Genomic DNA, 72089 nt, shown 5'->3' on the forward strand with positions numbered 1-72089 from the left:
TTAAGTGGTAGAAATGAGAAATTCAAGGAATGATGAAATATGAGCATTATATAAAACAGTAAAATAAAGAGAATGAAATAAGGAGAACAAGAGAACAATACAACAATAACAATTTAAATTAAAAAAAAAAACACTAAAAGAAAGTAGAACTCTAAATACCTGAAAAAACAATGAAAATTCCAGAGAACAGATAATGAAACAAATCTTCCCACTCACAACAGAGAGACAAAGGATAACTATGACAGAATACTATATGGATGGGCAGATATAGTCATTGCATCAAATCTTAATGTTTGATTGTTTCCTTTGACAGAAGTTAAGGTCCAATCCAGAGAGCAGAGTAACTATGATAACTAATAGACAATGATGGAAACTCATAAAAATTCCCTTTTTTATGAAGATAGAGACAAAATGCACCAATAAAATGTATTTTAAAAATATTTAAATAATTATAAACACAGACGTGTATATGTGAATGTCTGTCTCTATGTATTATGTGTATGTATGACTTTTCTCTTTCTATCCATTAGACTTTATAGCAGCAAAATGAAAGTGGCTAGATTACAAGAATTAAAGCAAATATAACATTGGTGAGAATTAGCCAGGTTCCATTGACAGTTGTAAGAAAGTGCTAAAATCAAACTTCATCTTTTAAAAAAGGGAAAAAAGAATTGAAAGAATAATAACCATTTATTATTCGTGTCTTCCATTTTGTAGGACTTTCATAATATTATTTTGCAAATTACAAATGGTAGCTGCTTTTAAATTGTGATCTATGCTGAAGTTGGGTTTAATCAGTTTATTCTGATGACAAAATGAATTAAATTTGTTTTCTTATTGAAGAACACAGAGTACAAGGGGAAATAAAGATAAAATATAAGTTAATTAGATCGATTATAAGACAGGCAGGATATGTAACAAATTCAATTTCATTCCTAGCTACTTTTTATACTTGATAAAAAGCAGCTGCCAATATTTATCCATTTGTGAATTATTTAGGGAATTAAAATTCAATTTATAGATTATTCATGTCTTGCTGATTTTCTCCTGTTCTTCCTTCTGCTGCCTGACTTAGGGTAAATTCAGAAAAGAATGAAGTTCTCAAATTAGCCTATCTGACCACTGATTTGGTGGGGATGTGAAGGAAAACTGAAAACTATAATACTGATAAAAATGAAGACTCAAAATTATCTTTGGATTTTTTTTTTTTTTTTTTTTTTTTTACTCTCAGACAATTCAGAGTTAATTGAGGTTAAATAATCTTTGGACATGCTTTCTTTTGAAGCAATACATACAAAATAGGGAAGTTATATAAGTTTCTGTTAATGTCTATTTAAATTGTAGCTTGACTTTTGAAGTTTCTTTTTACTTCTAGTTTCTGGAGCAAGTGTGAATTCTTGCCTAGTTGTGGTGGGTTTTTTTGTTTTGTTTTGTTTTTTGAAAAACAATAACATATAATAAAGCTCAGTAAGGATCATTCTTTTAGGTGAAAAATTTAATAAGACACACATTTATTTATAGATCTTGCATCTGTCTGCCTGAAGCTTGAGAACAAAGTTCCACTTAGAAAATCCGGGTCAGTGTTTTATTTCTAATACCAAAAAACTGGGAGTAATCTGTATGTCCAAACACTATATAAACTGATATTATCAACATCACCAAATATTACTGTGCTGTAAAAAATGACAAAAAAGAGAAATATAAATATATAAGAAATATAGATTAAATATAAATTATATATAAATATATGAAATAAATATAAATATATTAGAACATAGTACCATTAACTGATCTCACTAAAAACATCACCACAACTTTCTAAGTATGTAAGTGGAAAAGACTGGGAAGGAGATATAGAAAATAACTTGTCATTTTGTCAAAATTTATGCATTTCCTTCTCCTCCTCCTTCCCCCTTTTTAGTGTTACCTACTATAATGTTACTAATATGTAAGCTCCTTCAGAACATAGCCTGCATGGTTTTTGTCTTTGTATCCCATTTCTAGCACCTAGAACAGTGCTTTGCACAGAGTAGATACAAAAACTACACATTGAATCAAGTTCTGTGTGTTCTACTCATATACCTTGTTATAGACACACAAAACTTTGGGCTTTTGAAAACTATGTCAACAGGGGCAGCTAGGTGACACTGGATAGAGCATTAGCCCTGAAGTTCAAATCCAGCCTGATACTTAACACTTCCTAGCTGTGTGACCCTGGGCAAGTCACTTAACCCCAATTGCCTCAGCAAAAACAAACAAAATTCAAGAGAGACTAAGTTCTGATTTTGAATATAATATCAGAAAAAAAATGTATACATTTGTCATCTTGGCAACAACCAAGCTAATTCAGAGGAAAGCTAATTACCAGGTTGAGCATGTTGTGAAAGGAAAGCTGCAGCAACTTTCCAAGACCACTTTCTAATTTATTAAGAAGTTAAAAATCTTCATTGGTGGAGGATGTACTCATGCTGACAAAAGTCAGAGATACTCAAATTATCAATATGTAAACATTGTATGTTCTATGTCAGGTTTATTCCTCATTTTCTTTTCTTGGTTGTTTACATTTTTAGTTAAATGGAAATTATGTCCAACAATGGGGAAATGGATGATTAAGTTGCTGTGTGAATGAAAAAGGCAACGCAATTTAATGAAAGGCAGGCTGTTCCTCCAGTCATGAAGATCTGGGTTCAAATTGCTTACTCTGTCAGGAAATTCTCTAAAGAGCAAGTTACAGATAAACTGCCTATTTACATGGATGGAAGGAGATTCCATAGTAGGAATTTCCTGCATTGATAAAATCACATCCCAAGGAAATTGTAAAGGAGGGGAAAGGATCCACATGTGCTATTTGTAGCAGCTCCTTTTGTGACAGCAAAGAATTGGAAGACAAGTAGATGTCCATCAATTAGGGAATGGCTGAATAAGTTGAAATATATGAAGCTAATGGAATATTATTGTTCTATAAAAATTGATGAACAAGGCAATTTTAGAAAGGCCTAGAAAAATTTACATGAACTGATACTGAGAGAAATAAGCAGAACCAGGAATACATTGTACACAATAATAGCAAGAAGGTGCAATGATCAACTATGAAAGACTTGGTCCTTCTCTGCAGTTCAGTGAACCAAAACAATCCCAATAAATTCTGGATAGAAAATGTCATCCGCACCCAGAAAGAGAACTGTAGCGATTGAATGTAAATCAACACATGCTATGTTCACTTCTTTTTTGTTTTTTTTTTCCATCTTATGGTTTTTCCCTTTTGTTCTGATTTTTCTCTCAACATGATTTATAAAGAAATGTTTATTATGTATAACCAGAAAAAATCCAATTAATTAAAAAAAATAAAATCAGGAATAGACCCCTCAAAAATGAATATGATGGAATGTTATTGCTCAAATATATCTGAGGCAAAATTTGCACCTAGGTCTTTCTTGATATTCACTAAGCCTTACTACCACAAATGTGTACTGTTCTATGTGATCTTAAGTTACATTGTTTAACCATTTTGGGGGAAAGTCATAGGGGTAGACTGGATGAAATATACATCTTGGCAAATAAAATTTATCAATAAAAATTATTATTTTGAAATGGAAAAAAAGGAAATCCAAGTTAGGTTAATTACTATAGGATTCTAACTTTCTAAGGCCAGAAAGCTCCACATGAAAGAAAAGAAAGAATAATACAACAGAATTTCTATCACTTTGATTATATAATAATAGAATAAATATCTTGCCATCATCTGGAATTTTGCTGTGTAGTGAGCAGTCACATAAGTAAAATGAATACTATGTTAGAAAAACTGTAATATGTAATTTGACCAAAAAATTTACTGCAAGTTTTATTTGGCACAAGAGACTAATTTCATTCTATGTTGCTCCAAAGCTAGAACAAATAAGTGGAAGAGGCTGAATTTTACTCAAACATAACCAAGAACTTTTTAATAATTAGAGCTATTCAACAAAGGGATGGACTGCCTCATGAAGTAGTGAGATTCTTATTGCTGCAAGCATTCAAATAGAGGCTATGAGGAATATTATAGGTCCCCAAGTCTAAAATTCTAGGGACTTTTCAAGTTACCAAAGAGAATTAATGACAATTATCAAACAAAACTCCATTCTACACATCTTTGGTGAAGAATGGATTTAACTTCCTATTTATGTTTAAGCCAATATGAAAATTGGAACCACTGATTTTAAAGATTTAAGATAAATCATCTAATCCAATCTCTTTCACTTTACAGATGAGAAAACTATATCCCAGGGTATAGCCAGCACTATACTCAAGTTTCACAGCAAACAATTAGAGATGAAACTAGAAGCCAAGTCTTTAGTGTCTCAAAAACAATGATGTTTCCATTGTACCAATCAGATAGTATTTCAATCTGTACAAGCTAAACAATAGATAAGTGAGGCAAGCTCAGAAACTTGGTGGGAAACTAGAAATCCAACCTTTGCTTTTTTTATTTGCAATGGATAACCACAAATTGGATAAGTGGTGAATGCACTTCACATAATCTCAGTACAGACTCTAGGACATTATTTCTATGAATAAATAAGTCTTAATGAAACAAGATTGCTATGTCTTCCTAAAATCTTTACTAAGAAGTTCAAAGAAAAAAATGAATTTTTAATGAGCAAAATAAAAATTAGTGAATGTATAATTTTAGTTTTATAAAATTATTTATAATACACTATACAGATTCAATAAGTTACCATCCTCCTGAAGAGCTATTGTTTTCAAGATGAGCAAATGCTCTATAAAATGAGATCAAATTTAGCAAAGCCAGAAAGCTCATGTGTATGCTTTGATCTCAAAAGTTAACTCATGCATCAATCTTCTTAGCTTAATTTTATCTCCCTCCTTTCCAATTTGTGAAATAGAAAGAAATGTAGCTACATTTCAGATCAAACTGAGTAAGATTTAAGTTCATCTTTAGAAATCAAGAAGGGATGTAAAAAGTCAAAATTTTTGTTTTTGCAAAAAAAGATCAAAGTAGCAAAATTCAAGACTTATTAAAAAGTAAAATGTATTGTTTGGGGATTTTGTTTTTGTTTTTTAAATTTTTCTTTACAAAAAAAAAAAAAAAAACCTTCCCCCCAAAACAAAGTTGTAATCTGGATGTGATTAGACAAAACTAGGAAGAAGATAAAATAACAGAAGGAAGTGGCTTTTGATATAAGATTTTCTGTTCTGTACAAGGGATTTGGGCAGTTTTTTTAAAAAGGTATGGGCAAGTTGCCATATTAAAACACACACATCCACACACACACACACACACACACACACAATAACAACAACTACTAGTTGAAATATAAAATGCATAAAAGGGGAAAGAGGGGAGGGATTTAAAATTTCCTGTTTTGAAAATGTTTTATTTTCCTTTTTTCAATTTGTTAACATGAAATCTTATTAGGCTTTCTATAGCTGTATTACCCATTTGCTGAGCAAGTTGCAAAGGTGTCAATTCTCCCATTGGAATTTCTGGATCAGCTGTAGCTTTCAGCAATAAATAACAAATATCCAGATGTTCTAAATAAAGAGATGGTAAAAAAAAAAAAATTCTAGATAAAATCATATTTCATTCACATAGACAAAAAATGTCTATTAATTAAATACCACATTTTAAATTTGTTTAACACATATACAAAGCAATGGAAGACCCTTCATTAATGTGATTACAGACTGAAGTATTTTAGAACATTTTCCTTAAATTTTAGGTTTTGCCTATGTTTTGAAAGAATTGAGATGTATTGTCATATACTACTTTTTTTTTAAACAGCAAAATGTATTATGATAAAAGGGCAGTATAAGCTAAAATATATTAAGTTAATCTTTAACCCTGATGTTTTCAAATATTTACTTTATAAAATTTGCAAAAGAATTAATTTTTAGCTATTATCTCCGGGATCAAACGTAAAATCGCATTTGGCTTTTAAAGCCCTTCACAATTTGGCCCCTTTCTACCTTTCCAGTCTTCTTATACTTTACTCTCCTCAACCATTCATTCAGTGACATTCGGTCTCCTGAGTGTTCTTTGAGTATAGCACTCCATCCATCTGCAAACTCTGTGTAAAAACTCTCCCTCCTAAACTTGATCCCTTCCAGTTTTCTTTCAGGTCTTAGTGAAAATTCCACTTTGTGTGAGAGACTTTTCCCATCTCCCTAGTTAGTGTTTTCTCTTTGAGATAACCTATAATTTATCTTATCTATCAGTTTATATACAAAAAGAGTTGTTCAACAGTTGATTGCAAGTCATTTCCCCCCAATAAAACATGAAGCTCCTTGAGGATAAAAACTGTTTTTACATTTCTTTGTTTCCTCTTCTTACTACAATGCCTGACTTATGTAAATGGTTAATAAATGTGTATTGTTATGGTAACTTAATGAAATTCTATTTCAATGTTGGTTTCCAAAAACTAAAAGGCCTAAATGAGAATAAAATTTTATAAGCCCCAAGTTGTTTTATATAGTAACTGCTCTAATGTTGGCATACTATTTCAAATAAAGGATTTATTGTTTTTATTTCACTTAATTGATAGGCAACAAATTCTTGATTAAATTACTGAACGCTGACTTATAATATCTCACATCAATGAACTGATATTCATTCTAACAATCAGAAAGACCAAAAACTTTAGTTTTAGAATAGTAATTCTTCCAATGCAATAGTATGTCAAAAATATGCAACTATTTATGACAAGTCTCTAAATTAGTTGAGAATAGAATAAATAAAATGTGAACAGCTTTACCATAGATGATAGCAAGATGTAAAGCTGTTGCTCCATTACATTGGTGATTGGGGGTATTGACATCAATTTCAGCAAAACGCAAAAGAAGAGACATAATATCTGTTTTTCTAGTGTTAACTGCAGCATGAAGTGGAGTATTTCCATTTTCTGCTGCTTGGTTTACATTGGGAATAGGAGATTCCTGGAAAAGAAATGTGGGGAAAATTATGGACTGTGAAAAAAATAACAATAATCTTTTAAAAAGGACATTGATATCTATTGCTCAATTTTTTCATAGCAAAAGTTAAGAGCTCAGTTATATCTTGCTTTCTAATTAAACAACAAGATATTTCAAGATAAAGACGTATTCGATAGTTATGGAAATAACATGTCAATGTAAGGCAACACTGTATAGTAGATAAGAATGCTAGATTTCTAGTCAGTGGAGCTGGGTTCAGGTCCTAACTGTTTCCTATATCATTTTGGGCAAATTATTTGTCCTCTTTGGGTCTATTCTTTGGATATCTAAACATATCTAAATTTTGAGTTATATTGGATGGCCACCAAGTTTGCTTATGGCTTTAGATGTATCATCTAAGATTCCTTCTCCCTTAACTCCTTTCAGAGAGGCAGATCACAACCCATGGAGGAAAAAAATCATATTGCTTGATTAAGTGATTGGCCATTAGATCTCTCACTAGTGAGAGAAGCTCATATGAGCTCAAGCAAGATTTGAAACCAGGTCTTCCTTAAAAGTAGGATATGACTGAAAGGACTGAACAACTCCTTAAAAATACAGCATTCAAACCACTATGCCTTTAGTTTCTCAATAAATAATAAATGATAATAATAATAATGGCTGGATTTATATAACACTTTACATTTAACAAAGTACATTACAATCATTATCTCATTTGTTCCTTAAAGCTTGTCCCAGGAGGAAGGTGCTATAAGGCAAGGATGAGCTTCCTCTAATAGAGTAAACAGGTTCAGAGCAATTGAAACTGTTCAAAGCCATGGACCTTATTAAATGTTAGAGGTGGTGTGTAAAGAAAGTGCCACTTTAGCACATTTTCTACAATGGAAATTTTCATAATCATTCCTTATAGAGTATTAGTATTATTTACTAATAATACATTCCTTATAGAGTATTAGTAAAGTCTATTGTCCCACTATCAGAAGTCTGAATTATTATCTTCAGTTTGCATTTGAGGTAATTTTATGATATTCTAAGATCTTAATTAACTACTTTAAGCATCTCTCTCAACTGACCATGTCCAAAAAGTACTCCAGAATCTTTGGTTGATTATAAATGACGGATAAAAATATCATATTTCGATTGTTCTCATCTACAACATAAAGGTCAGTCTGCTGGCTTTTTATTAGATAATGTAAGACATCGATGTATCCCAACTGAATGCACTGAAAAGCTCTAAAAGGATAAGAGACAACAGTTTAATCATTTTAAATGAATAAATACATAGACAGATCAGATGGATACAAAGCAAGAAGGCACTATGATAAGCAAACAAAAATAACCATGGCCTAGTCTTCTGAAAATGTCATTAATACTAAATGAATAACTGAAAGAACAAACTGGGGGGAAATGTGGGAAAAGGAGAACCCCAAGCCTGAGATTTTTGTGAAAAAACTATATAAACTATATAATTCAACTTCAGTTACCTTTTATGTAACTAAAAATTTCTAGTATATAGGAGATTGATATTCTCTAGTAAGACAGACACAACTGTTGTAAAAAAAATACCTTTTGTGGGCTAGATTTATGATCTAATATTTGAAATAGTCACATTCAACAGTTCGTTGTAATGAACTATGTAAAAATTATTTAAGGGAAACTAACTTGGGTCTATTTAGATTGTTATACATAATCCACCAATTTTATTTTTAATGTTGAAGACATTATGTATGTAGGAATCTTTTAAGATGTGCTATGCTTTCAATCCTTTCTCTATTAAAATTAAACAATATCTTAGAATATTCATGTTCTATACTCCAAAGAGGCCTCTGACCAAAAAAAAAAAAAAATTCCATATAAACCAATTTTTTTTTTTTTGGTGATAGCAAAGAACTGGAAATAAAGTATTTGCTTGGAAATTGGGGAATAGCTAAATAAATTGTGATATGTGACAGTTAGCCCTTCTACAACATCTAGACCTTCCCTATCTCAGTTTCAATATATTGCATCACGGGTCAGCATAAAAAATTAAATGCAATTTTGGGAGGAGTTTTGTGGAAGCCACAGAGGATAAGAAGGCCAGAAGATGACAGAGAATCTTTGGCCAAATATGTAACCTAAATTTTAAAATAAGGTACTGTAAATGCCACATAAAAGAAAAAGAAAAAATTCAAACTTCTTCTCTGATCGGAAAGGTAAATAAACTACTCAGATTTTCCAGATCTGGGCAGTGCCCCCTTCCAGGATAGAAGAGTCTACTGTATTATTTGCCATTAAAAAACAAGCATGATGAATATTTAAGCATGTAATGTCCTATATGAACTAAATGCAACATGAAATAAGTAGAGGCAGGAAAACAGTAGATATCATGACTATAGCAATGTAAATGAAAAGAACCACCATAAAATAATCTTAATTTCATGTTGTAAAATTATAAAGAATAAGCTTGACCCTCAAAGGAGAAAAAGGTGACACCTCTTCTCTTTTGTAGAAAGTAGGGTTCACAGTACTGCATATAAAGTCAGATTATTTTTCTTTTTGTTGTTTTCTTTTGAAAAAAAAAAAAAAAACCAAGGACAATTTTATAACTTATTTGTATGTAGCTTTCATGTGAGGGCAATCTCTGTTTCTTAGCAAGGATAAAATTACTATTAAAAAAAATTCATCAGCCTCAGGCACACAATACTTCCTAGCTGTGTGACCCTGGGCAAGTCACTTAACTCTGACTCAGCAAAAACAAAAAAAAACAAAAAAGAAACTGATTCCAGATAGTTTTCCCTTCCAGTCAAATAGCTTGTTGTTTAAATAAACTTCTTGTTTAAAAACAAAAAAAAAAATTCTTCAAATCAAAGCCTCCCAGATCAATGACTTCTCTTGACTTTTAAAAGTCAACATGTCTCTTGTCCAGCAAGCCCAACTTTCCCATAGTTCCCAGTTATCTGACTTATGATTTTGTCATTTATAACCTTCAAAACTTTTAAAACTATCATATTCAGATGAACTTTTGGACCACAGTAAATGATAGATGTCATTCCTTCGGTCTTCAAATAGGTGCTGTCAGTACATTTCATTTGAGAATGGTTCTCTATCCAGACCTCAATTTTATCAACATTTTATCTGAAAGACTGATTTTTAATATTATTCCTTACCCAAATGTTGGGTTTTTTTCTTCTTTCAGCAACCAAACTAGGACATAATACACTGCTATGTTATGATTCTTGCTAAGTGGGTGCTAAGTTCTCTTAGGTCTATGTTGCTGGAGTTACTTAAGCATTGTCATCAACCACTACATTCATAGCCTTCTAAAGTTAGCATTCTGGGTCAAAGCCTTGCTTATGACATCTGGGTCAGATGTCAGAGGAGAGATTTAAAATGGCCTTTACAAACTTCTCTTGGAGACAAATACATAGCAGTAAAAAGCATAATTTTATACTTCTTCCCACATTCATAGTGCTTAACACAGTGCAGGTACACAGAAAACTAAATATTTACTGATTTGACTGAAAAAAATAAAATTTTGAAGGAAAATACAGGGAAAATTTTAGGTAATATAAAATTAAAAGCTATCAATGTCTATGAAAAAAAAAAAGGAAATAAAAGCTCCAAAAGTTCACTTTTACCATTTCTTCCTTCCCAATCCTCCTTTATGACACCCTACCACTTATCATCTCAGCTTCTACTTCTTAATTACTAAATGGAAAAATCTATAACAATAAAAACCCTACTAATTATGTCTACTACAGATTCATGTTACTTTAAGACCTTTGTCCTTTGTTTTTGAAGAGGACCAATGATAGTACAGGTGTTCAATTACTTATGAATAGGATTTAACTGAGACAGAGTTGCACAAAGTTGCAGTTATCACTCTTGTTCTCTCTTCCAGAGTTATTGAAGTCCAGTGGCAAGACAAGTCAAGATGACTGACTATGGCTGGGATGCCAGTGGATGATCTGGGCATCCACAATGTTTGACCTTTAAGTGTCCCTCAATACCTGTTTCAGCTGTCTTCATGGCCAATGGAACAAATTGTTTTCATCCAGGAAAGTCTTCACATGCTTGGGATAGTTATTCCCCTAGGTCACTGCCAGGTTTGAGGCCTGTAGATTATCTTCAACCTGGTTTAACCCATCTGTCAATGCCAAGGCACTTTTACTGGGGTGTGGCTACTGCACATGCTACAGCTTCTTGGAACCACAGAGATTTGAGTGACAGATAGACACCAAATGTGGAGAAACCCTGAAAGGGCTCTGGAAGCCTTCACATGAGTCGTGCTAGTTAGAAGTGGAGAGTGTCAGACTTAAAAACAGAAGACTTATCTTCATGACTTCAAATCTAGCCTTACTTACCAATTGTGACCCTGAGTAAGTCATTCCCTCATCTGCAAAATGAGCTGGAGAAGGAAATGGCAAACCACTCCAGTATGTTTGCCAAGAAAACCCCAGATGAGGTCACAAGGAGTAGAACATAACTGAAAGGACTGATCAACTCTACTATCTGAGGAAGAGGCAAGCCCTCTTCCTTATCTAATGATTTTTAACTTTGATAGTATTCTCTATTGTCTATTCCCAGAATTCACAAGCTTCCTTTTCCCCATTTTCAATCTCTTCCCAGCTCTTGGCTCTCTCTCCACTTATAAAGATGCTTAAATGTCCCCCCATGTTTATCAACTTCTCAAACTGTCATTATTTCTCTCTTCCCTGTTACTAAATTCCCAGAACAAGATATCCATACTCGCCATCCACTCATTTCTCAAGTCCTTAAATCTGTTTTTTGATCTCACAATTTTATGGAAACTGCTTTTTCCAAGTTTACCAAAGACTTAACTATTTTTTTAAAGTCTTCATCCTCCTTAAAGCTCTTTGTAAATTCTAACACTATCTTTCTTCTGGATACTCTCCAAGGTTTCCTTGAGGAAGCTCTTTCATTTTCTTCCTGTGTTTACTCCTCCTTAAATCATCTTTGCTAGATTATCACTCAAATTTTTTTGCTGTCACTCTCCCCACAATGTGTCTCAATGCTCTATCCTATGATGAAATTGAAACTATTTCTACTCATATGAAAGGGTGTTCCAAATCACTATTGATCAGAGAAATGCAAATTAAGACAACTCTGAGATACCACTACACACCTGTCAGATTGGCTAAGATGACAGGAAAAAATAATGATTAATGTTGGAGGGGATGTGGGAAAACTGGGACACTGATGTATCTAGTTGGTGGAGTTGTGAATGAATCCAATCATTCTGGAGAGCAATCTGGAATTATGCCCAAAAAGTTATCAAACTGTATTATCAAGCAGTATTACAGCTGGGTTTATATCCCAAAGAGATACTAAAGAAGGGAAAGGGACCTGTATGTGCCAAAATGTTTGTGGCAGCCCTGTTTGTAGTGGCTAGAAACTGGAAATTGAATGGATGCCCATCAATTTGAGAATGGGTGGGTAAATTGTGGTATATGAATGTTATGGAATATTATTGTTCTGTAAGAAATGACCAGCAGAATGAATACAGAGAGGACTGGCGAGACTTACATGAACTGATGCTGAGTGAAATGAGCAAAACCAGGAGATCATTATACATTTCAACAACAATACTGCATGAGGATGTATTCTGATGGAAGTGGATATCTTCAACAAAGAGAAGATCTAATGCAGTTCCAATTGATCAATGTTGTACAGAATCAGCTACACCCAGAGAAGGAACACTGAGAAATAAGTGTCAACTGTTTGCATTTTTGTTTTTCTTCCCAGGTTATTTTTACCTTCTGAATCCAATTCTTCTTGTGCAACAAGAGAACTGTACAGTTCTGCACACATATACTGTATCTAGGATATACTTTAACATATTTAACATGTATAAGACTGCTTGCCATCTAGGGCAGGGGATGGAGCGAGGGAAGGGAAAAGTCGGAACAGAAGTGAGTGCAAGGGATAATGTTGTAAAAAAAATTACCCATGCATATGTTCTGTCAATAAAAAGTTATAATAAAAAGAAAAAGAAATTCCATCCTAGAAGACTTCGTCCTCCTTGGTAATCTCATAAACTTCGCTAAATTCAATTATCTCTATATAGGTGACTCCCAAATTCAGTATATTATCAGCACTGTCTCCTAAACTACTCTCATTTGTTGCCAATTGCCTATTATTTCTTTGCCTTGATGTTGTCAGCATTTTAAAGTTAACATTTCTAAAAAACAAAAAGAATCTTTTCCCCTATCCCAAACTTCCTTCTAATGAAGTTAGTACCATCCTTTCATTTACCCTAGATTCTTGATTCCTTGTTCAATCAGTTGTTAAATCCTATTAATTTAATCTCCATATTATTATGGAGTATGACTACTGCTCAAGTTCATGCCTTTATCACTCCTCATATGAGTATAATATTGTCCTCAAATATTCCCCTCCTTCCAGTCTTTTTCCCCTCCAATCCATTTTCTCTACAAAGTCACCAAGATACTTGATTTTTACAAACCTGGCCATGCAACTCATCTGTACAAAAATCCTCAATGATCTCCTCATGAGCCTCTAGGACTCCACCTACCTCAGCTTGACAGTTAAGGCCCTTCATAATCTGATTGTAGCCTATTTAATAATATATTCCTGCATATATTAATATAAATTGTACTAGGCTCAGAACTCTACATTTTTTCACTTCAAGTTATTCCCTTTGGCTAGAATATAGTTGTTCCTTATTCCTATTTCTCAAATGCTTAGCTTTCGTCAAAGCTCAATTTAAGTAGAAATTTCTTCCATGACTCCCTTTTTCCTAATGTCCCCAGTTGTATCCTCTCCCTCTTCAATTTACAGTGTACTTATTCACCTGTACACATACTACTATTTCCATGGTAAAATATAAATTACAAGAGTACACTAGATTTGTATCTTCTCCAAATTTCACTGTAATATCTACTGTGTAATGCCGGACAACTCACATAATCCATTTCCTCCTTTCCAGCTCTAAATCTATAGCTAGGTTCTATAGCTTCGTTTTGTGTCCTTAGTGTAACAGAATGACTGGTACATAACAAGTGCTTAAATAGTTTTTGATTTTTCAATATTTTATGGAAATGCCACAATGATTTACTAATATAAATTTAAAGCATATTTGTGATGAGTTAACTTTTAAGCTGACAACTTAATAACATTCAAATCTTGAATAATTGGATCTGTTCTTCATTTCCAGAAAAAATTACTTTTTTCACAAAAATCTTTAAGTAAAACTAGTTTACTTGCTGTTCCCTAAACACAGCATTTTATCTTTTCCCTCCAAATCTGTGTAGAGACAGTCTTCCATGTCTGGTTTAATTTAGCATAGTTAGCTTCTTTCAAGATTCAGCTCAGGTACAACCTCCTATAGGAAGCCTTTTCTGATCTTCCTGTTATTAGTGTTCTTTCTTTTCTCAAATTATCTTGTTTTAAATCTATTAATTTATAAGTTACATCCACCAGCAGAGTAAAAACTGTTTGAGAAAGGTTTCTTTTTGCCTTTATTTTGCATAGAGTGGGTATTTAATATAACTTTGTTAAACTTAATTGAACTGAAAACCAGGTTTCTACTTGATAAGAAAAATCAAAATGGAAAAAAAGATCACAAACATTAACTCATCACTTGTTTAGTGGTTGTATTCAGAACTCTCCTATTAAACTATTAAACTTCTATGAACTAATGAGAATTTTTTTAAAATAGTATAAAAGACCTTCATTATCATAAAGAGGTTGCCATTTTTCTGTCCATTTATAAATGGTATGACTAAAATCTGAACTAAGCCTAAACATTTGAGTTTAGCTAGAGGTTATCTTCATTGACATTAGCCAGTGCTCACCATCACCCAGATGTACCTATTAAAAAAAAGTTCTAATTCAGGAAGTAAGAATTTATATAAGCTTATATTTTTGATAGGGGAAAACTGATGGGAGAAAAACTAAATGAAAGAATGTATGGCATTTGCCCAAAAAACAAATAAAAGTTTTTAAAATATAAGTTTTGCTCAACTAAGACAGTTTAATGTACTATAAAAGTGTGATGCTATTGATGAGCCAAGATCAGCTGTACTTACCCACCTGTCTTTTAGTAAACAGCTATTCTCAGTCCATTTAGGAAATATGTTTTTAATGGGCTTTTTAAAAAAAATCTTTTTCTTTTGCTTTTAGAAATATAGTTGAGGGGCAGGTAGGTGGCGCAGTGGGTAGAGCACCAGCTCTGAAGTCAGGATGACCTGAGTTCAAATTTGACCTCAGACACTTATCTAGCTGTGTGACCCTGGGCAAGTCACTTAGCCCCAATTGCTTCAGCAAAAAAAAGAAATAAAGAAATATAGTTGAAGGTACCTATCATGACTTTCTCCATAAACAATCTATTGAATTAGTGATGTTTTGATTTCCCTTTGGATTTGTCAAATAGAAATTTTAAAATCTGTCAAATATAAATAAAAATAATTTATCCTTAGCTAACTACTGCTTCTGAACTATACAATAATGCCAGTAACATCTCAACCTTAGAAGTAATAATCTGATTGATAATTTCTTAACAGAATGCCAACAACTTAAAGAAAATATGATTTTTCAAATCCTTTACACAATTTCTATTATCTTTCATTCCACATAGTTTTTCTATCCAGCAACTAACTATTTGATATCTAATTTAATAATAAAATGTCATTTGATTCCAAATCAAATTAAAACCTCCAATTTAGCATTTAAAGTCACTAAGCTCCAACTTAGTTTTAATGGCAGGTATATCATAAAAGCAATGCAAAAATCTAACTCAAAACTAATTTCATATTTTTGGTAATTTTTTTTCTCTAAGTTAGGTGCAGGGCAGACTGCAATAGGAGATATTCCATGAAGACAAGAAACAAAACAATCACCTTTGGTTTAAATATCTCAGAGAGATGAGTAGTCATTATGTAAAAAGCAGTGCTTCAGGAATAAAAAGAAATATAATCAAGTTGCTACCTTCAGTATGATTCTTTTCTAGTTAAGACAGGCCCATGAGAAAACAAAATAAAGAAGTAGTAGGGAATAATCAGTGCAAGTAAAAGGCAAGAAGTAACAATAAAGGCCATAAGAGTTCAAAGTCAACATCATTTTCAAAAGACCTGATGAAATTCATGGAGAATAGGATATGAGCTGGTAAGATTTGGATAAGTGGTGAAAAAAAAAAAACAGCATTAAAAACTTGTAAAGTATTTGTATTGCAAATGTTACTTTAAACTATTTTAAGCTTAAAACTACACTAAGACTTTTGGGACACATTTCAAGACTCATTTTAAGTTCCTCCATTCCATTGTGAATTGTGACTTTCTACCACAATTGCTGTTTACAGCATGTATAATGGCATGTAATTGTAATCTACCTTGTACCACCTTCCAATATATTTCAATATCTAAATAATACGAGGAAAAGAACTAATGATATCATTTTTGCATGTTTAATACAAAATATCTTAGAGCCTATCAAGGTTGAAATGAATGTGAATGTTTAATACAAAGCAGAACTGCATTTCTGTTGATAAAGTCAAAGTTAGGTACATATTTCAAAGATGATAAAAGAAAGAAGATTCTTTATCTATAAAAAACATTTATAGCAGTTTTTGTTGTTATACCAAAGAACTGGAAAATAAGGAATACTAATTAATTGAAAATGTCTAAACAAAATATTGTATATGAATGTAATGGAATAATATCTACTGTGCTGTAAGAAACAATGAAAGGGATAGTTTCAGAAAAACTTGTGAAGACTTGTATGCCATGATGTAGAGTGAAATAAGAATTATTTCTATACATAGAATCTAGATGGAGACAAGACAGACAAATGAGAAGAATTTGTACAATTTTATACAACATTGTAAAGGAAAACAACTATGAAAGGTTCAATAACTGACCAATTCAAAGACTATCCATGACTCAGAAGCCTGGTGCATAGATTCGTTTGCTTGACTATACTTATTTATCACAAGATTCTTTTTTTTTTTTCATTTACTACAAGAAAAAGCAGAAAACTAGTGATAGCAATGCCCCCTTCCCCTCCCCCCCAAAAAAAGTGAACTGAAAAATTCAGAGAGACACAAAGACAAACAAGACAACTTTGAACTAATATTTTTAATTATATTTTTTTAAAAACTAAGCTATATATAAAATAAACATTAGTAGTTTCAGATGCAATCATCCTTTCTTATCCTTATTAGTATGTAGAAATTTGTCAATGTTGGTCAAGTTCATAACAAAAAAATTAATGCTAAAATAGTGTATCATTACAGTATACTTACAAATCCTACAAAAATCTTCAAATCCATATTCCACCTCTGTGTGATTCTGAAGTTTTAAAAAAATGTGATAAATCAGCCACAAGTTTCCTGAGAATGAGTCTTCTCTCAACTATCTTAGAGATTTCAGACTTGGTTGAGAAACACTTACATCCTGCTTATGAGTGCAAGTTGAATGAATTTTTTGGTAGAATACAAATACCAAATCCTAATTTTGTGAGAAGGCATTTCACTGGGATAAGGCAGAAAAAGGGAAAGCAAATCATAGAAAAAACTTATAACATCAACAAGAATGTTCTAGAAAGATATATACTTTTAAGTTATTCTTTAAATTAGTAGGAAATTTTTGATATTTTAATTATCCACATAACTTCCTGATCTTGCAAGCTTCTCTGTACTGTAGGGTACATAATATTCTTATGAATCATCTTAGATGTGATTAACTGCCATATTCTGATGCACAGATGTGTCATCATTTACTCTAACATACAACTTCATACTTGAATATTTATTTTCTTAAAGAAAAGAAACTGACAGCTTCTGAAATGTAAAATGACTGTAATTTAAGACAATAAAATTGGGGAAGAGGGTTAATATAAATTTTCAGAATATTGAAAAAGTTGTAAAAGGAATTTGAGAGAAAGGGAAATGAAATAAGTACAGTAAGTAATCAAAGAAGTTCTTCATGTTAGTGATAGGAATTCATTAACTAAAAGAATATTAAATGAACTTTAAGGAAAAGTATGAAAAAGAGACAAAAACAAACTTTTGTATAAAGCAAAGATTAAAAACTTATGAAATAGTCATGTACTATTTTCTAAGTATTAGAAAAATCTTAGTATTATTTTCCATCTTAAAAAGAATAGTAGAAAAAATGCATAGAGTAGTAGAAACAGAACTGGTCTCAGAATCCAGGAAACATGGAATTTCTAACACATTCTGGCTATGTGACCTTAGTCAAGTCACATATATATAACTTATAGTATCCCAAGAAATGCTCAGACTTAAAAGTTATACACTAGGTGTTGATATTGATAAAGATATTTTCCTCATAAAGAGTTCCCTATGCCTTTGAAAGCACAGCTTTGGTCAAAAAAGGAAAAAGAGAGCACAAAAGTTTTGTTTTATCATGAAAAGTAAAATGTAAAAGAAAAGGCCAGTGAATTTTATATAAAGAAAAGTTCAGTTTTAGGTTATATCATCAAAACCCACAAATTTTCTTAAAAATAAAACTTTTTCACATATAATCTTAGTATCTTGAAATGACATTAGTATCTTTTTAGCAGAGCTTTGTTTTCTTATTTTGTAAAGCACAAATCCTAATCCTATCTAAAAATTCTATCCTTGGATAAGAGAGGAAAAATAAAAGTCCTAAAAACTACTGAAAAGATAACCACCAAAGGCTTTCAGGTTAAGGGAGATATGAATCAAGCATAAAGTAGAAGTGGTAACTTTTATCTGTATTTAAGAATTTCTTCTTTATTTTCTTTATTCATATTTACTATTCCTCATGCAGAAAAGAAATATTTAGATTTATCTACCAAGGGAGGAATGCAGCAAAAGAAAAAAAATTGCTTTAAAAAAAAATGATGGTCCATATTACTAAATTGAGGTTAAAAAAAAAAAACAACACATCAACAAATTTTGTTTTTTCCTTTTTAAAAAAACAGTAAATGTAGATTATATAATACATGATTTCAAAAGAATTTTAAGATCTCTTCTCCATTACTATAAAATGAGAAATATAAAAAGAACCTTTCAATATAACGGAGAAATTTTTTTAAAAGATTTATACCTTAAATTTCACTTTTTTGTAAGTAAAACAGTATAGGAAGAATTTTCAAAGTAAGCTGTGTTGTAGATTAAGATCTTGAATAATCATTCTTGTTTAATCAAATGATGAAATGGTCCCATTTCAATTTCCACAATGTCAGAGAATGGAAATTAGAGGAAGAAATTATGGTTGATTAAACATGTATTATTTTTAAGTTCTAAGCACTACTCATAAGTTACTAAGAAGTAAATCACTTTCAGTCTAAACACTTTTCTAAAACTATTTCAAAATAAAGACCCATGAAAAACCATTACGTGAAGTTGATAAAAAATTTTAGTGAACACAATATTTAACATAAAGTCATATTTTAAACATTGTGCCACACTCAAAGATGAGGATTTTATAAAAGTTATAGAGTATATGGTGTGTACCAACTTACCTTACTGTGTTTCCAAGGAGCCCTCATAGAAGGCTATAGGTCTAAGGAGAAAAAGGATTCCTAGAAATCCAGTGACCAATGAAGGAGGTGTGGGATGGCACTATTTTCAGTAGGGAAAAAAATGTGTGTAGAAAAACCAGTTTAAAAGAGGCAAAGTAAGAAAGTATGAGGAAAAGATAGCAAAAAATAAATTTCAGAAAATATCCGTATACTAATACAGAATATGTCAACATTTTACATTTAAATTAATTTATAATTTAATGCTTCTCCATACAAAAAACATACATAATATGTTTCCAACACACTTTATTTTCCTTGTTAAAAAACACCTCAACAGTACTATCTATTAGTTTTTATTTAACATTTACAATGTTACTGTCCTATTGTAAGGGTTTTTTACATTACACTCAACAAAGTAACAATCCATATAAGGTAAATGCAGAATTGTTATGAATTTGGATTTAAGAATACCAGAAAAAAAACAAGGCCATCACTTAGGCAAATAATCTCAAAACTGAATGCCTGGCTCCCTCTCGTGGCACAGATGAGCATTATCTTAAGTCCTTTATAGCATTCAGTATTATGGAAATGCACTATTGCCAAAAAACTACTTTTACATATGAACAATAAATTTTAAAGTTACTACAGAAATAAGCTGGCATCTCATTAAAAATGTTAGATAACAAAATGCTAAAAATCAATATAAAGTTGTAAACATCTTTTTCTGTAGACAAAAATCAATCTTAATTCAATGTGGCTGCTTATGAGTGCTCTAAATGAACACACAAAGTTTATACAAGTTCACCAACTATGGCTTGTTCCAGTTGTTAAGAGCTAAATAATCAACTTTAATTTGGTGGGAATAATAAGAAAAAAGTTTCAGAATATACAATGGTAACAACTAATGACAAAATTTTATAATCGGATGGGTTTAAATACAACATAAGTTTGGTTTTGACCCTAACAGAGATATGGGTAGAATGGTATTGGAAGAAAATAAGATTATATGCCTAATTCAACCTTTCTTTCCCCACAACACTAAAAAAAACATTATGAAAGAATATTTAACAAAAGAAGTTGTCTCATTTTCATGCTAAATGAAATACTAAAAAGATACCAAAACATTTGAAAAAGCCAAAGATGCTTCCTCTTTTGCCAAGGAAGAAAAGTTCTACTTTAAGAGGGTTTTTAAAAATACGCATTCTTATACATTTGAAGAAGAGTCCTTTCATATGAAAGATATTCACCTGATATTACAATAGACATTTTTATGCCTATGCTTTCCTCTCCCTTGACTCCTAAAGGATTTACATCCGAAAAATACACACTTCATTTCATCAGGGTCAAGAGTGCTGGAAGAAAATACTTTTTCAGCCAACCCATGAAAAACAAAACTTACTCTACCCCTACTGAGGCAATTTATTAAAAAAAAAAAAAGTTTGGGTGCAATATTTATAACATGAAGCAAACTGACAAATGAGCTCTGTTCCTGGTGAAGCTATCTTTCAAGAATTCTTTAACTGAGCCATGAAATGAGATTGAACTTTTTCTTATTTAAAAAAAAAAAAAAATCTTCACTATAATGACACTGGGAAAAAGAGTTGATTTCAAAAGTACCTCCAAATGTGATAATATCGTACAGTGAAACATTATCAGATTCTAAAGTATTCAGTCATCAGACTATAATTTTAGAAAAATTAAAAAGTATAAAGATTCTCTTCCGGGTCTGAACTCCAGAAATATGACAGTTTAGCTGACACATTCCTAAAAGAGTTCCATAAAAGCTGATCACATTTCATTCCAGCTGTAATTTCTGCTGCCTGTTTAATTTTTACATAAATAATAATCTAAAACCAGTGGGCATGTGATAGATACCTAATGATCATCAGTCAGAATATAAAATTTATATATATATATTTTAAAAGTTATCCTTTTGTTGAACCATTCCCAGAAGATGACTGTCATTGTTTTTAGTTCTTAATCTTTGCCAAAATTAGCAAAAGCAAGAATTCTAAAAAGACAACTAAAAGCATAGCAAATTATTAAACTCCCCTGAAGGTTACAAGGAATAAAACTGTCAAAGTAACCTGAGATTTTAAATGAAAGAAGGGACACTACAAAATTTGAGATCCTGAAAATACGTGAGTATTGTATAATTATATTTTTAAATATATTTTTAAAAGGAATGATGCATCATTTTTGAAAACTCACACATGATAAAAGGGCATATTCTAAAAAGTCAGAATAAGGACAGTTTTCTTACCTTTCTTTAAACAGATCACTTTTTTGTTTTCTAGTAGCAGAAACAGAACTCTTGCTAGGTAGTCCAGGAGGAGGCTGGCTCCTGACCACTGCTTTATAAAACTAAATTTCAAAAAGCATTAAACAATTAACCAGAATGTTTTATTTTGTTAATACTGTGATGATCTACAGCTGCTCTAGAAAAATATCCCTATGTCATTAGGTAACCAAACAATTTAAAAATAAAATTTACCATATATTCTATACAGAAGTACAGTCTGTCTGAAAATGCTATAAAACTACACAGCTTGTGCTCTATCTAGTAAAAGAAATTCCAAAGATCAGGAATTTTTCAGTCTTAGTAGATAACAAATGTCCTGTCAAGACTAATTCCCATGTTTGACTTTTATCAAGGCTACAAAGTTGGTATACTAACTAAGTCAAAAGGTTTTTTTGTTTAAAAAGTATTTTCTCCAAATACAACAAGCCTCAGAGCTGGTATAGATATTTACTTGTATTATTAAAATTACCTTATAAAAATGAGTGAAAGCTTCTTCCATTGAGATTATTTTCCCAAGCATTTTTTCCTTGGGAGACATGCCCACTGAAAATAACTCTTTTCCAGTGAAATTATAGTAGTGCAAACAAATTGTTCTCAATGAATAAGATATGTAGGATAAAGTGCAATGTAAGGAAACATGTATTTTCACCTAATTAGATTTTCTTAGTCCTTGATAAACATGAAATGTTGAAAAGAAATTAATAAAAATTTAAAATAAATGAATATTCCACTAGGAGAAATAATTCTTTAAACTTTAAGTTTCAGAATTCAGAATTATTTTGCATTCTCTGTCACTGCCAAACTGTGGTGTGAGGGGGATGCTTAGGCACTACAGCTTTCATTCTGAGTCCCTTATTTTCTACAAACTACAGACTACAGAATTATTGCTGTTTCAGACTATAAGTTCAGGCACTTTTCAACAAAGGCCTTTATTTTCTTCTGCTCAAGAGGTCAGAAAAAGATGATTTTTGTTGTGGTGGTGGTGGTTTGGGGGAAGCTTTTTGTGTGTGGCTTTTTTGGTTTGTAAATCTGAGGAAATGTGCAGAAATTTTTCTAGAGAATATTTCACATTATGCACGTGAAAATACTGTACTGTAAAAGTTCTTTCTGAATTTAGAGCAGTAAGAAATTTAGGTTAAGGCCTAAAACAAATTTTGATTCTCTATTTATAAACTAAGCAGACATAAAAGCAATAATGACCTAAATTTTAAAAGTTAACAGTTTCTCAATTGCTTTTTATTGTCTACAAGTTTGTAACTTAATAATTATCCCTTAATCTGCTTTGATGTGACACAAAAGTGATTATGATTTCCAAACATAAATAAAAAATCCACATAAATAAGAAATCCCTAATAAAAATCTTATTTTTACATAATGTCTTAATTTAAAAATTACTATTTAACCTTCAAAAAGTCATCCACTGAAACAATCAGTGAAGTCAGTGTTAAAATGCACAAATTTTAATAATTACAATTCCTTCAAAAGTAGTTTCTTTAACATCTATACTGTCAAAACTTTAAAACTTGAAGTGGATTTTATATAGAATAAATATGGAGGCAATTTGGCTAGGAGAATCTACCGTAGGATTTCTACATTTATGGCCTCAAAATCAAATGCTTATATCAAATAACTTTACTTTGAAAAAATAAAAAGGAATCATATAATTTCACATCCTTATCACCTGTACCTTTATGAACTGTCAGTCCTTGTTTTGGGAACCAACTTCTTTCCCAAACTGCCTTTGTTGGTGTTTGAGTGCAATATAACTTCCTCAGTGCTATCAGACAGTATTGAATTCATTAGTTTTCACATGATATAATGATCTGCTGACAGAGATATGTGTGGACCTAGTAACCTAGTATATCATCAAAAGAAAAATTAGTAGCTAATGCATTAAAAAGTGAAGATTTTTGCTCTTCTCCATTCTGAGCTTTTATTTAAAAGGACATACTTATTCTCATATAGTCACAATTCAAATTTCATTTCAGCATTGAATACTACCTAGGAAATTTCTTTTGCTTTTTGGCAAATAAGTGTAATACATTTCTACAATTTACAAGGCCAATAAAATATTTAAGAACAGGCATGAAAAGCCATGAATCAAAAAAGGAAAGAGTAGAAGGAAAAGAACAGGATATAAAAAAAAATTTGGCAAGAAAATATCTTCCATTTTAAACCATACAAAACTACTGTGCGTTCCCTTATTTCACAATACATCAATGACACTGGGTAGAGTCTCATTGACCTTAGCTTAATGGCTGAGAAAAGTCTGTTAACAAAAAGAACCTTCTGAAAATTTAAATTTTTCCATATAGAACATATTTCAATCCCGGAAAACTGGGCCCTTTATATAATGGAAACTTGATAGGCCAATCAGTAGCTGAGTTACAACCACTCAAATCCACTTTTAAGTTAGCTTTTCAATTCACATAATACTATAAGGTTTCTGAGGATTAGAGAAATGATCATTCTAAAAAGAAATCCAACACGGTAATTTTTAACTTGGGCCCTCCTTTAAAATATTTTAAAGTTGGTTAGGAAAACAGATTTATAGTAGTGAGAAAGGAAATAAAATTTACTGTAGATTAAAACATTTCTTTAAAAAAAAAAAAAAAGGCAACTTAATGTTAATCCAGCAGAGCTAGTAATAGTTGAGTTTAATGTTACATAGATCACAAACACAAAGATGTTGAAGAGTGAATTTTGACAGTAGCCCTTTAAAATAGAAATTGGAGAGTACCTTATGTCCAGTAGTTTTAGTTGGAAATCAATGCTGGCAAAGACATATTCTAAAAGGCTTACCCAATTCTGAATATATCATTAGCCACAATTTTAAATATTTTTTAAAATTTCCTAATACAAAAATGATTCCATGTTTTAACAACCAGTTTCAACAAAACAATTCCAGTTCCCCTACTTTTAAATTTTCCTAAGCACACAAACATAAGCAAAAACTTAATAACTGTACTATTTGCATCTAAATTCAATTAGAAACATTCATTTTAAAGAACCAATTTTATATTAACCTCACTATTGTTTCGCTTTTACCTTAACTACTGCATGCCAAAGATTTGCTAATGCAAATGCTCGTAGAGCTAGCAACCACAGTGCAATCTGAAGATTGTTTGTTGTACATTTTAAACTTGAAAGCATTTTCTTATATTCTATCGTTTGCTCTGAAGACATGAGGTTTAGATAGTCAAGGAAAACATATTTTGTTTCATCATTCAGAAGCACTTCAGGGTATTCACACAGTGTTGCAGAAAGAACGGAATGCAGGTGAGAAACTTCTAACTCAGCACCCACCTCTTCAAAAAATGCACTTTGCAGTTCATCCTCAAAGATCCCCATTTCTAATTTCAGCAAGTTTACTTTTTGTTTGTATGGTAATTCTGAGAGCCAAAAATTTGCAAACCGTACAAAATTATCCCCTACATGACACCATTCTCTGAGGTCATTTATAAAACAGATAGCTCTTTCCAGCCAGTCACTCAATATTGCTTCATTAATACCACAGAAAATCTTAGCAAAATGATGTTCTTTTGCAGGAAAAACCACATTAACTGACTCTTTCTGAGCAGCTGCTTTAGTTGAATTTCTTCTTGTTGATTTTCTCAAATAAGGAGGCATTTTGTTACCAATGTGTGGCAATGGATCAGTCTTACCCAAATAATTCTTCATTTCAGAAGAGAATAGCTCTTTGTGTAAACTTCTGTTGAAATCAACTCCAGGTTTATTTGACCAGGCGCATGTGTCTGATAGATGAGGGATCTCCTTCTGCTGCCTTAGGTTAACTTTACAAAATAATTTGTTGGAACCAATGTCTTCCTCCCCTTTCATGTTAATGAGGCAACTGGCCAGAGCAGTTCTTCTGTCTCTCAAAGTTTCCATCTTATGAAGCAATAAACCCAGAAATAGTACTTTGTTACAGTCAGCCGAATATATTCAGTGGATCTCAATATGAACCTGAAAAAAATTATCAAATTAGTATCTTTTTTGAATTATAATTTTCAAATTTACAATATATTCTGTTTAAAAAAATGTGAAAGATACTAATGGGTGACTCCTATATACGAAAAGCACAATAGTTGTCTAAATTCAAAGACATATAAACTTGATAATCTTAAAAGAAATGGTTATTTTAAAAAGTTCATTATTTAACTCTTAAAAGCAAACCCTCAAGCTAAATACATTGCCGCACAATTTTTCCTATTCCTATTCACCATTTACAGTTTGATTTATCAAAAAAAAATTGATAATTTTTTAAAAACTAACCAATAGATACTAGAAAGAGATATCTAAAGTCAAGAAGTAAGTACCAGCAAAATAATTACTCTAAATAACTTTTACTATCATGTTTACAGGAAGTTAACTGAAAAGGAAGGCTTCAGAACAAGGCCTTCAACTGCATCTTTGAAATATGCTTTTATGAAAGTTCTGGATTAATTTTGCTAAGTATCTTTGCATTAACTTACACAGTACATGATATAATTCATAACTTATTTGTATAAGCAGCCAGGAAGTGCTTCATTTAGGGAAAGGAGAGAAAGGAAAGGTAGAAGCCATTATGACTATCAGAATCTTGGAGAGATAAATTAAACCTGAAAATTAAGTCTGAAAGTAGAAGATACTAAATTTTTTTTTAAAGCCCCCAGACTTCCTGCTATCTATCTGTAGGTACAGTTGCAATGAAACATCTACCTTTCTGTTTGAACCTGAAAATTCTGATGCATGAGGTCACCTAGGAACCTCATGGAGACAAAAGCTGATTAGCCCACACAATATGAAAATTAAATTAGTTTCTCATTGCTTTGAAATTTTGTAGTTTAAAAAAAAAAGTCAGTATGCCATGTTTCTATAAACTGACTGCCAATACTTTAAATTTGTTCCAAATCATAACAAGTATTTTCTATAGTGACATCTACTCAGATGTCAAACATTTTGACTACTAGTCAAACATTTAATACTAATGAGAGCAAAGGAATATACTTTAATTGCCCTTTGAAATTACTCAATAGCTTTCATTAAAATAAGCAAATATTAGATAAAATGGCATTTTTAATCAGAAATCAGGAGCAACTAAGTGGTGCAATGGATAGAGCACCTGCCCTGAAGTCAGGAGGACCTGAGTTCAAATATGACCTCAGCCACTTAACACTTCCTAGCTGTATGACCCTAGACAATCACTTAACTCCAATTGCCTCAGGGGGAAAAAAAAAGAATTAGAAATCACAGAATTTCAGAGCTGGAAGCAACTGTAGCCATCTAAATCCAGTCCATGCCCTAAAAATCTTTTTCACATCATCCTTGATAAATGATCAAGCCTTTGCTTGAAGCCTTCTTCAATGAGTGGGAACATACTCTATTTTGGAAAATTTTAATTGGAAGGTGATATAGAAGAGAGAGTGCCAGGCTTGGAATCTGCAAGACACATCTTCAAATTTGGTCTCAGACACTTTCTAGCTATATGATACAAGTTCCTTCACTCTGCCTCAGTTTCCTCATCTGTAAAATAAGTGGAGAAGAAAATGGCAAACTACTTCAGTAACTTTGCTAAGAAAGCCCCAAAGAGAGTCACAAAGAATCACACATCACTGAAAACAACTGAACAAAAAATTTCCTTCTATCAAATCTCTTTAAAAATAGTAACCACTATTCCAAGTCCTGATCCCTAAGGCTAAGTTGAATAAATCTAATTTTTCCTGCTGACACACTGTCCTTCAATATTTGAAGAAAGCTTTTATCATCACTATCCTACAACACCACTTAGTCTTTCAGGCTAAACATACTTCTTTCAAATGGAACTCAAGGTTTTTTACCATTGCCTTCCTCTGGACATTCTTCAGCTCATTTAAAATGAGGTGCCCAAAACTAAACATCATCCTCAAAGATATAGTGTAACCATGGCAGAGTACAAAAATGACTATTATTCAAGAAAGCCATCAGAAACTCTTAAGCCCTTGAAGGACTAAATGAATTATTCAGTCTAATAATAAATTACTCGTTTTGCTAAATATAAACATGTAAGATAATACAATAAATTACTAATGTCAAAATCCATGAAAAGCATATTATTTTTATCGTATTTAGGGGGTCCAGATCTATGATTTCGTTCATTTAAGGAACTTTCCATGAGGAAACTTTTTACCAAGAGAGTCTAACTGATCATCCATAACTAAATGTTTAGCTGGGCCACCGCATCTATATGATATCCCTTCCGCATTATAGAGCCAGTATGTGTCAGAAGAAGGCCTTGTTTATTATATCATAATATAATAATGTCATTTTATATGTAATGAAATTATGTTATAACATTATTAATAATGACAGCTCAAGTTTAAAAAACATGTCAAGATTTACAAACCTCTTTCCTCACTGTAACACTCTAATGGGAGATTGTGTCATTTCCATTTTATGGATAAGAAAATTTGGACACAGGGCAATCAAGTGCCCAGAGTCATATATCTAGTAAATATCCAAGCTGGGATTTTCAGACCAGAACATTTGACTCTAAATCCAAAAGTTTCCACTACTTTTCAATTCCACTCACAAAAAAAACGAATAAGCCCATTTTTCCAATATCCCTTCAATACTGTTTCACTACTTTAATTTAATCAATCTGTAAGATGCAAGGTTAATTTTATTTACACATCTAGTTTTTTTTATTTATTAGTAAGTTGAGATATTTTTAAAAAGTGATTAACAATTTGTATTTCACCTTTTGTAAACTATAAATCCATATTCTTTGATTATTTTATTCATTAGGAACTCCAAAATATCTTTTAAATTTTTGACAGTTCCATATGTAGTTTTTACCAAGGTTTTCCTCTGTCAAATATATCATCAATTTCTTTTATTTTGATTTATGTTGGTTTTTTGTGAGAATTTTTTTTCATTTTAATGTAATCAAGCCCACTTATGTTGTCCCTGATAATTTCTTCTGTTCATTTAAAGAAAAATTCTTCTGTCTTTATGCAACTGATATAAATATGTCATTCTAGTTTCAGCTATATTTTAAAGTTAATTTTGATTTTTAATATTATCACCCAACAGAAATACTAAAAACTGAAATCCATACTATAAGTGTCAATCTAAATCTAAATCCATTCCCTGACACATAACCAGTTTTTCCAAGAAAAGTGGTTTTTAAAAAAAAAAAAAAAAAGAAAACTTAAAAATGGGGAAAAGAAATATTAATTTTTGTATGTATTTTTTTCTGCTCTAATTATGTTCCACTGATCTACTTCTCTATTTTTTTTCAGGACCAGAGAGTTTCAATAACAACTTCCATCTTAGTGCTTAGGCAAGAAAAAAAAAAATTGAAAAACAGAACCAATAGAACAGAGTAAAAGTTATTAGACACAAAACCAAATAATACAAAAGTTAATATTATTTCCCATTTTTCATTTTCTATAGATCTTAATACATGTACTTGAAAAAAATTTTAAAGACACATATACTTTTTTTTTTTAAATAGCTTTTTTATCTACAAGTTATATGCATGGGTAATTTTACAGCATTGACAATTGCCAAACCTTTTGTTCCAATTTTTCCCCACCTTCCTCCCACCCCTCCCCTAGATGGCAGGATGACCAATGCAAAAACACATACACATTTTAGTTATATGTCATGCAAAGGATTTAGAACTATTATGTCTCATGCTTAATGTTGTCTATCCTTAAATAGAAAAAATAATAAAATTCACATGAAAAATCAAAAAGTCATGAATTTCAAGGTAAATAATGAAAAAAATAGCAATAATGAAAGGGATGCCAATATCACAAGATCTTAAATTGTACTATAAAGTATAGTATATCAAAAATATTCATACTAATTCTTAAATGTTACAACTTATCAATAGAATGGATTAGGCAGCTGATCCATTAGACCCAGAAGCAGTTAAAACATAGTAGCCTAATGTTCCATAAATCCCAAAGACTAAGGATTCCATATTCAACAAAAATCTCCTGGAGAAAAAGAGAAAACAGTTTGGCAGAAGTAAGTTTTACTTATTTGTTTGTCTGTTTATTTTGGAAGGCAACTGGAGTTAAGCAACAATCTAGGGTCACACACATGGAATTAAGTTTTATAACTCATATCATATGCTATAATAAGCTCCAAATGGATACATGACTTAAATATATGGTAACTTTTTTTTTATTAGAATAGGAGAATTTTTAAATGAAGATGGGACAGAAGATAAAATAGCCAATTGTGATCACATAAAATTGAAAAGATGTTTGTGGCAGCCCTGTTTGTAGTGGCTAGAAGCTGGAAAATGAAAGGATGCCCATCAATTGGAGAATGGTTGAGTAAATTGTGGTATATGAATGTTATGGAATATTATTGTTCTGTAAGGAATGACCAGCAGGATGAATACAGAGAGGACTGGCGAGACTTACATGAACTGATGCTGAGTGAAATGAGCAGAACCAGGAGATCATTATATACCTCAACAACGATACTGTTTGAGGATGTATTCTGATGGAAGTGGATCTCTTCGATAAAGAGAGCCTTAATTGATCAAAGATGGACAGAAGCAGCTACACCCAGAGAAAGAACACTGGGAGATGAATATAAACTGCTTGCATTTTTGTTTTTCTTCCCGGGTTATTTATACCTTCTGAATTCAATTCTCCCTGTGCAACAAGAAAACTGTTCGGTTCTGTACACATATATTGTATCTAGGATATACTGCAACCCATTCAACATGTGAAGGACTGCTTGCCATCTGGGGGAAGGGGTAGAGGGAGGGAGGGGAAAAATCGGAACAGAAGTGAATGCAAGGGATAATGCTGTAAAAAATTACCCTGGCATGCGTTCTATCAATAAAAAGTTATTTAATATATATATATATATATATATAAAATTGAAAAGCTTTTGCATAAACAAAAGCAATGCTGCTAGAATTAGAAGTGAAGCAGTTAGTTGGGGGCAGAGGAATTGATACAATCTATAATCTCTGAAGTCTGGAATCTGAGGAGGTGTGTGTAGGTATATCCATTTCTCTATCTATCTATCTATGATGCAAATATGTAAAAACAAGGGCCATTCTCCAATAGAAAAATTATTAAAGGATGTGAAGAGTTTTTTACAGAGGAAATATAGGCTATCTACAATAGTATGAAAGACTATTCCAAATTATGAAAGAAATGACAAGTTAAAAAAATGACAAGTTCTATGAGGTTCCATTTCACAACCATTAGATCAGCAAAGATAAGAACAGACAAAAATAGCAATATACTGGGAAAGCTATGGCAAAGGAGGCAGGTTAATTTAGTATTGGTGCACCTATGAATTGATTCAACAGGTCTGGAAAACAATTTGGAATTATATTAAAAAAAAAAAAAAAAAGGTACATTCCCTTTAATCTAGAAATATTTACCTCGTATATGCAACAAGGAAATCAAACATGGAACAAAAGGCCCTATCTATACAAAAGTATTGGTAGGGATATTTGTCATAGTAGCAAAGAAATAGGAATACATCCCCATTAATTTTGAAATTTTACTGTACTGCATGAAAACTGTAAAGAATTCAAAAAAGTTCAGTATGAACTGAAGCGGAGTGAAATGAGCTGACCCAGGAGAACAATTTACATAATGATCACAACAGTGTGAAAGAAATTGATACTGAAAGACTGAATCAGTGCAGTGACAATTATGACTTTAGAGGATCTGGTGGTACACCATTAAGAACACAATGAGGTGAATACTATCGGACTTGGCCTATGTAATGATTTATTTTTCTTATTTATTATTTGTGCTTATTTGTAAGAAGGGAAGGAAAAACTGGAAAATGACAATGATACTTTTTTTTTTAAGTAAACAAAAAATTTTGAAAGGGAGGAAAAAATTATAGCTTTATTTTTATGGTTTTTATCTATTATTAAGGATGTCTATGATTTTATAAATTAATACTGTATCCTAGAAACTTGCTGGATTCATTTACTGTCTCAAATATTTGGTTGAAGTAACTGAATTTTCTAAATAAATTATCTTGTATTAAAAAATGGTATTTTGACCTTTCATTTCCAAAGTTAATCCTCCTAATGATTTTTCCTCCTCTTACTGAAACTGCTAGTATTTCCAATACTATGTAAAAATAAAAGTGGTGAAAATGAGCACTGCATTTATACCTCTTTCTCATGGAATTGCTTCAAATCTTTCTGCATTTGCATAGTATACTGGCTTAGTTTATATAACTTTATTGTGTTGAGAAAAATCCTTCTATTTTCATTCTCTTTCATGCTAAATTCCTTAAAATAATTACTTTTATTATATACTCAGATATGTGCTCAAATTCTTCCATTTATTTAGAAGTTTAAAATAAACTTCAGAGTTAGGTCATTTTCCAAAAATACTTGCAGATCATCATAAAATTACAATGGGCTCTAACCCTATTCTTGTCAAGGCTTCTGTGGTTTAAATGTTATAGATTTCTTTTTTCTTTAACCATAAATAATCTTCAGATATTTCCTAAATACTTAATATTAATTCACAAAATTTTTTACCCATTGTTACTCACAGGTATTTCCTGATTTATAAACAACCCCCAAATTCCTGCATCCCTGCCCTTCTCTCCACCACTACTTAGAGCCCCTGTTACAGCTACTATAGAAGGACCCATGTAGAGGGAAGTAAAGAATGGATAAAGAAAGTTGAAAAGTTGTGGGTCCCAAATGAGAAATGAACAACTTGGGAGAATCTGATCCCAAAAACATGCTTTCAGGCAATAATAATACCTTAAGAAATAGATGTTAAATGAGAATTTTCTATAATAAACAAGTACCTAAGAAGATCTAGGACTGGGCAAATTTATACTGGCAAGTCAATCAACTTTGCTACTTGAAATATACCAAATTGAGAAGACAGGATTTCTGATTGAAGAGTTTTGTAAAAGACAGATATTCAGACCACTGAGCATTTTGGCAGTCTTAAAGCTGACCTTTTTGTGTTGCAAAACTTAGAGAGAATTAGTATACTGGATTGATGTGGGGGAAAGGGTTCAAAAAGACTGGAAAGTTTAACTTGTCTTTTAAAATTGTGCAAGAAAATAGCCTTATGCTCAGAAAAAATGATGGAAGCCATGTCTGTCTATGCTTTACCCTAGGCTCCAGCACTTCATATACCATAGGTCCTAAAATTGAGGCTTATATTAATGTAGCTATATAATGAATCATTTGTAATCTGATCTAGAAAATATAACCATTCATTTATTGCATATTTCACAAGAAAATGAATTCAAAACACTCAAAATTTTCAAATGGAGATCTATTCCTAATTTGAGTACCACATAAACTAGAAATCTAATGTGAAAAATAAAATGGTCCAGCTTTTTGAATCCATCCACACTCTGCGGGAGGAGAAAGCAGTAACAATTCTATCTAAATACCATCCCACATAATATCTATGAAAACATCAACAGAAAAAAATGTGTCAAATAAGAATTTGTTCACAAAACTACAGAACAATAAAATGAAGTATTTTTAAGTTCAAGAGTCTTAAAACTAAGAATAAAAATTACTCTTTTCTACTCTTGTAGGAAACAAGAGAGAACAGTTCTGACCTGTGGGAAGGGAAAGACAAAGTTGAGAAGTCGTGGCCTTGGTCTCTTATTTCTGACTGTACTGCTAGAAAATATAAAACATAGAACCTATGGACACAAATACCAGAGTCAAATTGAGTAATTTTTTAAAATGAGGAAATGTGAATACAGATCTAATCATGTCATTAATTAGTCCCAAATCCTCATCTAACTGGGTTTAGAAGAAAAGGATTCATAGATATAAAAAATATTATATAACAGCACTTATTGCAATTGGTGGAGTGCTCATCAATAGGGCAACAGCTGAACAAATTATGGTACATAGCTGTAATGGAATACTTTTGTGCAGTAAGAAATGATGAAAGAATTTCAGAGAAATCTGGAAAGATTTGTGTGTAGCAGAATTAGAAATACAATTAAAAAAATAAGATTCTAAAGACAAAGAACTCTGAATGATGTAAGAACTGATAAACACAATGATTCTAGAGGACAATTTTTTGTTGTTGGGTTTTTCAAAAACATTTTTTTGGTTATGCATGGATATTAACTTTAAAAACACATTTCTTTATGAATCATGTTGAGAGAGAAAAATCAGAACAAAAAGGAAAAAACCACAGAAGAAGAAGAAAAAAAAAAAACAGAAAAAAGAAATGAACATAACATGTGTTGATTTACATTCAATTTCCATAGTTCTCTTTCTGGATGCATATGGCATTTTCTATCCAAACTTTATTGAATAATTGCGAACCAAGTCTTTCATAGCTGATCATTGCACAATCTTGTTACTATATATAATGTATTTCTGATTCTGTTTATTTCACTCATCATCAGTTCATGTAAATTTTTTTAGGCCTTTTAAAAAATCAGTTGGGTTCACCATTTTTTATAGAATAATATTCCATTACCTTCATATACCACAAATTATTCAGCCATTCCCCAAATGACAGATATCTAACTCATTTTCCAATTCTTTGCTACCACAAAAAGAACTGCTACAAATATTTTTGCACATGTGGGTCCCTTTCTCTCCTTCATGATGTCCTTGGGATACAGACCCATTATTGACACTGTTGGGTCAAAGGGTATGGGCATAGTTCCAAATTGTTCTCCAAACTGGTTGAATCAGTTCACGACTCCACCAACAATGAGTCAGTGTCCCAGTTTTCCCATACCCCTCCAATACTTATAATTTTATTTTCCTGTCATCTTAGCCAATCTGAGAGGTAGTATCTCAGAGTTGCTTCAATTTGCATTTCTCAGATGATAGTTTTGTTGAAGTATGATACCCATGCCTCCTCACAGAGGTGACAATTTCACAATACAGAATAAAATAAATAATTTTTAGACATAACCAAAGTCAGAATTTGTTTTCTTTGATTATATATGTTTACAGTAGAGGTTTGTTTCAAGTTTTCCTCCAAAAATGGGAAGAATGGCAGAAAAAAAATTTTGTTAGTAAAAATTAATTTAAAAAAAAATTTTTTTAAATCTTCAGTTTTCCCGTCTCCTTAAAATAAAAGTTAGTTTACTCGGCACAAGTGATAATCTAACTCTAGCCTTGTTGTGGTGGTTCAGTAATGTCCAATTCTCTAATGGGATTTTCTTGGTAAAGATATTGAAGAGGTCTGCCATTTCCTTCTCGAGCTCATTTTAGAGATGAGGAAACTAGGGAAAACAGGGTGAAATGACTTACCCAGGATCACATAGCTAATAAGTATCTGAGGCAGGATTTGAACTCAGGAAGATTAGTTTTGCTGACTTGAGGTCAGGCATTCTATCCATCCTCTGCATCACCTAGCTGCTCAACTCTGGCCTTGCCCTTCCATTAAAAACAAAAACAAAAACAAGAACAACTCAATACACACTATTCTCCATAGCCAACTTGTACAACACTCTCCCAAACACACTTTTTGTGTCTTTACTTCAAAAAAGTAACTCCTTGTCTTTACTAAAGATTATTCTCTATGCTTGGAATGTAAAAGGATGGACAGAAGATAAATTATATTCCTTCTCATCCTTTAAGGCATCCAAATACCACCTCCTCCAGGAATATTCCCTAATTCTCTCTTCTCTATTCACTAACCTCCACGTAGTAAAAACCTCCCTCAGACTTCATATAACATTTTATTTTCTCAAGTCTACTTATATAATATTGTACTTACTTCTATTGATATCTTATCTCTCTACTAAACTATAATCTCCTAAAAGACCAAGGCCGTGATTTCTCAACTTTGCATTTCCCTAGTGTTTAGGACAATGTTCTGATGCTTAATAAAGATCTACTGGTTGATTGGGATATATTCCCCCAATTTTATAAATTAACCTCTAAGGAAGACACAATGTTTAACATCCCTGTTAGAGCCAGACATATTTTCCTGTCACCCAGTTGGGTGGAAATTTTCATATTACTTGTCTAATTCTTATGTTCTGTTCCTAACACTTTACCTTCATTAAATCATTCAGACAGTGAGTAAGCATTTTTCAAGTGCTTACTATAGGCCAGTGACTGCTAGGGAAACAAAGACAAAAGACATATCTGTTCTCAAAGAGCTTATAGTCTAAGAGAGGAAACAATAGTCAAACAACTATGTATGTACAAGATACACACAGAATAATTCAGAGATTTTCAACAGAAAGAAAGCACCAGTTTAAAGGGGGAGTGGAAAAGGCTGCTTGTAGGATTTTAGTTTGGAACTGAAAAAAGTCAGGGAAGCCAGGAAGTGGTAATAAGAAAAAAAAAAAATGGGCATGGTATACAGCCATTTGAAAATGCCTAGAGTCAGGAGATGGGAGTGAGTGCCTTTTTGAAACCCAGGAGAACTGGAGATCTGTTGGGATCTACTCTGCTAAAAATAGCTCTGCCACTCTCACTAAAAGCCAGCTAGCTGAGTCATTTATCATTCTAAAAACTTTGAAAAGAAAACAGTTGGCCATTGGACCCTGAATTGTAGATAATACCTGCACAAGTTCATTGCAAATTATGGTTATACCAAACTTCTAGGTTTTAAAATTTTACTATCAAAGACTCTCCAAATAAGCAGAAAGCTATTGGTCTGCCCATGGAACCAATTTACTACACCACTAATATAGAAGCAGAATAGCAGAAAAGTACTAGAAGCAGAATTATAATAAAGTTTAAGAAGTAATATATTGTATTTAATTTATACTTTAACATATTTAACATGTATTGGTCAACCTGCCATCTGGGCGAGGGGGTGGGAGTAAGGAGGTGAAAAATTGGAACAAAAGGTTTGGCAATTATCAATGCTGTAAAATTACCCATGCATAAAACTTGTAAATAAAAAACTATTTTTAAAAAATTTAAGAAATAAGAGAAAAACATTATTTAGTCGGTTTTCTTTCTTTTTTGGATGAGGCAATTTATTAAATGACTTGTCTAAGAAGTCACCCAGCTAGGAAGTGAAAAGTGTCTAATGTCATATTTGAACTCAGGTCCTCATGACTTCAGGCCTGGTGTTCTATCTACCCACTGTGCCATCTAGCCATGTGCATGTGTATGTGCACATGCATACGCACACATGTGTAATGCTGAATTTGAACTCAAGTCCTCCTGACTCCAGGGACAGGGCCATCAAGCTACCCCTACCTAGTTAATTTTTAAAATCAAAGAAGACAATTTTTAAAAAGTACTTCTAAGTCAAAGACATATTTAGTCTCTTGTAGGTTTTTTTTTTCCTCATTTACACAGAAATTTGTGAACTTACAATAGCTCTAAAATTTTAAATTTGAATTGAAGAAACAAATTAAATAATTAAAATATAAATTTAAATTAAACTGAACTAAAATAAATAAATAATTAAATTGAGTTGTTTAGAGCATTGGGGAAAAGGGAAATGCAAGGGAGAAAAATCTTCATGCATACTAATCAGGTTTAACCGTACAGAGCTTACAAGAATGAAGAGAAAAATATCTAAAAGCACAGTGGCAAAGAACCCAAGGTGAAAGGCTACTTTTCTCCAGTAGTAGTTCCCTTCCCATCATAGAAAAAAATTAATCTATCATTGCCACATCAGAATAGGGTCTTCTAAATGTACATTCTTCTTGTTCTTCTCCTTGGCAAAATAACAAAGAACTCAAATAGGTTATACTATTCTTAAATAGGCTCTGGATGTTCTTGTAACTTAGCAATTTTTCTCTTTCTTTTTACTTACAAATCCTTAAAATTTATCTCTACTCTGTGAACTTAACAATTAGCTTAATCTTGTACCCACTTTTTGTTTTTTTTACTAAATAGTGCTTTTTTCCAATTACATGTAAAGATAGTTTTCAACATTCATCTCATAAAACTTTGAGCATCAAATTTTTCTCCCTTCCTTTTCCCTTCTCCAGACTACAAGCAATCTAATATAGATTATACATGTACAATCATGCAAAACATATCTCCACATTAGTCATGTTGTGAAAGAAGAATCAGCAAAAAAAAGAAAAATCATTGAGAAAATGAAAATAGTATGCTCAATTTGCATATTCCATAGTTCTTTCTCTAGATGTGGCCAGCTTTTCCATCACCAGTCCCCTGAAATTGTCTTGGATCATTATATTGCTGAGAAGAGCTAAGTCTACCGTAGATGATCATCACATAATATTGCTGTTACTGTATACAATGTTCTCCTGATTCTGCTCATTTTACTCAGCATCAATTTGTATTTAAGTCTTTTCCAAGTTTTTCTGAAATCTACCTGTTCATCACTTCTTATAGCATAATAGTATCTCTTATATTCATATATCACAACGTGATTAGTTATTCCCCAATTAATGGGGAATTTCTAATTCTTTGCCATCACAAAAAAGCTACTATAAATATTTTTGTACATGTGGGATAGAACCATTTTTCAATGGTTTCTGCAATTTATATTTCAAACTTATTAAAATCAGCTAAAATTTTTCACTAGTCAACAGAGTAGCTGCAAAATTATGCGTGGTCAATTAACAAAAGACTACTTTTTCTAGTCTTTAACTTTTTATTCTATGAACTGTAATTGTTCTTTAATCCCTTCTCCATTGTAGCCTTCAAGAACATTACTCTCACAACGTGAGAGACATTTAGACATCTCATTTAGATACCTGATGTAGCCCAAACCTATAGCTTCAATTATCTTGAATACATAGACAACATACACCACTTTTTTATGCTCCATGTATCAGATGGACTAGGAATTATGAGGGTATGTTAAGATTCCTAAGACAAATATTAAAACAGCTTACAATCTAATTGGGAAGCAAGTAGGGCAGAACTAACACATAAAATAGAACATGAACTGCCATGAGTGATAAAAAGCAACAGGAATTCAGAGGAAAGAAAGACTACTTCCAGCCACAGGAATTAGGAAATAGTATTTAAACTGGTAGTTAGGATAGTTAGGATTTCAATAGAAGGAGATGTAGGTAAATTGGACGACCAGGGCAAAGGAATAGTGGGTGAGGAAGGCAAAGCAGCAAAGTGAAGGTAGAAGGAAATAAGTAATCTAGTGTGGCTAAAACACTTGGTGCCTGTCATGGAGTAGGGGGTGTTATGGCTCAAAAAGGACACTGAGGTCAGACTGGTAAGATCCTAACACGTAACACCAAGTAGTCTGACATTCTCCTGTGGACATGGAGAGTCCTTGAAGATTTCTGAGCAATTCTAGTGGTAACACTAAGTAAACAAAATAGAGGGAGGTTTCTGAAAGCAACAGCCCAGGAAAAAAGGAATTAAGATCTGAACTTAGTGAAACTGGAAATGCAAAGCTTAAAGCTGGATTCAAAAGATATCACAAAAGAAGAATTAGTAATCTTGGGTGACCAAACATGAGGAGTAACTAAAAAAAAAAAAAAAAAAAAAAAAAACAGATTTTTTTTTTTTTTGCTTTCCTGGATGGTATAACTATTAAGGTAAAGCGGGCACTCAGGAGAAAAACTTTAGTTATCCATTTCAAAAGAAAAGCAGAAGAAATGAGCTTTGTTTTAGATATAATGAAATTAAGATATAAAGATACCAATTGCCAATTCTTAATTACTGTAGTGACAAGATGCAAAGTACCAAAGTATCAAATGGAGATTCATAATTTTCATACAGAATCATCTTTTTGTGCTTTATGTGCGTAGATATGTATTGTGTGTGTGTGTATGTGTGTGTGTTTGTGTCTCCACTCCATCTCTCATAATATACCATAAGTGGTAGACACATTTCTCTGTTTTATACCTCACTTGATAATAATAATCAGAGAACTGAAAAAAGTTCTTTATTGTAACATACAAGGAATTTTATTTGAATTTTAAAATTATGCATGGGAGGTATTTTATTGGAAGAAAGCTTTAAAGAAGGCATTTTACTTTACCAAATCAAACTATTTTTTGTAGAACAAATCAATACAGTGATATCTTGAATCTTCCGCAAATTTCAGAAAAACTATGTGACTATAAAGATGCTGCAAAAACTTGCCTGTTCCCTTGACATAAAAGGGATGTATGTGCAGTTTATTCTCAAAGATATTGAAATGGGAAAAAAAAAAAAAAAAGCTTCTATATTGGAAACTATTTCCTTTATCTCCACCTCCAGGTTTAAAAATAAAAACATTTTCCTATGCATTCTATATTTTTCCATTTTTCAAGTATTTTGAAAATTAATGTCTCATAACCCTAAAAATTGTAGTAGGATCCAGCAATTCTACTTGTCTCTACTTTAAAGTCCAATTCTTCATACAATTCAAGAACTACATTAGAATTAATAAGTAGAGATTTTAAAGTATGAGAAAAGTTATAAAAATCTTGCTAGGAATTTTCCATTTCCCATCTCTTCTCTTAGAAATTTCTTCTTAAATGGTTTTAGGATACAGAAAACTGAGTTACTCACAAACTTTCTATAAACTTGCTTTTGCCTTCACTGCTTTTCCAGGATGCTACTTCTCTATTTTTATCATTCTCCTCAAGATTCTAAAAAGTAATTTATATTAAAGTGTTTGTCTTTGATTACAAGAAAATTAAATATTTGTTGACATGGTTTTTTGAGCTTTCTTTTGTGAATTAATTTATACTAGCTGAACTTTCACAGGAGATGTCTACAACCAAAACTTATTTGTTCTTTTATCCATTTCCCATTTTTCAGCATCAATAGTTTAGACCTTTCAGGTAAGGTATTTTTTAAAAATCACATTTCTTACCTTCTTACTCCTACCCTTTTCCCCCCTTTCCTCTAAGTTATGTGCAGATAAAAATAGCAAATTTGATTGTTTCAAGTGTTCAAATTATATCACCTTCAGCATCTTCCAATATTTTTCTTGAAAAAAAGAATTCATGATTTTTAGATATAAAATGTCTATGCAATCTACATGACTTTGGACTCTGATTTCTTAATTTTTAGTTATATATTCCAACATATTTTTCAACATCCTCTTCTATGTTAAACTTTACTTTTTTTTCCAAAAATATTTTATTTTTCTAAATATATATAAAGATAGGTTTCAAAATTAATTTTTCTAAGACTATGTTTTGAATTTTTCTCCTCCCTCCACTCCATTCTCCCCAAGACAACAATCTAATATAAATTAAAATATATACTCCTTTTAAACATACTTCCATATTTGCCAATTGTACACTAGTATAAGAAAAATCAGACCAAAAGGGAGGGGAAAATACACAAGAAAGAAAAAGCAAACAAACAAACAAAAAAATGAAAATATTATGCTTTAGTACAATCTCCATAACTATCTATGGATATATCTGATATTTTCCATTCCAAGTCTAATGGAATTGTCTTGAATTGCTGAAATGAGCCAAATCCATCAAAGTCGATCATCACACTGTTATTGTATACAATATTCATTTCATTCAGCATCAGTTCTTTTAAGCCTTTCCAGGCTTTTCTGAAATCAGCCTGCTCATTATTTCTTATAGAACAATAATATTCCATAACATTCATATATTATAACTTATTCAGCCATTCCCCAACAGATAGGCATGCACTCAATTTCCAGTTCCTTGTCACTACAAAAAGGTTAGCTACAAGCATTTTTGCACATGTGAGTCTTTTTCTCTCGTTTTTTGATGACTTTAGAACACAGACCCAGTAGAGACACTGATGAATCCAAAGATATTCCCTGTTTTCTAGCCCTTTGAGCACAGTTCCAAACTGTTCTCCAGAATGGCTAGAACAGTTCACAACTCCACCAACAATGTGTTACTGTCCCAGTTTTCCCACATGTCCTCCAACATTTATCATTATCTTTTCCTGTCATCTTAACCAATCTGAGAAGTATTAAAAAGTGGTATTAAAAAGAGAGTTGTCTTAATTTGCATTTCTTTAATCAATAGTTTTTTAAAACATTTTTTCTATATGACGATTAATGCTTTTAATTTCTTCACCTGAAAACTGTCTGTTCATAATCTTTAATCATTATCAACTGTAGAATGACTTTTCTCATTTGACTCGGTTCTGAGGTCTTTATCAGAAATACTGTCTGTAAAAATTATTTCCCATTTTTTTACTTTCCTTCTAACTTTGGCTGTAATTGGTTTTATTTGTGCAAATCCTTTTTAATTTAATGTAATAAAAATTACCCCTTTTTTGCATTCATAATGTTCCTTACTTCTTATTTAGCCACAAATTCCTCCCTTTTCATAATCTGACAGGTAGAATATCCCTTGCTGTCCTAATTTGCTTATAATATCACCCTGTATGTCTAATCACAAACCCTTTTCAACCTTATCTTGGTATAAAGTGTTAGATGTTGATCAATGCCTAATTTCTCTCATACTATTTCCCAATTTCCCCAACAATTTTTATCAAATAGTAACTTCTTTTTCCAGAAGCTGGAGTACTTGGGCTTATCAAATACTAGATTACTATAGTCACTGACTATTGTATCTTGTATTCCTAATCTATTCCACTGATCTATTTCTTAGCCAGTACCAAATAGTTTTGATGACTGCCACTTGATAATATAGTTTTAGGTCTGGCATGGCTACGCCACCTTCCCTTGCTTTTTTTTTTCATTAATTTCCTTGATATTCTTAACCTTTTATTTTTCCAGATAAATTTTGTTATTATTTTTCTAGTTTTATAAAGTAATCTTTTGGCATTTTGATTGAATAAGTAGATTAATTTAGATAAAATTGTCATTTTTATTTTATGCTAAACTTTTTATTAAAATTCAGGATTAAGGTCTTATCAAGTTTCTTCTAAATCTTTTCTACCTTTTTATTGTCTGCATGAGGCATTGGTGCATAAGCTACCATTATTTTTGTGGTAGTACTTGTAAAAATACCCATGAGCTCTGCATTGCAAAATGATGAAATAATTTTTCTTACTGCCTTTTAATACAAGTTTAAACTAACTCCACCAATTTTTTAATTTATCTCTCCGAGGAGAACCTCTGAGACATCCTTCCATTTAGCTCTAACTTATAAAGGCATATACATTCTGATATTGTGCTATTAAAAATGAGTAGGAAGCCTTTAGAAAAACTTGGAAAGACTAAGATGAACTGATGCTCAGTGAAATGAGCAAGGAGAACACTGTATACAGTGTCAGCAATATAGTGAGATGACCAATTATGACACTTAGCTCTTCTCAACAATACAAAGATCCAAGATAATTCCAAAAGACTCATGATAGAAAATACTATAGACATACTGTGAAAGAAGCATGGAGTCTGAGAGCAAATTAAAGCATTTTTACTTGTGTATGTAAAATATATATAAATAACCTATACCAAATGCTTATCATTTTAGGAAAGGGAGAGAGAAGAGAAGGAAGGAGAAAAATTTGGAACTTTTTTTTTTTAAATGAATGGTAAAAATGATCTTTATGTGTAACTGGAAAAAATTTTAAAACTATTTTAAAAAAGAAGAAGAAAGGATGACTTACACTACAATCAAACATAAGAATGGAGCTCAGGTCAATACTGAGGGATTAATTTGAATACTATGGAATGCATGTAACCTGTTTTCCAAGTTTTCTATGTCTCTAAACTCTCTCCAAACTAGAAAGATATCTGAAGTACCTACCTCATAAAAGTCTATTAGAACAACATGATATAGTAGAAAAAGTGCTACATCTGAAGTCAGAATTTGTAAATTCAAAATCCCGTTCTGCCACATAAGACCTGTTTGATTTTGGGAAGTCATTAAATGACCTTTATGATTCATTTTCATATATATATATATCTATGATCCCTTGTTGTGTGCCCTAAATTGTAAAGAAAGTTCCTAAAAGGCTTCTCTAACAATGTTCTACAAAATTCTCAATTAATGTTAATTTCTAGTATCAAATTATGTAACTACAATTCTTAGCAAAGAATCACAATGATCAACTCACCTCTATCCTTTGTTTCACTGATCCGATCAGTTTCCAAATCATTGCATTTCTTTCTAATGTCTGTATTTATTCCCTTGATGACTGCCTCAGTCTAAAGCATGTCATTGCTCAACAGACTCCCTAAGTCCCTAGAATGACAAAGCTAGAGGGTACTTTATAAACTATCTGATAGTCTATTCATCTAATTTTATAGATCAGAAAATTAAAAGATAATTTTCAACATTCACTCTTGCAAAATCTTATATTCCAAATTTTTCTCCCTTCCTCCCAACCCCAAACTCCTCCCCTAGACAGTAAGTAATCCAATGTAGATTAAACATGTGCAATTCTTCTAAATATATTTCCACATTTATCATGCTGCACAAGAAAAGTCAGATCAAAAAGGGGAGAGGAGGGGGAGGAATGAGAAAAAAAAAAAAAGCAAGCAATTAACAACAAAAAAAGTGAAAATACTATTTGTGATCCATATTCAGTTTCCATAGTCATCTTTCTGGATGCAGATGGCTCTTTCCATCACAAGTTTATTGGAACTGGACTCATTGTTGAAAAGCCAAATCTATCACAGTTGTAGATGAGAAAGTTCAGAAGATGGAGGTGTCTCCATAAGGATACAAAATATTCAAAAAAGTATATACTAAGTTCAAAAGGGAAAGAGTGCTAATAATATAGGGCAAAGAAAAATTAAGAAAACTCTTATATACGAATTGGTATATATGTATGCTCTGAAGAAAGTGAAAGATTCCATGAGACAGGAATACATTCCAGATATGAGAGGCCACTTATACAAAGACAAGGGAAAGAGAAATAAAATAGCTATTATGTGAAACAGATAGCAGGGCAATTTGATTGGAATAAAGACTGGACTGAGAATAATGAAATAAAACTAGAAATACAGACTGGCACAACTTTGTGAGGACTTTTAAATGCAAGTATGTATTTTATCAGAGGACTTTTAAATATTCAGATCTGTTACAGGAATATCAGCGAAGGCACTGGCAAGCAATATTAGATTTCCTAATGAATACAATCAGAAAATTAAAATTATCTAGAAGGAGCTTCCCAGTTCTAATATGAATACTCAGGTATATAGAGGAAGCGGGGGAGGGGAGCTGTTTCTCTTGCCCTGATTACCTTCTCTTTTGCATTTTCCTTAAACAGGCTACAACTCACATTTCTTCAATAGATTGGTAGTTTGAGCATTAAACACAAGAGAGGTTTAGTGATTTGGGGATCACACAGTCAACAATAAAATAAACAATAAAACTCCTCAATTCAAGAATTCCCTCCAAAGATGCTGGTCACAATCTATATTGCCCATTCTGTGAGAGATTTGTCAATGTTGACTTACAGGTTTGCGCCAGGGTACATAACCAATGTACTAAAGGCCTTCCTCCTCACATTACCAGGGCACCCATAGGGCACTCTAACTGTCCACCCATCATCTCTTGCTTCTGCCCACCTACTCTTCCTGTTATTTAGTTGCTCATTGATATCTTTTAGTCTTCTTGTTCTTCAGATTTCCTTATTGCTTATATGTTGCACTTCCTTGTATCTATCATTCTCCGTTTGACACTCATCTGGTTTTTCAGGCAGAAGTATTCAATGTTAGTTAACATTGAAAAGAAGGGCCTAGGCTATCATAGGAAGTTTGAGGTCAATAAAAGAGTTACATAATTTTAATAACAAGAACAGCTAAGGTGAACGTTGTGCCTAGACAAATGGTGTTTTAATAAGTTTTTATCCCTTTTAATTATTCTCTTTTGATTCCTTTGGTGATAGGGAGGAGGAAAAATGAAATGTATGAGAGGCAAAAATAATCCCCAAACCATTTTCATCCATGAAATAAAACTACTGCTCCAGTGTTAATCATCCAGAAAGAACTGATTCTTTTTTTCACACAAAAAGTCTTCTCAGTGATTAATCCTCAATTAATTGGATGAGCAATCTTCAACAAATTATGACTTTATACACATTGAGAGTTTTGCCTAATTTAATACTGCATTTAAATGCAACATTTTATGTAGTCATAGATCTCCTTAGTAACATCTGAATACTCTTTTTGGGGGAATCTTTTCGTTTCTGAAAGTGTTGTTTAGATGGTTAATTACACCTATGTCTTGATATCAAGTCTAAGATCCTTTTCCTTTGTTTTCAAATCCTAAATTATATTTTACTTTTAATTATTTTCGGTGGATAGTTCAAACTCTCTACTGCTCCACTGGAACTTGTTGCTCAACTCCTACTCGGAACTTCCAAAAACTCAACATGTACTTGCAATATTCTTCCTCACCTAACCTGCCAAGGTCAAGAAAGCGTTCAAGATTGATTACTTTTATTTATTCTACCTTTGATTTATGACATAAATTAGCCCTTTTCCAGTCATATATTACTATTTTTGTTCTATTGCCCACTCTATTTCATACATACATACATACATACACATCCATATAAGTTGATTTCTTTTTCTTTTCTTTTTTTCTTTCTTTCTTTTTTTTTTTTTGCTGAGGCAATTGGGGTTAAGTGATTTGCCCAGGGTCACACAGCCAGGAAGTGTTAAGTGTCTGAGATCACATTTCAACTCAGGTCCCTCTGACTTCAGAGCTAGTGCTCTATCCACTGGGCCACCTAGCTGCCCCTATAAGATGATTTCTTACATTGCAAACTTTTAGAATACAGAAACTTTATTTATGTAATTCTGTTTCAACAAGGTCAAGTGCAATGATGAAATAGGCAATTTTCATCTGTGAATCATCAAAATGTAATACAATTTTTTTGCTTCTTTGTATTTTGGAATTTATTAAGCTGACTTACCCATTTAACAACAACAACAACAAAAAAAATCAAAAAAGCAAGGTATCACATACATTCCTCTACTAGAAAATATGGTACAAAGCACAATAATTTTCAGGATTAATTAATAGTTTTCTTATTTGGTTTCTGGTTGTCTTGAAAAAATTACAAATCATGAAAGTTACTAAGTTCAGAAAAAACTATCCCTATCTAGCCAATTGCTAAATATACGGTCTATACCATGGAGGCACAAAATGAAAAGAGCACTTCTTACTTTCTATTCTAAAGTAATGCATACTACTGCTGAGCAATATTGTTGCTCTCTTAACAGTCCTCTATTAGAGAACACTGCTACACTTCCATAGCAATTTAATGCCATTGAGTTATGAATGCCAATTTACCTATGTTCACAGCAGTGAGGTACTACCACTCCTAGTTAGCGACAAACAAAATCAGCAGATGATTTTAATTTAGATTAAGACCTAATACAAAAAACTTAAGAAAAACTAAACCATGCCACCGCCACTGCCCCCCACCCGCCAGATATGATACATGAAAAATGTTTTGAGACACAGCAGGTATCTAAATGAAGCCATTAATCATCATTGTTAAAAACAAACAAAAACAAACACAAAACCTGAAAAACACATATTTGCTACTACTTCGAAAAAGCAGTAGTAAAGTAGTAAAATGGGCAAGTAATGCCATAAATTTATGATTTTTTTACCCAATAATAAGTAAATTACTGTGCCTGTTAGCAAACAAGTATGCAAATTTGAACCCTGAAATAAGTCAATCATATTTATCTCAATTTTCCTGGGCACTCTTACAGACATTTTACTTGAATTTCTCAAAAGCTAATGACCCTAACTTTATAGCTAGAAAGGTTAAAATAGTGGGGGGGGGGGGGGGGGGGGGGGGAGGAGGGAATCAAGTCAAATACAACTATATCAAAATAAAAAATCATAAGGAATGCCCATTTAAACTTACCACTACATACTACCATAACCTAACTGTAGTTAAGAGTATAATAATTTCAGCATTTAGCTTAAGATACCAACTAATTTAAAATTAGATTTAGATTTAGAACAGGGCTTCTTAAACTTTTTTCATTCAGGATGTCTTTTCAGGCCCAGTTGTATAGGTGGATAAAATAAGTATACAAATCAAACATTTACTGATAATAAATCATAACTATGTGACCCCCACATTCAATTATTCCTTCCCATCTGGAGTTGCAACTCACAGTTGAAGAAGCTTTGATTTAGAATATAGAGCACTTGAAAGCCTTATGATACAAACCAGGAAGGGGATTCATTCATTTTCAACCTTACAGCAACTTCCTTTCTGGCCAGAATAAGATATTTATTTTATGAAATAAAGAATTCTTTCCCTCACCTCTGGATAATTCTTGAACAGGTGAAAATGTCTTTTCGATTATTTTTGCCTCTGATCCTGCATCTCACTTTTTCTCCTCCCAAACACCAGAGGAGTCAAAAGGGAATAAATGAAAGGGAAAAAACTTACCCAAACATTAATAACTACATTTGTCTATAGACAATCCCCCCACCCCCAAGAAGCTTACCAAATACCCCGTCCTCACTAATCTCCCATCTAGAATTTAATTACATATAAACTAATGTTCTTATAGCTTAATGGGAGTTTACATCGAAGCATTAAGACAAGCTTATCCCAGCCATGTAACCTCTCAATCCCTAAACAAGGTGCTCAAATGGTCCTAAGGCTGCCATAATTTAGAAAAAGAAAGAAGGTAAGAGAATAACAGACATTCTGCTAACTGAGGGTGTCCGGGACTCCAATACCTTAGGGACGCTTCACTAAGAGGTTATTGCAATTATTATCACTGTTAATCATCCCAGGGACCAGCTGACCGAGAGCCTTTCGTAAGCAATGCTTTCCAGCACTCCGCACACCTTTTGGGGCCAGGGGTGGGGTGGGGTACAAGGACCCCATTTCTCTCCCGCGGAAGGCAGCAGAGGCAGAGGATGCCACGGAGCTTGGACGAGGCTTGGACTCCCTTCCCACCCCCCCCCCAACCCCGAGGACCCCCTAGTTCCTGCCAGTGTCCGCGACAAGGAGAAGGGGATACCTGCAGTCGGACATTGAGCATCATGGAGGCCACGATGTAGAGGTAGGGAAAGTTGATGCGAAGCCGCCAGGCCAGGTCGAAGAAAATGAGCAGGGTCCGGGTCAGCCCCTTGCAGAAGACTCCATAGGAGCGGGCGGCGGCTGATCGGGAGAGCCGGAGAGCAAGGGCGGACAGGGCCGCCGCCATATACTCCACAGCCGTCCGCTCCGCGACCGCTCGCCCACTGCCCTGGGACCAAGGAGAGGGAGCGCAGAGAACCGGCGGCCCTCAGCAGGGCGGGCGCCGGGTGCGAGCTGGGGGGCAAGGGGTTCCGCCGCTGGGCCCGGCGCCGCGGCTCCTCCTCTTCAGGTCTCCGGCCGCAGCAGCTGCTGCCTCCTTCTGCTGTGCTGCAGCTCCGCCCCGGGGTGCTCCTCCCTGGGGTCCTCCAGCCGGCTGCCGCCCCCGAGCTGGGACGCCCCAATCTACTGCCCAGATGGGGCGGGTGAGGGGGAGGGGGAAAGGAGGTGGGCGGGGGAAGGAGGAGACGGGGCGGGGGGAGGAGGAGGAGGAGGAGGAGGAGGAGGAGGAGGAGGAGGAGGAGGAGGAGGAGGAGGCGGCGAACACCTCTGCGTCACGCCCGGCGCAACGTCTTGGACGTGCCACGGCTCCGGTCCAAGTCCTGGCGCCTGATTACGTCATAATGCTCGACCGCGAAATTCGGTGCCTGCGCAGTCTACTTTCTTTCTGCCCTAGTTTCACACCCCTAGTCTACCTTCTGCCAGGTGCATGAAGCATGGATCATGGAGCATGCGCACATATGCCTCGCCTGACTAGTCTTGATAGTCTTGATATACCCTCTAGTGGCTGCCTTTTTTAAAAAATGGAAACAAGTCCCATAAAACTGGTATTTGTTGGTTATTTTCGGTAGATGAAACGATATAGTTATGATCAGTGTGAAAAATTTTTACTTAATTTTATTACATTTTTTCAAATAAGAATTGTAATGTGTCAAAGGTAAAGATCTTATTTTGCTATTATAATTTTAAATAATTGAGTGCACAAGGAATTTATTTGGAGCTTTTACATATAGCTCATTTAAGCGTTTCAAGAAAAGAATTGCTTTGTATCTGTGTACCCATTGCAAAGAAGTTAAATAATATTTTGTAGTTAAACTTGCATAGGTAAATCCACTTAGCTGTTCAGCATGTAAAAAATCTAATACAAATATAAACTGGTAAGCAAAAATTAAATTACAAAGTAAAGGAGAAGTTTTCCTGTGTGTAATAGATCAAAAATGGGGCTTAAAAGAGAAGTCCTAAGCTTAGATCCAAGGGTTACTTATATAACTAAGTAAAATCTGACACATCTTTATCCCTGCTTGAAACTGGTTATATCTTTTCCCCATCATTCTAGGGGTCCCTTTGAAGAGTCAAAGATAGTTTTCTGATGCCACAGGTGTGCTTCCACTCAAAAATCATTTAGTCATCCATACTTAAATAGGACAGTTGTAGGTTTTTAAGTACCCCTAAGAATGAGTTGTTTAATAAGGTGCTATAGTAAGAAAAATTGTATAAAATATTTGCCGTTTACCTCTCCTTCCCTGCTCCCTGCCCTCCATCTCCATTCTCCCATGAGAACCTATTTCTTCAGCTTATTCCTCATCCATATGATAGGTCTTTTTTCACTTGATGTTAAGCTCATTGAGGGAAATATATTCTCACCTAGCTAAAATGCCAAAGCTAAAATAGGGTAGAATGATTTCAATCTTGCCTTTATACTTAATCATTGGGAAAATCATTTAATCTTTCTAAAATTCAATTACATTATCTATAGACTCCTTTATATATATATATATTATACCTTTTAAGGCATATGCCTTTTAAGCACTATGTCAGCTATTATTATTCCCAATAATAAAATTTTGGCAACAGAGCAGGCTCTAATAACCACTAACATTCCAAACATAGCTCAGGAATCTCTACTAGTAAATTGGGTTCCAAGGTTTTTCAGAGAAAATTAATCAAGGAATTATTATGTTTCTTTAAAGGTGCCAAATAATCCATAGTTCTACCTATCTTCTTACAAAGATAGTAATAATTGTATTTATTTTCTGTATTTTTTCTGTTTTTAGCCTATTTGTGGCTCATTTTCTTCATATGAAAACTGTTCAGTAAATTTTAAATATGCTATTTTTAACAAGATATTTTAAAATATCAGGTATTGCGAATACAAAGACAAAAATGAAACAGTAACTGCATTCAAGGTGATTATATTCCACCAAGGGAGAAAATGTGTACATAAATAAAAAAAATAAATTTGAGAAGTGGAAAGCCATTTTTAAAAGGTGGTATCTAAAAAAAAGGATTCAGAATTCTGGTCCACAGATTAAAATTAAAAATATAACAGATTTTTAATAAAACACATAAAAATTTTTTTTGCAAAAAATACATAAGATTACAAAGGAAACCAATTATAGTGAAATATAGTTGCCAAAATATTAAAAACACCAAGTTCAAAGACCCCATAAGAACACTTAAGGATCAAAGAAGAGGAAAATGAGAAGTGCTGGAGAAAAGGTGAAAAAACGGGGACACTAATGCAATATTAATAGAGTTGTGAACTGATTCAATCATTCTGGAGAATAATCTGTATTCCAAAGAGAACAAAGAAAAAGGAAAAAGATCTATTTGTACAAAAATATTTATAACAACTTTTTTTGTGGTGGTAAAGAAGTGGAAAGTGAGATGTCCATCAACTGCTGAATGACTGGTGATACATAATTGTTATGGGAAATCTAATATGAATTGGTGCTATATGAAATGAGTCAAAAAATAAATTATACATAATAGCAGCACTGTAACAATGATCAACTGGTTTCCCAGTTAGCTACTCTGATCAAGATAATGATCAACAACAATTCCAAAGGACCCATGTTGAAAAATGCTAAGCACCTCCACAGGCCAACCTATGAACTCTGAGTATAGATTGAAGCATACTTTTTTCACTCTATTTTTCTTTTTTGTTGTATGTGTTTCCTTCTGCAACATGGTTAATATGGAAATATATTTTGCATTACTTCACATATAAAATCATAATCATATTACTTGCCTTCTCAAGTGGGTGAGGAGGAAAGGGAGGAAGGGAGAGAATTTGGAATTCAAAATTTGAAAAATGGTTAAAAAGTTGTTAATGTAATTGGGAAATACTTAACAAAACAAAAGTATATTCAAAGTAAGAAAAGAATCCCTGATATTTAGAGAATAATGTGCATGCACAAGAAATTCACTAATCAACTCAGATATCAAAAAGAAATAAACAGAAAATGGAAGTAAGATCATGTAACATAAGATGAACATAAAAATGTACTATGGCCCTGTCAAAAATGTCATGAATGATAAAGCTACATAATAGGGGAACTAAGGACAAGGAAAAAAAAGTTGCTTTTTTAAAAAAATAGTTATATTGAAAGAAGGAATATCAAAGAAAAGATAGACTCTTCATTTGAGATAGTAACAACAGAGACTAGAAAAAGATGCTCAATACTTATTTTGATTCTGCTTTAGTTTGTGAAAGCAAATATCTGAAAATGACAAAAAAAAAAAAAAGATTCAAACTGAATACCCAAGATGAGTAACAACACATAATAGAACTTTGAAGTATGGCCAGATTGGCTGACAAAGTAGTCAACTTTGGCTGCTTAGTCAAAATGATGATGATGATGATAGCTAAAGCCTGGAATTAGATTTTTACAAATATTATCTCAAGTGATCATCACAACAACCTTAGACAATAGGTGATATTATTATTCCTATTTTACAGATGAGGAAGTTGAGGCAAGCAGAAGTTAAGTGACTTGCCAAACACATAGCTAGAAAAAGTTTGAGGTCAAATTTGAATATAAGTTCTTCTTGACCTCAGATCCAGTACTCTATCTACTGAGTCACTTAGCTGTTATATTAACAAGGGGAAATAGGCTGCCTCTTTTAAAACTTCTAAACTGAAAATTTTAGTTTCTTGCCCACTCTTTATAAATATAGAGAGTTTTTTTTATTATATTTTTGAAGTAAATATTCCTATGTAAAATGAATCCAACTGATAGTGGCTAAATGGAAATGGGGTACATATGATCCATGCCCTACACTGGAAAATACCATCAATAGAGGCTGGAGCTGGCCATTGGTAGAAAGCCTAGACAACTCCAAATCTCTTAAAAGTACTGGAGAACACTAGTGGAGAGATGAAATAGTCATCAGTATTATAAAGATAATTAGAAAGTATCTAGTTTCCTTTTATAAAATTTAAATCATCTAGCCTAAATGAAAAAAAAAATGCTCTGATCCCAAAAGAATTGATAAATGTAATCGTGGAGTCACTATCCAGCAGTAGTTAGAACTAGTGTATATCAAGAGTGATATGGATAAAGTTTACCAGAATTTCAGCACTTCGACTCTGGGTACCCTCTCTCAACTCCCAGTAGAATTGGAAGGTAAGATTTCAAGATCTCAGCTGTTTCTTCCCTCAAGAGATTTGGAATAACCCTGATGGGTTATGAAATCTAATATTGGCACTCATGGACTCCTCCTACCAATATGTTCTCAAATTATTAACAATTAGCCAAAAAACCCAATTTTGAGAAATTAATATTTACTAAGGTGGGGCAATAAGAACAATTGGTACAAAACATTTCCCCCAAAAGAAGTCCATATTTCCACAATAACATCAGAAAACTTAGAGAGTACATGGGGCAAAGGGAGTAGCTTACAACTCCTGACTTCTGACTCCAGTTCTCCCCTTTGTGATATTCATACTGAAATTCCCCTTAAAGATGGTATTGCTCTCTAACTTATTTGTAGGGTCTTGAAGCTGCCTGTCCTCAAGGCACCTAATTTGCCCTCTCCATACCTGATAGAGAGGTAGTTGTCAACCCATTACACTCTTCTAGGGACACTGTTAAAATGCCCATTGGCTGGACTTGCTGTGTGGAATTAAGTTGCTATTTTATTTAAACCACAGGTTTGAACCTATTCTTCAATCAATTATAATAAATTTCCTTGTTTCATCATTTCACTCAATGACTCAAAGTATTTTGCTCCTTTCAAACTGATTGGGGACTTTTCAGTCTGCAGATCCTTCACAAGGGCCCTTTTTTTCTGTATTTAAAAGTACTGGGGTCAACTAGATGGGGTAATGAATAGAACATCAGCCCTGAAGTTAGGACCTCAGACATTTACACTGATTAGCAATGTGATCTTAGGCAAAGTCATTCATTCCCAGTGTCTCGCAAAAAAAAAAAAAAAAAAAAAAAAACTTCTGGAAAGTTTTATTTGTTACATTATGGTATTCAAGTGTTTTGAGTTTTGTTTTGTTTTGTTTTTTTAATTTTTCGTGTTCTTCTTGGAGGCTTATGAGCCTTAATTCATTTCTATCCATCCTGTTTTTGAGAACAATGTGTTTGGATTTTTTGCATAGAGATCATGTATTCTTATAAAATTAGTACATTTTGTTTTTTCTTCTTCCAGATTGGCTTTCACTTAAGTAAATTTATTTTCCCAATCATTTATTCTCTCCTGCTACTTTGGAGAGAATTGCTGTCATAGACTCAAGTTTTTTCTATTTGCTAATTATTTCTGCTGTGAAAACCATAATTTCTGCCATTTGTTCCTTGTTCAATTCTTGCAATTCTCTTTAAACTATTTGGGTACATACTGTTGTGGTTTCACAGTTCCTTAAAAATCCACCATGGCAAGGTTTAAGAAATGTAATTTCTGAGTAATTTAATCATTTTATTAATAATTCCATAATTTTAATAATATCAGGGCAGGGGACTCACAATTTATATACCCTTTAAAGAGTAGATGTTACCCAGGGTGGCAGTTGACTCTGATAGGTTAATAATTAGTGAAAGAATTAATATTACAATGAGGGATGGATTTGAACTCTAAATAATTTACTTCATAAGTTCCCTCCCGACTTGGAAAATCTATTCAAAGAATTTATTCCCCATCCAAGCCTGACTGGGATACAATAACTATCCTACTTGGGTAAATGCTGAACAAGAAAATTAGTCCAGTCATATTATGTTCTTTAAGAGACAGAACTTTTAAAATCAGAACTTTTGTAAAAAGTGAGGGTTCCTCTGGATCTCCCCAAATTACTGGTTATTAAGGATCACTTTTTTCATTACCAGGTCTTCTGTCTTGTTATGGAAATCAGTTAATTAAGCATTTATTAAGAGCATATTATAGGCCAGGAACTGTGATAAACATTCTGCTCTCAAAAAGTTCACATTCTAATGGGGAGACAACATGTAAATAAATGTGTTCTTACAAAATATTTATTAATAGGTACTAGCATTGAGAGGTAATGGGAAAATGAAAAAATTGAGATTAGAGTTAAGGCTTCAAGGAAGTTAAATAGAGATCTCTCAATAGAGAGAGGTGAGGAGAGAAAGCATTACATGAATAGGAATAGCCAGTGAATATGCAGTGGTGAAATGGAGTGTTTTGTGCAAGAAGATAGAAGGAAGCCACTATCACTGGATCACAGATCATCAAGTATTGGGTTAATTTCTTTTCACTATTTATTTAGTGGAGATGGAACCAAAATGGTAGAGAAAAGCCAACAAGTTGCCTGGGCTCTCCCCAGTTTCCCACAGAAACAACATAAAATCAAACCTCTCAATGAATTCCGGAGCAACAGAACCTACAAAAGCAATTTTCCATCCAAGATAGTTTAGAAGGATTACAAAAAAGATCAGTCTCAGCTGGATAAAAATGAAGCACAGCTGAGTGCAAGATCAGGCAAATCAGCAGAGACTTTGATACAGAAAGGTAATGACCAGGTCCCTGGCTACTAGCTCAAGAAGCTTGGGACATTGCTCCTTGTACCCCAACTTTTTTTTTCTTTTTTAAATATTTTTCTCCAGTTGCATTAAAAAACAAAAAAAGAATTATATTGTCTAAAAATTTTTTGACTTCTAGATTCTCTCCTTATCCCTACTCACAATTTTTGAACCACATGTGAAGTTATCCAAAACATTTCCATAAAAGTCAGATTGTGAAAGAAAACATAGATCTCAACCCTAATGGAACTAAAAACCTTCAAGAAAAATTAAGTTAAAAAGAAACAGAGAAATAGAGAGTATGTTTTAATCTATATTCAGACACAATTAGTTTAGGATATAGATATAGATAGGATTTTTCATCCTAAATTCTTCAGAGTGGCTGTGGATGATTGTACTACTGAGAGTAACAAAGTCTTTTACAGCTGGTCATCCCAAAACATTTCTATACTTTGTATACAGTCCATTTCACTTTGCCTGAGTTCATGAAAGACTTTCCAGGTTTGTCGATTTTTGAGAGCATTTTGCACATTTCCCATAGAACAATGATATTCCATCACAAACACATATTACACTTTATTGAGCCATTCCCCAATCAATGGACATCTCCTCAATTTCTAACTGAAAACTGCTATGAATATTTTTTGTACATATAGGTCATTTTCTGCTCCCCACCTTTTTTCCCTCCCTTTCTCCCACACTCTGATCTCTTTCAGCATTGGTGTTGTTAGATCAAAAGATATGCATGAATTTATAGCCCTTTGGGAACAGATATCTTTTTGATCATTTATCAATTGGGACATGCAAAGCCCAATTTAAAAATTATGAAGTAAGTTAGAAAGTGAGCAAAAAATTAAAAAAAAGTGCTGACCACTGAAAACTACTATGATGATGGAGAAGATAAAGACACAAAACTCAAAAAACAACAATTTCAAAAAAATCAAGTACAAGAAAATGTAGAAGAAAAATTTGGAAAAGAAATGAGAGTTACACAGGAAAACCATGGGGGGAAAAAATGTCAATAGTTTGGAAAAGGAAGCACAAAAATTGGCTGAAAAAACAATTCCTTAAAAAAAAGAATTGGCCAAATGGAAAAAGAGGTACAAAACTCACTGAAGAAAATAATTCCTTAAAAATTAGAATTGAACAAGTGGAAGCTGATGACTGAGAATCAAAAATCAACAACAAAAAAATCAAAACATGAAAAAAATAGAAGAAAATGTAAAATACCTCTTTGGAAAAGCAACTGATCTGGAAAACAGATCTCGGAAAAATAGAGATAATTTAAGAATTATTGGACTACCTGAAAGCCATGATCAAAATAAAAAGCCTGGACAGCATCTTTCAAAAAAAATTATCAAGGAAAATTGCCCTAATCTTCTATAAGCAGAATATAAAGTAAAAATTGAAAAAATCCACCAATTACCTCCTGAAAAAGATGACAAAATGAAATCTCCAAGGAATATTACAAATTCCAGAACTATCAATTCAAGGAGAAAATCCTTCAAAGAGGCAGAAACAATTCAAATATCAAGGTGCCATAGTCAGGATTATGTAGAATTTAGCACCTTTTACACTGAAGAATCAGAAGACTTAAAATATAATATTCCAGAAGATAAAGGAGGTTGTATTACAACTCAGAATCAATTACCCAGCAAAACTGAACATAAACTTTCAGGGGGAAAAATAGAAAGTCAATGAAATAGTGAACTTTTAAATTTTTCTGATGAATAAAAAAAAAATTAGTCTTCAAATACAAGACTTAAGAGAAGCATAAAAATGTAAAGAAGGGGAAAAAACATTTTATTCAAAAATGTTAAACTATTTACATCTCTCCATGGGAAAATGATACTTGTAACTCTTAAAGGTTGTATCTTTATTTAGGGTAGTTAGAATGAATATATGTAGACAGAGGATATGGGCATAAGTTGACTTTGATGTGATGACAAAAAAAAAAATTAAGGAATGAAAAAAAGGATTGTTTTGGGAGAAAATTAGAGGAAGAAGAGGGTAAATTATATCCCATGAAGATGCATGAAAAACCTATTAAAATGGAAAGAATGAGAAGGGTAAGCATCATTTGAATCTTACTCTCAGCAGATTTGGCTCCAGGAGGGAATACCATACACACTCAGTTGGGTATAGAAATCTATCTTACCTTGTAGGGAAGTAAAAAGGGAAGGGGGAAAGAAAAGGGGAAGAACTGATAGAAAGGAAGGCAAATGAAGGAGGTGGTGGTAAGAAGCAAAACACTAGTAAGGAGAGACAAGGTGAAAGAGGAGAAAAAAAAAAGTAAAAATAGGGGAAAATAGCATGAATACAGAGTAATTGTATCCATGAATATGAATGGGATGAATTCCCATAAAATGGAAGCAGATAGGAGAGTAGATTAAAAAATGGAATCCTATAATATTTAAGAAACACATCTGAAGCTTATAGACCCACACATGATAAAGGTTAAAGGCTGGAAGAGAATATATTTTGCTTCAGCTGTAGTAAAAAATACACAGAGGTAGCAATTATGATCTTGGAGAAAGCAAAAGTAAAAATAGATCTAATTAAAAGAGATAAGGAAGGAAACTACATCTTGCTGAGGATATCATAGACAATGAAATAACAGCAATACTAAACATATATGCAAAAAATGATATATCATCCAGATTTCTAAAGGAGAAAGTAAATAAGCTACAGGAGAAAAAATTAAAACTAAACAGAAAGGAACTTCAATTTCCCTTTCTCAGAACTAGATAAGTCTAATAACAAAATAAACATGAAAGAACTTTAAAAAGGTCAATAGAATTTTTTTTTAAATTTTTATTTAATAATTACTTTATATTGACACTCGTTTCTGTTCCAATTTTTTTTTCCCTCCCTCCCTCCACCCCCTCCCCTAGATGGCAAGCCGTCCTTTATATGTTGGATATGTTGCAGTATATCCTAGATACAATATATGTTTGCAGAACCGAACAGTTCTCTTGTTGCATAGGGAGAATTGGATTCAGAAGGTATAAATAACCCGGGAAGAAAAACAAAAATGCAGATAGTTCACATTCGTTTCCCAGTGTTCTTTCTTTGGGTGTAGCTGCTTTTGTCCGTCATTTATCAATTGAAACTCAGGTCTCTTTGTCAAAGAAATTCACTTCCATCAAAATATGTCCTCATACAATATCGTTGTCGAAGTGTATAATGATCTCCTGGTTCTGCTCATTTCACTTAGCATCAGTTCATGTAAGTCTCGCCAGTCCTCTCTGTATTCATCCTGCTGGTCATTTCTTACAGAACAATAATATTCCATAACATTCATATACCACAATTTACCCAGCCATTCTCCAATTGATGGGCATCCATTCATTTTCCAGTTTCTAGCCACTACAAACAGGGCTGCTACAAACATTTTGGCACATACAGGTCCTTTTCCCTTCTTTAGTATTTCTTTGGGATATAAGCCCAATAGAAACACTGCTGGATCAAAGGGTATGCACAATTTGATAATTTTTTGGGCATAATTCCAGATTGCTCTCCAGAATGGTTGGATTCGTTCACAACTCCACCAACAATGCAATAGTGTCCCAGTTTTCCCGCATCCCCTCCAACATTCATCATTATTTTTTCCTGTCATCTTAGCCAATCTGACAGGTGTGTAGTGGTATCTCAGAGTTGTCTTAATTTGCATTTCTCTGATCAATAATGATTTGGAACACTCTTTCATATGAGTGGTAATAGTTTCAATTTCATCCTCTGAAAATTGTCTGTTCATATCCTTTGACCATTTATCAATTGGAGAATGGCTTGATTTCTTATAAATTTGAGTCAGTTCTCTATATATTTTGGAAATGAGGCCTTTATCAGAACCTTTAACTGTGAAAATGTTTTCCCAGTTTGTTGCTTCCCTTCTAATCTTGTTTGCATTAGTTTTATTTGTACAAAGGCTTTTTAATTTGATGTAATCGAAATTTTCTATTTTGTGATCAGTAATGGTCTCTAGTTCATCTTTGGTCACAAATTTCTTTCTCCTCCACAAGTCTGAGAGATAAACTATTCTATGTTCCTCTAATTTATTTATAATCTCGTTCTTTATGCCTAGGTCATAGACCCATTTTGATCTTATCTTGGTATATGGTGTTAAGTGTGGGTCCATGCCTAATTTCTGCCATACTAATTTCCAATTATCCCAGCAGTTTTTATCAAATAATGAATTCTTTTCCCAGAAGTTAGGGGCTTTGGGTTTGTCAAACACTAGATTGCTATAATTGACTATTCTGTCTTGTGAACCTAGCCTTTTCCACTGATCCACTAATCTATTTCTTAGCCAATACCAAATGGTTTTGGTGACTGCTGCTTTATAATATAATTTTAGATCAGGTACAGCTAGGCCACCTTCATTTGATTTTTTTTTTCATTAATTCCCTTGAGATTCTCGACTTTTTATTGTTCCATATGAATTTTGTTGTTATTTTTTTCTAGATCAATAAAATATTTTCTTGGAAGTCTGATTGGTATAGCACTAAATAAATAGATTAGTTTAGGGAGTATTGTCATCTTTATTATGTTCGCTCGGCCGATCCAAGAGCACTTAATATTTTTCCAATTATTTAAGTCTGACTTTATTTGTGTGGAGACTTTTTTATAATTTTGCTCATATAATTCCTGACTTTCCTTTGGTAGATAGATTCCCAAATATTTTATGGTATCAACAGTTATTCTGAATGGAATTTCTCTTTGTATCTCTTGCTGTTGGGTTTTGTTGGTGGTGTATAAAAATGCTGAGGATTTATGGGGATTTATTTTGTAGCCAGCTACTTTGCTAAAATTATGAATTATTTCCAATAGCTTTTTAGTAGAATCTCTGGGGTTCTCTAGGTATACCATCATATCATCTGCAAAGAGTGATAGTTTGGTTTCCTCATTGCCTACTCTAATTCCTTTAATATCTTTCTCGACTCTTATTGCCAAGGCTAGTGTTTCTAATACGATATTAAATAATAATGGTGATAGTGGGCAACCTTGCTTCACTCCAGATCTTACTGGGAAAGGTTCCAGTTTTTCCCCATTGCATATGATGCTTACTGATGGTTTTAAATATATGCTCCTGACTATTTTAAGGAAAAGTCCATTTATTCCTAAGCTCTCAAGTGTTTTTATTAGGAATGAATGTTGGATTTTATCAAATGCTTTTTCTGCATCTATTGAGATGATCATATGGTTTTTGTTTGTTTGGTTATTGATATAGTCAAATATGCTAATAGTTTTCCTAATATTGAACCAGCCCTGCATTCCTGGTATAAATCCTACTTGGTCATAGTGTATGGTCAATAGAATTTTAGAAAAGTTAGATATGACAGACCTCTTGAGAAAATTGAATAGGGATAGTAAGGAATATACTTTTTTCTCAGCAGTACCTATACAAAAACTAACTGTATATGAGGGCATAAAAAACTGAAAATGAATTAGAAAGACAGAAATGTTAAAAAAAATTTTCAGATCATGATGTAAAAAAATTACTTGTAATAAAGAGCCATGCAAATTGGAAACTAAATAATCTATTCCTAAATAATGAGTGGGTCACATGTGCAAAAATGTTTGTAGCAGCTTTTTTTGTAGTGACAAGGAACTGGAAACTGTGTGAATTCCCAGTTGGGGAATGGCTGAATAAGTTATGGCAAATGAATGTAATAGAATATTATTCTTCTATAATGGATGATTTAAGAAAGACTAGAGAGACTTACATGAAGTGATGCTAAGTGAAGTAAATAGAACCAAGAGAACTTGTATACAGCAAAAACAAGATTATATAATGATCAACTCTGATAGACGTGGCTTTTTTCAACAAGGAGGTGAATCAGGTCAATTCCAGTAGACTTGTGATGGGGAGAGCCATCTGCATCCAGAAAGAGGGCTGTGGGGACTCAATGTGGATTACAATATATTTTTTTCACCTTATTGTTGTTGTTTACTTGATTTTTGTTTTTTCTCTCATTTTTTTTCTTTTTGATCTGATTTTTCTTGTGTAGCATGAAAAATGTAGAAATCTGTATAGAAGAATTGCACATGTTTAACATATACTGGATTACTTGCTGTCTAAAGGAAGGAATAGAAGAAAATAGGGAGAAAAATTTGGAACACAAGGTTTTGCAAGGGTAAATGTTGAAACTATCTTTGCATATATTTTGAAAATAAGCTATTATTTTAAAAAACAAAATAAAAAAACTATTCTAAAAAATAAGTGGGTCAAACACCAAATCATAGAAGCAATTAAGAATTTCAGCAAAAAGAATGATAATGAAAAAACAACATACCAAAATTTATGGTATTCAACCAAAATGGCACTAATAGAAAATTCTATATTTCTATATTACTAAAGTAGAGAAAGAGCAGATCAATGAATTGGGTGTACAGCTAAAAAGTCTAGAAAAAGAATAAATTGAAAACCCTCAATAAAACATAAAATTAGAAATCCTGAAAATCAAAAGAGATATTAATAAAATTGAAAGCAAGAAAATTATTGAACAAAAAATAAAACTAAGCACTGGTTTTATGGGAGGAAAGCAGTAAAATAGGTAAATAGTTGGTTATATTTTTTTTAAAGAAAGAAAAAAATCACTAGCATCAAAATTCACCACCAAATGAAAAGGAAATTTAAAAAATAATTAGGAATTATCTTGACAACTGTGTGCCAATAAATCTGACAATCTAACTGAAATAGAGAGAATATTTACAAAAACATAAATTGCCTAGATTAATAGAAAGGAAATAAAATACTTAAATAATCCTATTTTAGAAAAAGAAATTGAACAAGTCATCAATGAACCTGCTAAGAAAAAAATCTCCAGGGTCAGATGGTTTTACAAGCGAATTCTACCAAAAATTTAAACAATGACTCATCTAATAGTATCCTAAACTATTTGGAAAAACAGGTGGTGAAGGAAATCTACTAAAAGAAATTTAGTATTTCTTTTATGTATAGTATGATACAAAAATGATGCTGATACTTAAACCAGAGTCAAAACAGAGAAAATTATAGACCAATTTCCCTAATGAATATTGATGCAAAAAATTAAATAAAATACTATCAAAGAGATTACAGCAATTTATCAGTGGGATGATCCATTCTGACCAAATGGGATTTATAACAGAAATGTAGGACTAGTTCAATATTAAGAAAAACCATCCATGTAATTGACAATATTATTAATAAATCTAGATGCAGAAAAATCTTTTGACAAAATACAGCACCCATTCCTATTAAAAAAACAATTGAGAACTCAGGAATAAATATAGTTTTCTTTAAAATGACAAGTAGTATGTATCTAAAATCACCTGCAAGCATTATCTGTAATAAGGATAAGCTAGAAGTCTTCCCCATATGATCAAAGGTGAAACATTATCACCAATAGTATCCAACATGATACTAGAAATGTTAGCTTTTGTATTAAGAAAAGAAAAAGGAAATGAAGGAATTAGGATAAGCAAGAAGGAAACAAAACTATCACTCTTTGCAGATATGATGGCATACTTAAAGAAGTTTAGAGAATCAATTAAAAATTACTTGAAATAATAACTTTAGCAAAGTTGCAGGATATAAAATAAATTCACATAGATCCTCAAGAAAACAAGGGATTATAAAATACAGAGACAAAGGGATAGTGCCTTTTAGACATGGGGGACAGTTAACAGAAAGGTACAAAAATAGAAAATGAAGTGTTAGGTGTGAGGAAAAGCATGAAAGGCTAAACCATAAAGTATAAAGGGAAATCATCCTAAACAAAGGTTGAAAAGGGAGATTGTAGCCACACTTTTAAAGCTAACTAGGGGAACTCAGACTTAATCCTAGAGGAAATAGGGAGGCACTGGATCTCATTCAATAGAGGAATAAAATGGTGGAATTTCACTTGAAAAAAATGTTTTGAGCATTTGATAAAATCCAGCATCCATTCCTATTAAAAACACTTGAGAGTACAGGAATAAATTGACTTTTCCTTACAATAATCAGTAGCATCTATTTAAAAGCACCAGTAAGCATCATATGTAATGGGAATAAACTGGAACTATTCTCAGTAAGATCAGTAGTGAAACAAGGTTGCCCACTATCATCATTACTATTCAATATTGTATTAGAAGCACTAGTTTCAGCAATAAGAGTTGAGAAAGAGATTAAAGGAATTAGAGTAGGTAATGAGGAAACTAAATTATCACTGTTTGCAGATGATATGGTGGTATACTTAGAGAACCCCAGAGATTCTACTTTAAAAACTATTAGGAATAATCCACAACTTTAGCAAAGTTGCAGAATACAAAATAAATCCACATAAATCCTCAGCGTTTTTATATATCACCAACAAAATCCAATAGCAAGAGATATAAAGAGAAATTCCATTTAAAATAACTGTCGATAGGATAAAATATTTGGGAATCTATCTGCCAAAGGAAAGCCAGGCACAATATGAGCAAAACTACAAAACACTTTCCACACAAATAAAGTCAGATCTAAACAAATGGAAAAATATTAAGTGCTCTTGGATAGGCCAAACAAATAAAATAAAAATGACAATACTACCTAAACTAATCTATTTATTTAGTGCTATATCAATCAGATTCCCAAGAAACTATTTTAATGACCTAGAAAAAAAACCATGGAAAGTAAAAACTTCAAATGTCAAAATAGAAATTTCAAAAATTGAAGAAAAAAATGAAAATGAAAAAATGAAAATTTAATTTTGGGGGGGGGGGGGAAATGGAAAAAGAAAAATAAGCACTAAACCTGGAATCAGGGGCACCTAAGTTAAAATATGACCTCAGAAGTTTACTATCTATATGCCCCTGAGCAAGTTACAACCCCAATTGAAAAAAAAAAGATACAGAACTTACTTTTTCATAAAATCAAGACACTCAAGATAGAGGAGAAATATGGTTCGAAAGAGAAGTTAAAGTAAGAAAGGAATGCTATTTTTGGAGAATGAACTATAATAGCAAGGGACCTTAGTATCTTTTTCAAACTTAAAAAAAAAAAACAAGTAAGAAAAGGATAAATAAAAAATAAGTGAAGGGCCCAAACAGAATTTAGAAAAATTAGACATATGAAGCAAGTGATGACTAAGTGGTAATTAAAAAGAATATGTATATTTCCTCAACTATTCTTACAACAACTGACCCTGTATTAGGGGCATTAAAAATTAGCAAATAGTAAATACATCTTTCATTGATCCCAATGCAACAAAAATTATATTTTTGTAAAAGGCCTCTACAAAAAGAATTAAAAATTAGTTGAAGACTAAATATCCTAACCCTAAAGAATTAATGCATAAAAGAACAAATTAGAATGAAAAGATAAAATATCAAAGAAAATGACAAGGAGATAACATAAAAAAAATTTAAGATGAAGCAAAAAAGATAAAAGGAATCAAGCATTTGTTGATTGCTGATTAATTACCACACACTGTACTAAGCAATTCTGGGGGGTGAATTTATACCTCTACAACCTTAATTAACAAAAAAGAGATAGAAAAAATCAACTATAGATCAAAAACCTCACAAAAAAAAAAAAAACCTTCAAATGTCAAAATAGAAATTTCAAAAATTGAAGAAAAAAATGAAAATGAAAAAATGAAAATTTAATTTTGGGGGGGAAAATGGAAAAAGAAAAATATTGACCAATCTATTTTTTTTAAAAGAATGGAACCAAACTGCCAGTTAAAAAGGGGGGAAGGGGTTGGGGGGGAGAATCACAATAAATGAATAAGAAATAAAAGGAAATTATTAGAAATTATTTCCCTCGATTATATGACAATAAAGTGGACAATGGAGATTAAATGGATGAACATCTACAAAAAGATAAAATGCCAGATTAGCAGTATTGTAGTATTCAAATAACCTAGTCTCAGAGGGGAAAATAGAATAAACCATAAATGAGTTTTCAAAGGAAAAAAAAATCCTAACACCAGATGGATTTACAAGTGAATTTTATCAAATATTCAAAGAATAATTAATTCCAATATTACAGGAACTGTTTCAAAAAACAGAATGAGAATGTTAGAAATGAAAACTTCAGTCCCAAATTCTTGGAGTAAGTGCAAGTCTTTATTACATTTCTTGAAAGAAATAGGGAATTTACAGAAACCAAAAGGAGCATTTTTATTGCATAATTTCACCCTGCTTCCTCAGAATTTCCACTGGAGGAGATCCTTCCAAAATCTAATATTTAATTTACACTTCTATTACATACACTTCTTGATATGTTTCTATGTTTCCCCCTTCCCTTCCCACATCATATGTCCTGTTCATAAGGCACTAATTTTATGCAAGGTGTATTGGCTGATATGCATGGGGCTTATTAAACATGCTCAATTAAAAATTTTATTGGGGGGGGGGGCATAAACTCGGGTCATTTGCACTCAACCAGCACTGTATGGGTTACTTCTGTTGACTTAAGATATTTTAAAATTCTATTTAGCCAGGATATACTGCCCCTAAAGCTTACATCCCATTCTTTTTAACCTTGGAAATGGAAAGGGAAATTGTGAGATTCTAAAACATTTCAGTGGTGGAAACAGAATTTTACAATTTTATTTCTCACAAGAAAATGTTGAATGGAAACATTTTATGATACAAATATCGTTTTGATATCTAAATCAGGGAGATACAAAGCAGTCCTGATCAGAGCAAATCACAGGGAAATAACTATATTCCTACTGAATATTGGCAAAATACTTTAAGTAAAATATTAGGAAAAAAGCTATTGCAACTCATCAAAAAAAATTGTAAAATATTGTGTGGGACAGTGACCCTTATCCAAATTAAAACCAGAGACTCTCAAGATAAAAAGCAAAAGAAAAGGATTTGTTACAATCACTTGAGAAAGGGCAGTTCTCAACAAACAAGGTGTCAATAGAGTGAGTGCAAAGCACAAACTGCAAAACACAAAATTAAATAGAAGCTAAACACAGAAACTTCCCTTTTGTTGTCCCCCCCCCCCCCATATCTCTTCTCCCGTCTTCTGAGGGAGTCCAGGCTTACACTCAAAACTCAGAAATCTATCCCAGTAATAATAGAATAACTAGTAAATAACAAACTCTTAATTCAAATTTCCCTAGAGAATTGTCATACAAGCAGATAATGTCGGATGAGAGAATTCTGTTACCTGAATTCCCAAAGCCCATCATCATTTCTAAAAGAAATATTTAAATGCTAATTAAAAGATGAGAGGGAGGGGCAGCTAGGTTGTGCAGTGGATAGAGCACCAGCCCTGAAGTCAACAGGACCTGAGTTCAAATATGACCTCAGACAATTAACACTTCCTAACTGTGTGGCAAGTCACTTAACCCCAATTGTCTCAGCAAAAAAAAAAAAAAAAATTGAGGGATAAAACAGAAGGGAAATGTTCATCCAAAACAATCAAATTCCTGAAACTTTTTAGCTGTTGCACAACTTGTTATTAAAAGTTTCAAGTCACAATTTGGGCATAGTTCAAGACCACATTCCCATGAGAGGTCTTCATTCAGATTCATTCACAGTGAATCACACCATTCACTGTGATCAGTTAGGATTTATACTAGGAATACAAGACTGCTTCTGAAGCAGATTGGAGTCCCTTTAAGAAACTGTATTTCCCTTAGAATTCCCAATCCCTCTATTTTTGTCCGCCTGCATTTTTTATTTCCTTCACAGGCTAATTGTATACTATTTCAAAGTCAGATTCTTCTTGCGCAATAAAATAACTGTATAGACTTGTATACATATATTGTATTTAACATATACTTTAACATATTTAACATGCATTGGTCTACCTGCCATCTGGGGGAGGCGGTGGGGAAAAAGAGGGGGAAAATTGGAACAAAAGGTTTTGCAATTGTCAATGCTGAAATATTACCCATGCATAAATCTCGTAAATAAAAAGCTATAATAAATTTCAAAAAGAAACTATTTCCTATTGATCTGTGATTCCCAGCCCCTCCTGGCTGAGGCATATCCTCCCCAGACAAGTTATCTTTCCAGGATGCCAGAGCCTTTGATTCAATTACAAATCCTGGTCAAAAAGCATCCCTTTGAATTCAAATAGGAAATCCTGGCTTGTCCTAGCCCCCATTTTGACTTATTTGGGCTGCTCAGCCCTCACTGGTTCTGATCTGCTCGCTGTCCCAGCCCTCACTAAGACACTATAAAAGAGCCAAACTAAAATCCTCTCTTTGCAGAGGTTCCAAACATGCAACCTTCATGTTTGGGATGCCAAAGGCCTCTGTCCACTAGAATAATATTTTCCAGTGTTATCCTCTCTTTATCCTCACCTAACCAGACTTTATGCCTCTCTGTCCGAATTTCTAACCTTACTTCCAATCCCCATAATAAACTCTTTTATCAATCTAGGTTTTCAGGTCTGTAAATTCCTTTACAGAGAACCTCTATGCTGCCAGAAGGGAGTCCCCAAAACTCCCTACCCTTGTGTTGAATCCCAAAGGTTGCAGGGGAGCCAAGCCTCTCCATTTGGTTCCCTGAACCCCAAACCTGCCACTAGACCTTATCATTTAACTCCCTAACCACCAGAAACCCTAATCCCATTTTGGTTCCCTAAATCTAAACTTATCATTTCCAAATTAAGAAAAGTACAAGCATAATAAACCACATTAATATGAAAAACAATAAAAATCACCAGAGCAAGGAATTGATAAAGGTCTGATATCTAAGATATATAAGGCCCTGATTCAGGCATATTAGAATGACAGATATTTTCCTAATAGACAAATGATCAAATTACATGAAAAAGCAATTTTCAGAGGAAGTAATCTAACATAATAATAATAATAGCACATATATAGTACATTAAGGCTTGCAAAGCACTTTATGAACATTTCCTTTTATCCTCACAACAATTTTAGACTATAAATACCATTATCCTCATTTTGCAGTTGAGAAATCTGAGACAGATAGAGATAATAATCGTCTGAGTCAGGATTTAGACTGTGCACTTAAATATCAACAGTCTATTTCCTGACATTTGGGTTTTTCTTGACAAAGATAATGAAATCATTTGCCATTTCCGACTCCAACTCATTTCACAGATAAGGAAACTGAAGCAAACAGAGTTAAATGTCTTGCCATGTCACATAACTAAAAAGCATTTGAAGCCTGATTTGAATTCAGGTTTTGCTAACTACAGGCCCAGTCTCTTATCCATTGTGCCATGCAGCTGATGGGGTCAATAAGACCCCAGCAAAAAGACCCTAGGTCCTTGGTAGCTAGACAAGCTACCATTACCAGGGGCATTGCCAGGACCGGACCTGAATTATTGTATTTAATATGCAGGCCAAACTCTTCCCTGAGGCAAAAAGGAAGGAGAATTGAGGATAACCTTGTCTTTAAATGGCTCCCTTTGTTGTTCTTAAGTGGGCCTTTGTTGCAATGGGCCCTTGTTGAATGCCTTGTGAATTCCTTGCACTGACAAAATTATTATGATCCCATAATTCCTGTATCCAACCAGAAGGTGAAGTTACAGATATCCTCCATGATATCTCACTTCTTAATGTTTGTTTTTAGTGTTTGATTTTTTTTTCTTAATACTATTTTATTTTTCAAAATACATGTAAAGATAGCTTTCAACATTCATCTTTATAACACTCTGTATTCCAAATTTTTCTCTCTACCTCCCTTACCTCTCTCACCCCAAAACAGAAAGCTATGTGATATAGGTTAACATGTGCAATCCTTTTAAACATATTTCCACATTTGTCATAGTGCGTAAGAAAAATCAAACCAAAAGGGGAAAAAAACAAGACAAAGAAAAAGCAAACAAACAAACCAAAAAATATGAAAATACTATGCTTTGATCTACAATCAGTCTCCATAGTTCTTTTTCTGCATGCAGATATGTTGAGATTGATAAGGGACACCAAAAGGTTGGGGGTAGAAGACTGGTATTGCAAGGTATCTCAAAAGAATTTGCAGGTTTGACCCCATATCCAATTCAAGAGGCAAAGTTTATTGTAATTGTAACAACAATTGAAGTGGACTAAGTTGCAAAGACTTTAGCAAAGGACCAAAAGAAAAAAGGAGACACATTTATTCAGTTCTTCATGTCATTGATATGCTAATTTAGTTATCACTGACTAGCAGAGCTAGGACTATCCTAAGGCCAGAAGACTTTAGAATCATTGAGGGACAGATTTTCAGAACAATAATATTCTAAGGTTAGAGAGTCTCAGGTTCACTAATCTATTTTCCCTAAAGTCTAAGGGAAGAAATTTTATTATATTCCTAGGCCAGAAGACTTTTACAATCATGATAGATTACCAGAACAATAGTACTCCAACGTTGGGGGGAACAAAACCTCAGCATCATAGATTCCAAGGCCAGAAGATTTTAGAATTACTGACAGATTGTTAGAACAAAAGCACCCCAAAGTTCCTGAGAGACTCTCAAGGTAAAAAGCAAAAAAAAAGCAAAAAAAAAAAAAAAAAAAAAAAAAAAGATTTATTACTATCTGATGAGAAAGAGCAATTCCCAACAGAGAAGATGTCAGTAGAATGCAAAGCACAAACTGCAAACCTACCTAGTGCTGTCTCCCCCAGAAGTTATACTCCTTCATTTCCCCTTTCAAGTAGTTTGAACCCCAAATTCATTTGGGACAAAGGAACGATGATTTCATCTTCTGGAGCTTCATGCTGATAAGAGGTGTAGAGCTGTCCCTGCCTCGTGGGATCCAGATTGAGGAAGGGAGGCACATGATTTGAATATGGCAGCATTCAGAGAAGTGCTGAGTGTCAGAATCAGTCAGCTAATGGCACTAAGGGTGGAAGCTCATAGCTTGGAATCTGGAGGAAACAAACCTACTGATAGGAATGTTAATTCTCAGGAGGTTAAAAAGAAGCTTCAAGGAAGGTGATGTAGAAGCATTATGGTGAGTTTTCCAGAATAATTTTGGAATGCATATCCTATAATTATTTCAAGGGATGGCCCATGGTCATAGCTATAGTGAGCCCTTGTATTGGTTGCTGAGGTGAAATTGCAGGAGGTGCACTCACTTGCTCTAACAAAAAAGAGTGGTAAAATCATTGTCCCAACATCTGGGATGTAAACATGGCCATTATGGGTCACAGTGACAGTTACACCCTCAAGTGAGAATTTGGGAATGGAGTCTTTGCAAATAATCCATCAGGTGGAACATGTGGGCTGCCTTGGGGATGCTGAGGGCACACCCAACAATCCTCAATGTCCCCACTGCCCACAGGGTTCCCTAGACTGAGAAGTTTTTGTTGACACCTTTACTAATTGGGTAGAAGCCAAGGATTAAGGAGTTATCTCCCCACTGGTGGGGACCACAAAGTGATACTGAGAGAGCTGGAGAGAAAAGAAAATAATAGGAGCAAAGCTCTCATTCTCTGAGTGTTGTTAAAGGTACATCTGGAAAAAGTGGAAAATAACAAGAAAGAAAGGAAGCTACAGTGAGTGAGAGAAGATCAGACAATTTCACCCTTCTCTATCCAGTAGGTTTCCAGTGTTTCCAGGAGTCCTTGGAAAATTAATTTCAGGTCCTCTAGGGGTTCACAGTAATATTCAGGAATGTCTGAGAGAGATCTAACAGCAGTAGCACTTCTTATTCTAGAAAAATGAGTCCAGCTGGGGGAACCTTGGAGTCTGACTGATGTTGGAGTAGTCAGAATCATCTTATATGGTCCTTTCCACTTTATACCCAATGAGAGAGCATTTTGAGCCTTCCAAGATTTTAAGTATACCATGTCCCCAGGATTTACAGGGGAGGCAGTCTGAGTATAAGCACCTGTAAGTTTAGGGAGATGCTTACTTGCATATTCAGAAAGGGTCTTCTGGACCACCCCGAGTTGTGTGGTAAACTAAGTGACCAGATGCTGTTCTGGATCTACAAAAATGTCAGTAAGAAGGGCCTTCCATACAGAAATTTAAAGGAGCTCAGTTTAATATTCTCCCAAGGTGCAATGCAGACTCTAAGAAACCCTAATGGGAGATTCTTTGCCCAATCCTCTGGAGTCTTCATATACAGTTTAGTCAGGACTCGCTTGAGCGTATGATTTATTTTCTCCACCTTCCCAGAGGCCTGAGGACGCCAGGCAGAGTGGAGGTGGTGAGTGATCTTAAGTGCCTCAGCCACATTTTGAGTTACCTGAGAAGTGAAGGCTGGACTCTGCAAGGAGCTAGGTAGGCCAAACCGAGCTATAATTTCTTTTAGCAAATACTTTAATATCTCCTGAGCCTTTTCAATCTTGCAAGGAAGAGTTCTACCCAGTTAGTAAAGGTGTCAACAAAATCCAAAAGCAGTTTGAAGTCCCTTTGAGGAAACCTATATGTAAAATTCATCTGCCAGTCCTTCCCTAAATATGTACCCCTCCTTCAAATAGACTTCAGGATGAGGGGAAGAGATTAACAGCTATTTCAGGATTTATTTGGGCACAAACTGGACAGAACTGACAGACCTGTTTAATTGTTTCTCTTAGCTTGTGAACAGTGAAAATAGGTTACAAGGGATTGGAGAGCATTTTTCTCAAGTGAGTGGTATAGGCCAAAGAGAAGATTCCACTGACTGGCCTCTGGGATTAGAAGTTGGCTGAGGCTGTTTGAAACCACTCAGAAAAAGAAAGGGCATACCACCTTTCTTTAGCAAGAGCTTGGTCCTGGGAGCTATGTAAGAGAGTATAGGAATTGGAGAGTTGGGGAACTAAAAAGACCATGGTCTCAGGCAAACAGAGCAGCATAGACAGCTGAATCTGCAAGCCTGTTTCCCTGGGTCTGAAGTGAATTCCCCTTCTGATCTTTACAAAACATTACAGATCTCTCTAGGTGCATG

The 72089-nt window shown here is 33.1% G+C and overlaps 1 protein-coding gene across 8 annotated transcripts; it reads right to left on the reverse strand.

Moving 5' to 3' along the window:
* Nucleotides 1–244: 244 nt before the first annotated feature.
* Nucleotides 245–48981, reverse strand: LOC127564421 (small integral membrane protein 10-like protein 2A). 8 transcript variants are annotated; one of them, XM_052000955.1, is made up of 7 exons: nt 26179–26378; nt 24752–25669; nt 21665–21765; nt 8004–8163; nt 6753–6933; nt 5437–5532; nt 245–1673 (listed from the first exon to the last, which is right to left on the reverse strand). In XM_052000955.1, exons 2-7 carry the CDS (start codon nt 25592–25594, stop codon nt 1666–1668), a joined length of 1389 nt encoding a protein of 462 aa, XP_051856915.1. In that variant the 5' UTR covers nt 25595–25669; nt 26179–26378; the 3' UTR covers nt 245–1665. The 8 variants fall into 8 exon arrangements, with proteins under 8 accessions (XP_051856915.1, XP_051856912.1, XP_051856914.1 ...); XM_052000952.1 differs by lacking the exons at nt 245–1673; nt 26179–26378 and adding an exon at nt 48466–48564 and having other exon boundaries at nt 5355–5532; XM_052000954.1 differs by lacking the exons at nt 245–1673; nt 26179–26378 and adding an exon at nt 47754–47844 and having other exon boundaries at nt 5355–5532.
* Between the last annotated feature and the right edge of the window lie 23108 nt (nt 48982–72089).

The sequence above is a fragment of the Antechinus flavipes genome, chromosome 1, assembly GCF_016432865.1.
Source record: "Antechinus flavipes isolate AdamAnt ecotype Samford, QLD, Australia chromosome 1, AdamAnt_v2, whole genome shotgun sequence".
Lineage (NCBI taxonomy): Eukaryota > Metazoa > Chordata > Mammalia > Dasyuromorphia > Dasyuridae > Antechinus > Antechinus flavipes.

What these genes read in the sequence shown, in the direction of transcription:
- LOC127564421 (XM_052000952.1), bottom strand. Translation starts at nt 25,594, where the DNA reads ATGGAAACTTTGAGAGACAGAAGAACTGCTCTGGCCAGTTGCCTCATT. An exon ending in TTTGGCATGCAGTAGTTAAG is followed by an intron (nt 21,766 to 24,751) that starts GTAAAAGCGAAA and finishes TTTGAAATTTAG; the next exon opens with TTTTATAAAGCAGTGGTCAG. An exon ending in AGTGATCTGTTTAAAGAAAG is followed by an intron (nt 8,164 to 21,664) that starts GTAAGAAAACTG and finishes TTATCCTTTTAG; the next exon opens with AGCTTTTCAGTGCATTCAGT.